Source organism: Strix aluco, chromosome 4 (genome assembly GCF_031877795.1).
Source record: "Strix aluco isolate bStrAlu1 chromosome 4, bStrAlu1.hap1, whole genome shotgun sequence".
In the NCBI taxonomy this organism is placed as follows: Eukaryota; Metazoa; Chordata; class Aves; order Strigiformes; family Strigidae; genus Strix; species Strix aluco.
The window spans coordinates 64907187-64968134 of NC_133934.1; the positions used below are offsets into that span (position 1 = coordinate 64907187).

Genomic DNA, 60948 nt, shown 5'->3' on the forward strand with positions numbered 1-60948 from the left:
GAGACTCTAAAGAGACCCTAAAGAGACTTTCATGTAGGAGGGTGAGAGCTAGTTCTCCCTGACACTTCCCACTATCCTTCGCACAGGATTTCCAGACTCTCTGATCAGAGCGTAAGTGCTGGGCAAGCTGCTTGAGCTCTGCAAACTGCTGTACTCACACAGAGGCTCAACCTTGCAACAGACCCTCTTTGCCCATGCCCAGTGCATCCAAGTAGACACTAGGCATTGGTGCACAGCGTGCCCAGTGGCACTTGCGTATCAGAAGCACTGCAGCAGATTTAACAAGCCAAGGAACAGGAGATCTGTTTTCTCAGAGGAAATGTTCTCTCCCTGACATAATGGAAAGAAACCACTGCAATCTTAGGATACTTAAAGAAGAACACTGTAACACATGTCTACAAGTGATGCTGCTCCAAGGCCCATTTTGTCTCCCAGAAAAACATCTGTCCCCAGGGGCGGCACCGATATAGCCTGTAACAGATTAAGCGTGGCAATATCACAAAGCCACAAAGGTAGACAGAACCTCCTTGATTTAGCTGCTAAACAGATAACATAGGGAAAAAAAAAAGAGTAAAGCCTTCAAGCGGTTATCCCCCCATTAACCACTTCTCCTCCAGAGAGTTGAGACAAGGAAACAGATTCAAGGGCAAGTGCCTCACGAAGCCCACAGACAAGCCTCCCTGAACTGAAAATTAAAGAGTGGTTTGCTCTATTCCAGCATAGAATAATCCAGGCTCTTGGCTGGCAGGCAGACACAGAGCTGGCTCTTCTGTAATAACTGAAACAAGTGGATCAGGATCTTGTTTACAAAGAGCAGCCACCTGAGTTTGGAGATGGTGACCTCAAACCTCAGAAGCTGGGAGAACTTGAAATATTCCCAAGGCTGCAACACAATGTGTGTAATCCAGCCCAGGCCTTTGCCCTATCTACTTGGGTCTGCTGGTTTATGGGGGAGAGTTACAGTTCATAGTTCACAACGTCATTTTATTTTTTTAATGCTCTAGGATTAAAGTCCTCCAGAACTTGCTCACCTTAAGGAACCAAGGCCCATCAACTCAGTCTTTACACAACCAACAACTTGTCACTTGGCCAGCCTCTACAGAGGCCTTATATTTGCATATCCTGATAAGATAAGGATACATCAAAGGTGTGACTAGCTCCCGGATTGTCTTTCTGAGCTCCTTTAGCTTTGTCCCTGCAGCATTGTTACTTTGAAGTACAAATCATTTGCTCCCTACTTATATAAGCCCTTCAAGGAAATCTCTACCTTGTGTTAAGTGCAGTCTAGTTGTCCCTCTGCCAGAGGTAAGTTACAACACAAGGCCTGCCTGGAGCCCTCGAGGGAACAGCATGCCATAATAGCTTATCAGCATTAACAACCACCCCGCTCTGAGGCACAAGTCACCCCATGGCTTGGGTGTCACCTCACTAATCACTTGGTGCAATGCTCCCCATAATAGAGTGACTGGCTAATTCTGGACCATAGTAAAGCCTGAAACAACATCTGTGTTAGTACACATGTTCTCCAGGGTTTTCTATTCATTAGTTTATTTTATCACCTCTGCTGAAGGCCACCTTGCTCATTCCTTCATGAAAAACAGAACACTATACACAAATAACCTTCATCTGCTTCAGCGCCAAGCCCAGCAGTTCCCAAGCGCTTAGTACAGGTTAGTTAAGCAAAATCTCTCCAGTTCAAGAATAAACACAGATGCCTTCTGCAGACTCTGCTGAAGAGGTAGCAGACACCAGCTACTGGCAGTAGTGAAACTAGTAGTCCTAATTGCATTTGCCCCTAAAATGAACACAGAATCTTTAGGATTATGGTACTGAGGTACTCTTGCTTACACAATTTGAGGTTTCAATGGAGCAATTTTCAGTTACAAATATAACCAAAATACAGGCCAGCAAACATACTGGTTCAGAACCAACTGCAGTAAGCATCAGTGCTGTGATGCACAGTCTGAAGGCATTGAGCAAGCTTACACCTTTATACAACAAGAAGTTAACACAAATACCTCACAGGAGAAGAGAATAAAGTCACAAATAGACGTTATCTCCCATGAGCAGACTCACCACAAACAAAGTAAAGAGCAAGAAAGCTGCTCACTTTCCTTTGCCCCTTTGTACTGGTCACAGGACAGATAAAGGGTCCTGAGTGATCCTTGCTCTGGAGGAAGACAGGCATTTAAAGAGGCAGTCACACAATTATGCTGGGAGTTACAGTAATATTGGCTGCTTGTTTGGCATGCCAGGTGAAAAGGAGCAGACACCCTTACACATCCCATTTGGACGCTAAAACCAAATAGTGCCATTTCCATAATCTGCTCCTCACAAACTCCATCTCTGGTGAAAAGCATTTTTTTAATAATGTAAAACAGATCTGAGCTGAATCACAGTGCTGAGCCCCACTAGTGCAACACACCTGTAACTGGTAGTCCCAGCTTCTCTCATTCCTGAAGCTCTTAGCACAAAATTACTTTCTTTCACCTCTTCATACCAGCTTGTCAGATGTCCCACGTGCTATTTTATACACGTTTTGAAGTCTTTGGCAGGGTAGTTGGGCTAAAGCACAGGCTGCTGTAGCCAAAGTTAAGCAATTCTTCCCCAGAGCTGGGGCTCTATTGCATAGGTAGACACCACTCCAGAGCCATAGAGTCAATCAGAGGAGCAGAGTCACTTCATAACTGTAACATAATCTTTCCTTCTAAGGTTTTGATATGCTTTCTGGACAGGACATGGTTAAACAAAGTGATCTGCACAGCCTCAGATGACAGAGCTGGTGGCAGTCTCTTGGTTGCACAGGTTAGCATGTTATGTGTTATCCAGTGGTAACTTGATTATTCTAAAAGCAGAGTCACCCAATTAAGAATGCCTTAAGGGTGAAGGATGTTTCATGCTTTCTGAACTCAAGCTGGTCTCCCTGTACACCTGCACCCAAGAGACACAAACACCTGCTAGTCCCATCGAGTCCTCTTTATAACATTTATATATTTCCCTTAACAAATCAAATATCTGGAAAAAATGGCTTGGCAATGAAATTATAAAATCCACTGGAAGCTACAGAAAATTTTGATTTCATCCTTTGAAACCACCTTGATATTCAACCGTGCAGAGAATTCAGTGTTTGAGTGGGTTATTTTTTGGGTGATGGAGGGGGGTTGCAAGTCTCTTCATGCACTGAGCATATTGATGCTAGAGGTGCAAAAAGCAAGAGCCATTCCAGACAGGGAAGGGAAAGGAGGGGGCAGTGTGAAGCATGGATACGGACCACGTAGGCAAAACAGGAAGCTCCAGCCGAAGAGGAAATGCTTCAGTGCTGTCTTAAAAATATTTTTCTAACTCCAGGCAGCTAGAGAGAGGTGAAAGAAAACCAGCTTTCTGCTGACTCAGCGACCATGTTCTGCATGCTCATGTTCTGCAGCATACAGACTGTTGTGCCTTTCTCCCAAGAGAGGGCTGCAGCTTACAGCAGCTTGCGCTACCACTGTACAAGCAGCTGGAGGGAGGAACCAGCCTCCTGACAGCAAGCTCCGAGCACACACACTTTCATTTCATGTGCACAGTCTGCATGTGTCATTTCAGGTGGTTTCTAGAAGTAGACAGGGCACAGTCGTAATCCTTTGGTGGCATATGTTATTCCACATATTTGGAAGAAGCTTGTTCAATGATGAGATTGGCTGCGTCATGCAACATCATTTCCAGTCTCTGTTTGACTGTCAAGACACTATATAGGGGGATGCTGTACAGTGGCAGCCTCAAAAGGCTCAGCTGACACTTCACCAGCAGATTAGTTTCCCCAGGACACTCAGAAAGAATCTTCTGACATAAAGGTGCTAAGATAAAATGGATTAATTGGATCACAATGAACCATTGTGCACATTCCCATTTAGAAATAAAGTACCATTCGTTTGTCTTACCTTATTTTAGTGCATGTGTAAGTAAAGAGGAAGCAGATTCCTTTTTAAGGGTTAGGAGATCCTTAAAAGTGTGAGCAATAAGGAAAGGTTAGAAGTAGCAAGTGTCTAGAGATAAGAGCCATCCTTGTGTATCAGGTTGTGATGCCAGATGAGATGTCACACATATCACTAGCGCCTTGGCATGGTCACAGCCACACGGCTCCCTTCCTTCTGTGAATTAAAATCATTACAGACATTTAGCTATTCAGACACAGACTTTCTTCAAGCATTCATGAGTACTGCCCGTGAATGAATGACAGGATCAGAATCAATAAGCACTGTTCTTCCTAGCTCAGACATCTCAAGAAATAATTGAAACTTCATGGACCTCAGTTGCAACTGTCCATTTAGTTTGTTAAATACCAGGAGATCTCTTGTGCAAAAGCAAGTCAGCTTCTTAAAGCCAATGTGGATAATCCCATGATCCCTGGAACAACAAACGGGCAGAATTTCCAAGTACAAAGATGGCCCTGTAGTCAACATCGCTGAAGTTGAAAGACTCTTTGTTTCATGCAATCAGTATCATCTCAAAGTTTTCTCAGAAGCCAATGCAAAGAGGACCTCACTCCAACCTCCATTTTGTAGAGGGTAAACCTTTTCAGCTAATGTGCAGGGCTCCTTCAACACAGGGAGTAGTTGTTGTAAGACACACACAAACCCAAAAACACACATGCAGGCACACATGCATGAGCTACCCAACCTGATTTTGTTGCTGTGGGCGTTCAGAAAAGTCCATTATCTATTTTGCTGAGTAGTCTTTTTTTTTCCTACTCATGGTGAAAGGCAGTTTTCAGTTCACCATCAATGGTGATCTCAAACTGACAGGCCAGTGAAACATTGCATAAACCACAAAGAAGTTTGCTTTCCTTGGCAGCACGCCCAATTCTGTCATATTAATGCTCTGCCAACAACTATTGTCCTTGACAAGTGACTCTGCACCGGCAGAACAGGATCCACTGCAAAAAAATTCTTCCCATGTGCTAGCATCTTCTGAGCATTTAGGAAGGCTGAAGTATCTGCCAACGCTAGAAAATTCACATCCCCTATAAAACAGAACTATTTTAAAAAGCTCGGGGTAGTGATTTGGCATTGGAAGGAAGAAACATTGTCCAGGAGAAATTAGGCACAAAATGGCACAAAATACAACCAGAAGAGACCTAGGCAGACTCCACAGAGCCGAGCAAGACATAGTAAATTGGTGGATGAGGCTGTCTTCCATTTGTGCTCCCTAGGGGTTTTTTTTGTTTGCTTGTTTCCATGTAAAAATTAGTTTTGGAGAAAAGGAAGTGATACATACAGATCCAGGGACTTGTCTCCTCCTTTAGAGGAATTAAGCCTGCAGCCAAGTGGCTGCATGCACCTCTTTACTTTTGTCTATTGCTTGGAAGAGAGAACAGAGGTAATGAGGAAAGGGTATTCACACTGTGCAAGGATAGGCAGTCAAGTTAGCAGACCAGTTAGTACACAACTGGCTTCTTTAGAGGCTGGCTTAGGGCAGGAGGTAAAAAACACTTTGGGGACTACTAAAACACCGTGTTTTGCTATCAGTGAAATATCCTGTCCAGGTTCTACTTTGTTAATACCCTGTCATTTGTGATGAAACAAAGTGCAGAAGCATTTCCAAATATGAGATCGAAACATTTTCTTTCAGTGAAGAGTAAATTCTTCTTCCTCCCATTGCAGAAGCTCTCCCACAGAAAGCTTTCATTCCATTTAGCTGCATTTTCCAATGAATAAAATGCTTTGTTGTGAAGTTGTCAGCCCGCCTAAGCGAAGCAGGGCACTATCAAACTGCTTAAATACTGACAGTAAGAATTTTCCTTTTAAAAAAAATGAAATGAAAGAACGTTGTATGAGTCATAGAAAACTTCCCTCATGTAAAAACAGAGCTGAAGGGGGATTTCTGGGAGCCGGTGAGACCAGAAAGTACAGAACTGGCATGCTGATCCACCCATTGGTGCCAGTACAGGGCACTTAACCTTCGGATAGCTATTAGCTTCTGTAGAGGGACTGCATCTCAACAAGGCCTTGAGGAAGTCTGTAAGTACTACTTTTCACCAAGGAACAGAATTACCTGAGCGTGCCCAGCTTGTGTTCAAAGAGAGACAATTTTCCACAACAAGAGTGACCTTGGTTACGGCTGCTGCATGTCAACATGCTATATGCTGCTGAACCAAAAAGAGAGGTGGCCTCAGCCAGCTCAGTGCCCCAGTGCACAGCACACCACTCTGACTCGGGGGGGGGCTGTGGGCAGTTTCTTGAACTCCCTGAAAGGTTTTCCTGTGCTCAAGGAGACATTCATGTTTCCTACAGATAAGTCAGAATGTGTTAAGTTTGAGGTCATGATGTGTGTAATAGGCAGAGAAACCTAGGACTTAAAAGGACACCCATCCATGCTATGCCGGCTGCTTCTGAGGGGAGAGATCTCATAGCATGAGAAGTCAAATGGTTCAAATCTGCACTCTTTTGCCTTTCAGCTAGACAAACTTCCTGACACTTTGTCTCATCTACAGAGGAATCTTACCCCCCATCACTTTCACTCTGCCTTTAAGACAGCAGAGGAAAGGACACATGTTCCTCTTGAAGCACCTATAAATCTTCGAAGAGAACACCATGTGTCTGTTTTATTTATTTTTATTGATGATGCTATTATCCCATTCCTGCTTTGGAATATTAGGCAAACCTTCCTTTCTCTGATAAAAGAACAAAACCACCCTTTGCATATCTAAAGCAAGATGATAAAAGAAGCTCCATAAATGGTTTTGCTGTGTTTTTGTGATGGAATGTGTGTGCCAGAAGAGGATGTTCATGAATGAGATCTGAGTTTTATGGAAACACATTACACTTGCAGAATTTAAAGAGAAATCCATAGTTGCTGTGCTCTGACACCTGTAGCTTTTGCTAGTCTTTGCATAGACCTTTTCTCTTTTCATACTTACACAAGGCTGTGCTTCCTCTCCCACATCAGGGGACTGCCTGTGAGTTTTGAATAGAGTCACTTCTTTTCATAAATTAAGAAAGCGTTACCATTTTTGTGGCTGAGAATCACCTATGCATGAACAAAGCTTTAAAGACACAATTTCCGAAGGTGGCTGGGGATTTGACTACTCAATTAAACCAAGAGAAATTGAATGTCCCAATCCTCTGAGGTGCTTTGGAAAAATCTCTTGCTAAATGTAGCAGCTTAATGAAGATCTAAAGATACATAAAGACATTTTCATCTTTTTTTTCTGAAAAATCAAGGGTTACTTTCACACAGCGGAAACTTGACAGGCATTAAAGAATATCACTAATTCTTACTGAGGCAAATCTTACTCCATTCTTCTGGACTACAATCCAGTTAGTGTCCATGTTGTTTCTTTCCTAAAGTATGGATAAATTATATGGCATGCGCAGCATATCTGCTGCATTTTGGGGCTGCCTTTCCACAGGCAGCATAGAGAATGGCACATCAGCAGTCTGCTACACACTGTTTGGATCATGGCAACTGCAGATGCAGAAGGTGTTCATACAGGTCAGGTGGCTTTGTTCAAGCTCACACCTCCATATTTCCATTCCTATAGATAATTACAAGAAGAATTTGCACTAGACAACTGACACAAAACCTGTCAGAGCACTGAGGGCACCAGGTGGCCCTTGCTGGCCTGACCAACTACACCTGCTGCCTCCACCACACACCCTCTGCCTATTGGCCCAGCAGCCTTATTTAGGCTCGGGCTCAGGCACTTGCTTCTTTTTTGGAGCTGTGCTGGTTTTTGGGGTTTTGGAGTGTTTTTTAGACTGTGTTTTGCTGTCATGCTGCTTTGAATGTGTTTTGGGGCTGTCTTATTTTTGTGGGGTGGTCTCTTAAAAGTTTAGGCTGTGGCTTGCTGTGGTTGCCTTCATTAGACTCATTGTGCCTGCTTTATTTAAGTAATGTGGGACTGTGCCCTGTGCTGCTGAGGGCACTGCCCTGCCTGCTGACAATTAGCCAGAGATTCTGGCTTGCCTTCTCTTAAGTAACCTGCTTTTGCTGCTCCTTCATATAGGCATGCTAAGCTTCAATCTATCACTGGCAGTGCATAACAACAAAGGGGCTTCAATAAAATGCCTGAGAACCAGATCCCTGCTTGCTACAAAGTATAAGGTGCCATTGTACTTATAAACATACTTTAAGCTTAAGTGCAGCTGTAAGTGAGGATTTGATTGCTCTGTAAATTGTCATCACATTTTGTTGGCTGGTATATCCAGCAGGAGTCTACAATGATTTTAGAGAGCTTTGCTATCCCATTACTGTTTATATGTTGAAAGCTCTTTAATTTATAGTTTTGTTCGGTGCAATAAATTTTTTTCAGTTAGTCTCTTGGTTTATTTCATTTTAGAACTGTATACATGAGCTTGGTGAGTCATCTGGTAGTGAAACATGGTGAGAATCAGAGAAATGAGATATGTGCTGATGGGTTGTTCTGTTTATTGATAGGCCATATTTTCCTTAGCAGGAGGTATAAACAACAGATGACTTACTGAAAGAAAATTTGTGAAAGATGACTGATATTATCTATGTAAAGGTTGTCTATGATATTTAGAAAAAGTGATTTGCACAAATTCTGAAGCTCACACAATAGTTGAGGATTGCAAAATACATCCGTCTGGTAACTCCTTGATGTTTTTCAAGGCAGAACCTGTCAAGTGGTTTGGCTTAAGTGATAACTCAATCCAGATGTTGGTCTACAAGGGGCAAACATATTTACTAGGCAGAATAATTCCCTGGCTTTCTTGGTGATAAATTCCTCAGACACTCATCTTGTGAGAAATGAACACACTACTCGGAACAGTAGCAACTTTGCAGGAAGCTCCACATCTTATCAAATGGCTCACTTAAACAAGTTGTTGACACCCACCCAATAATGACATCAAGCTTTGTTTTTGCCAAGAATTCATGGTGTGGGAAAGAGGGAATTTGGACTCATTCTACCTTCCAGACTAAAGTTTCCTGCGATCTGGTGTATTTACTAAGCAGGATGCAAGTCGAGGTGATTTACTACGAAGGGTAATGCAGTCTGTCAGCAGTCAAGTGCCTGAGGTGGGGGGAGCTTTGGGATTTATTTGGAGAACCTAATTAAGGAAAACTCTTTTCTCCCAGAAAGGATGTTAACTAACATGATTTTGCACCTGTAAGCTCCCTACAGACATTTGCTTTTGCTCTTGGTCATTCCCTGGGTGCACTCTGGGGATGTTGTAACACTAAGTCAGTCAAATCAGCAATGAAACTGGGAGCTGTACCCTGTTGCCTAATAATTCAGATAACTGCTTCCTTGACATTGCTTTGTAACTGGTTGAAAGTGAAGTGTGCTGTAGAAAATATGCAAGTATAACTACTCATGTTGCTGGAAAAACACTGCTAAACCTGTTAATGAACACGTGGGTGGATAGGAAATAAAGCAGCAGTAGTGGAAGATGTTTAAAGTAGTCTGAGACTTGCTGTAGAGTATTTAAGTCATCTCTTGTTTTCTGTGCAGCTTAGTGCAAAGCTCCCATTCCTGGCTCTATTCTGAGCATAATTATCTTGTCTTTGGTTCTACAAATTGAAGTTAACTGACAATACTGATAGCTGCTGCCCCACCAGGGAGTGTATGTAGGGAGAAATACAAATCATACAAGTCATAGGGAGGATATTTCTGTTGAACTACAACCTTTAAGTTGCAGCAGGAAAATGCAGACAGAGAGTGTTCAACCTACCTTCCCCACGTGTTGTCTAGAGACTTCAGCCAAATTCTAGTCAATTGTTTCTTTTAATCTATTCCCTGCACAGAAGGATTTTTGTGAAGGTGGAACCCAGACCCACGAAGAGAAACCTGTCACTGATTTTTCAATGGTGTATTTCTTTTATTAAATCTTTTGCTGAGTTAAAGACAGCAGCCCTTGGTACAAGGGAAGGTAATTGTATTACAAAGCTGGTCTATAGGAAACTTAGTGGAGATGGTTTCTATTAAAAAGCACCTGCAACAATTTCATGACTTAATTCAAAGGCCACCACACTGAGCAAGGCAAATGCTAAAACGGGAGAGTGTGGATTAAGCCCTGTACCTTCAAGTATGGCCATGAACATGTCTTCCCTGTAATGTAATCTTCTGGTACCACAGCAGTTAAGTATTTCAAAATGGATACCTGCACCAGCAAGTCTTTCTGTGCTCCTGCTGAGAATATTTTCTTGAATGCTGTGAGGGGCTTCCAGCAGGCAGGCCAGCTCATGAAAGCACTGCCTGGTACTCTGATGGGTCTGAAACTACAAGACACATGGCTGGGTAATGCCTTGCTGTACTCTCCTACTATGTTCAAGAGGTGTGTACAGGAGTTGACAGCAGTGCCCTGTGGACACGTCAGGGGTGTGTGTTGTGGCAGGCTGTGTGCAGGGCTAGACTGAGTAACCCAGCTCTGCTGCCAAACCATGGGAACCATGAAAAACTGTACTAGGCAGGCTTCATGAGGGCTCTGCCACTGGTATAGCTATGGAGCGAGGGTTCAGACAAGCCCAGAGTGACTTACTGCACGCTGGCAGATTAGTGCTAGCAAAGCTTGTGATTGGGTACAAACTTGGGCAGAGCAATGTGATGTTTCTGCAGGTCATTGTGGACTAGCTGGAGAGGTAGAAAATCACTCCCTGGTTTCCTTACAGAGCTTCTTGGGTCAACAAGCTGTTCTTCCAAATAAGGGTTAAGGAAGTAACAAAGGCAGACTTGAGCTGGACTGCCTGGGTTTGGTTCCTCCTGTTACAGCAGTAAGTTTAATACTTGAACTAGTTCTCATTTTAAAATTAAGTTTTGCTTGAGATGACAGAGTTCCTTAAGCAGTCTTTTGTAGAGATAATGGCAAGATAAGCTTCTCCTGCTGTGGTTTCTAAGTAATAGCTTTGTTTTTATGACAGTTTAGGAGTCACCACAGTGCTGATCCCTTTACTTATCTGAAGTGTGACATGCATGAGCTCTGTAACTGGCTTGCTATGATCAAGGATGGGTCTATGTTCTTGGTAGTAGCTCTCTTAGGAGAGAAACTGGAGCCTGGATCTAGGAGTATTGTCGTGCTTGCCATATGGCTGTTTCTCCCAGTTCCATGCATTGCCTTATGTTCCATTTCCAGCATGTTTCTTCTAGTGAGGTGACACCACCTGCTGCCAGCCTGCAAAGCTGCCGCTTTCTCTCCCTGGCCACTACAGCCACCTGCCAAGAGTCCATGCTGATAATGCACTAAAGCTGAGGCAGGGAAATTCAGACAAGAAATCGTGGACTTAGTTTTCTCTTAAATCTTTTCCCGCATCTTGGTGGCAAGGTTGCACATAAGGTATAGATTTAAATAGATGTGCTGAATGCCTTTGTGAAATCCTGACCAGATTTGGTAATTGGGAGATGAAAAAGCAAGTATTCATCTTGTCTGCTCCTGTTCTAGGATTTTGTGGAAGGTCATAAGATCATCAGCAAACAGGAGATGACTCTGTCTCCAAATCCTCCTGCAGAGATAGAAAATAATGCCAACCCAGGGAGAAAGTGCAAAGGTGTGGAGGCTTTCATGACTTCTTATTACAGCTGTGATAGTAAAAAAACAAACAAACCAGCATGACTTTTCCCACCACGGTCACAGGCATTTCCCTTCTGTGATAGCCTGTTAGGTTTAGGGGGTTTCTAGAACAGACTGTTGAAAACATCTCCTTTACAGCCTACATCCTTAACTGCCCAAGATAATGATCAGATGAGCAGCAACTGAAATAACGGAGAGGCATAAGATCATCAGCAGACATTCATGCAATAAAAGCAAATAGACAACAAAGAAGCACCCAGAAAGCATTATTATTTCTGGATAATTTCTGTGAGGAGAAATACCCAACCTGAGGTGGAAGTGACCAGGCAGAAATTGCAGCCATGAGAAGACTGGTTTTGCAACTTGGCCTATATGTGAGAAACAAAAAGTCACCTTAATCATCAGCTAACTGAGAAGCTGCAGTGTGTTGCAGGAGCAGAATTGGAGTGTTTTTTACTTAATCTTCATATTCTTTCATATATGCTGGCCAGAGTAATACATTGCCATGTGCTCGCCAGTTTGTTGTCACTTCTACCTTCAGTTTCAAAATTGCAGCCAAAATCTCTTTGTAAGGATCGCCATCTCTTTTTGCAATGATAATAGATATTGGGACAATCTTGAAATTTGTCTTTAAATCTTCTAACTGCTTCCTCCAGGATGGGTGAAATCTGTGACTAGCAGTTACCAGCATAAAGGTGACATCAAACACAGAATGTCATGTTCAAATTTTAGTGGATTTATTGGAAAATAATCCAGGGTTTAGGCAGTTAGCTGAAAAAAAACCAGCTAGAAAATTGGGATTGAAGGAGGTTCTACTGTTTCCACTGCTCCAAAGTTACATCAAATTTTCTTAATGCTGTAGAGCTGCTGAAGGGCTGTTAGTACTTTCAAACATGCTTTTACCTTGCAGGCAGCCACAGTCTTTGTATTTGGCAGAAGCAGCCTCTGATAATTTTTAAGCACAGTTTACCCAGACTACAGCATCTGGCAAGATAACTATCAGCAACTGCCTGAAGAAATGTGTTAAAATAAGCATCTGTTTATTCTGATGCCTAATGAGAAAGCAGATAGTGTTTTGCAATTTTACACTTAAATGGTTAAGAGCTTTGAGAAGTAAATGACAGTAAACAGGAGAAATGTAATGGAATTGTGTTCATTTAGTTCAGTTACCTCTTCTACAGATTGTCAGCAGAGGGGACATGTAGACCTCAGAAATGTGAGACTGACCGAGAGCAAAAACAAGCTGAACCCCAAGATGGTAACACCTGGGGGGAATTTCTGTCTGGTAGTGGAAAAACAGCTGTTTTTCTAAAAATCAGTTTCTGCTGTTGTTAGCCTGTGTTCACCCACTTCTTGGATTTTTGACCTAAATGCTGATGTGTGGAGGTATAGGTATTTGATTCTCCTTTAAAAATCAACTGCTAAGTTCTTGGGTTTTGGGGTTGGGAGTTGGGTAGAAGATAATTGTAATTATTTCAATGGAATTCACAACTCAGCAATGAAAAACGGTGCTCTAAAGAAAACTGGCCAGATTCACCTATTGGAAGGTTTCATTTTTTTTTTTCCCTAATTTACTAAAGGACTACATTTTTTAGAAAGCTTGCTAGAGTTAATTGTCGGTTAGAAACAGAAGATTGTTTGCCCCTGTTACAATTTGACTGGCAGTGGTTTAAATAGATCCTATCAAAACAAAGCAGTGCTTTAATCGTAGCTGATGCTTTTAAGTTTAAATGAAGGCTTTGTTTCCTAAGTTCATTAAGCTATCCAACTGCAATTTCTTTTCTGAGGAATTCAGGTCCAGGGATATTTTAGATTACCATGAAAAGATTCTCATTTAAACTACAGAAATGAAAACAAGTATGTGCAGAAGGGTTTGCCCTAGGTCACCTGAATTTAGCTTCATTATTTTAGCAGAGCCAACTTCCTTAAGAAAATCTGAGGTTATGATAAAGAGTTATACTGGAGAATATATGTAGGTAACATAAAAGCTGTGTATAGGTATAGATACATATATATGTAGAATTTCCAAATAAATCCTGGTGTGACAGTATAGCAGATGGATTAAATGCAACGATGCCAAACTCTTGAAGGGAGAAAGGGACTTGGAAGATACCAAAGGGTACTTCATCAGTCTCTGAAGTGGGTCTGCAGCATCTGCGCATACTTGATGTTCCTCAAGAACTGAGTCACTCTGTCACTGATTACACCAGTCAGTGAGCCAAGACCAGAAATCTGCACAGGTAACACCTAATGTAAACATGAAAGGGAGTGAGGTGTAGGACACAGCAAAGAATTGCCATGGGACACCTGTCAAAAGTTGTTTTGGAGTGACTGACCATGACAGCCACCTGATCTTGCCATTTCTTGAATGCTTCAGGTTAGCACCTCTTGACAGAACACAGGTAGTGACTTAGCTGTAACCATGATGGCCAACAATAGCACTGAGCCCTTCTGAAGGGAAGAGTTTTATCCAGTGAAGGTTTTGTAACTACAGGCATCTTTTGGACAGAGTGCCTGTTTTGAGCAGTATGTTCCATGAGCCATGGTGGTGCCCTGCACACACACAGTCATCTAGCCAGAGGTTTGGTCAGTATCTGGCCTGTATGCTGGATTTATGTTGACACTATTGCGTTAGAACTGTGCCATGATCCAGGCTGTCTTTGAGAGAACAGGGAAAACAGCATTAGCTGCAGGATTTAACACGAGGCATCCTGTCTTTTCTCAGCGAATGTGAAGAGACTTATTCAGTTCTGGGTGAGCATATCGATTCTGAATTCAGGAGTACTCAGCTACAGCAAACCATGCCCTAGAGCAATTGTTCCACTTTGCAGTCTGATTAAAGACTTCCTTAAACAAATTGATGTGATGTGGTCCATCTTCATAAGTCACTTTAGAAATTTTAAGGACTTAATACTAAGGGTTTTGAAAACTTCAAAAGCTAACTAAGACAGTGATGGCAGAACAGTGTTACTGCCTTTATCAGCTCATGTCTAAATTCAACATGTAGCAAGATGGTCTGCAGAAATAGTCATCTCAATAAAAATCTCACAAACCAGTCTCAACCAAATTGCACTCTTTGTTTCAGTTGAGGTTTGCTCCTAAAGCACAGAACTGTGGTGAGTGTACTCTCATCTGTAACCCACTTCTCATCAGCATTATAGAGAATCTTTCAAAGGGAAAAGAAGGAACAAGAATGTTGTTGCTGCATTGTACCCTCTGTTCCCCTGCTCCAAAGTTAGATCTGGTCTACCACAAGCCAGCCTCCAGATTCTCTCTCTTCTGAAGGCTAGCAGAAGAATCCCCCATATGGGGATTTCTATAGCTGTGCATTGTTACTGCTTCTTTAGTAGCTGAATTTCAAGCTTTGCATTTTTTTCATCTTGGTATGAGTCATTATAAAATGCAGAATTCATCTTCATTTTGGGGTTCAGTGAGATCCAAACCATTATGAAGAAAAAGATTAGCAGATTTATATTTTTTTGTATCATGAGAATTTTCCCATTCCATGACTATGAACATAGTGTATTATAAAAGACGCAACTTTACACGAGGCAAATATTTGAATTAATTCCAGTAGAGCAAGTAGAAACTGTGGGTTTGGTACCAATACATCACTTGTTCAGGAAAGGGACTAGCTACCAGTGCCCCACTCCACTCATTTCTGTGGGAAAGCCTTCAGGATCCCTCTTACTTCTCCAGATATGGACTTCAGAAAAGTCCTCCTGCCACCAAAGCTACGGGAAGCTGATTGTGGCATCTTGTGAGAACTGCTAATGCTATTGAAGAAGCAGCCTCACAATTAGATGTTGAGAAGGTCCTAAGATGCATCACACTGATGATCTGTGTTAGCTTACAGTCCCCAAAGCCAAACTTGAATTTTCATATGTGAATAGCATCACTGCATTGTTTTGCTAAGGGAAGGTGCGGTGTCACGACAGCTTTCCTCTCGGGCATTTAAAAATGTTAATTTGCATTACTCAGCTTTTAGACTTGCAAAAGTATATGAGTAAAAGTACTGCCACATTTATTTTGACAAAACAATAACGTGAGCTTATGGTTTATTTTTTCTAGCATTTATTTGACCATCTTCTAGCAAAAAGGAAAAAAAAAAACCCTCTGGTTCTATATTCTTGCTATGTTTTGAAGCTGCTCAAATGTCAAATTTTATCACATAAGGCTGGTTTCCAAAGATAAGTCTTTGTATTTCATGACAAAAGTTCTTCCTGCTCAGGTACCGTTTCATTTAACTATACTTGTCCATCTTTCTCTATGAGATGTTCATACACATTTAGACTCACCTATTCTGCCATGCAGTGTGGATAAAAGAAGTGCTTAAAATGAGTAAAATATCCACTAAAAAAACAGGTGGTTGTTTTACAGGTACAAGCATTACCTTTAGCCAGCGTTTCACACACAAACACGAAGAAGATTAATGAGCATGAAAGGCTGAGTTACAGGTATATGTATATCCCCAGTTCCCCTGACTTCAAATTTCTGCCTGGGTACAGAAAAGGGGGTTTTATTTTTGTGGAAACTGAGGCAAAAGTGAATTACCAAAACAACCTCAATCAACACAGCAAAGTTAATAATGTACAAAACCACTCTATCCACCCTTGGGCCTTTCTATGTATGATGACATAGTGGTTCTTATAATGTGCTTTTGTAAGAAAATATTTGTATTATCACATGCATCAGCAGGGGTGGTACCAAACTATCCCCCTGGCGGCCAGAAGGTGTTTGGTTTTTACAGGCTTTGGATTTTTTTTAAAATCCTCATCCTGTTCTAAATATGGGAAAATGGCATTCACATCTCTCTTTTTTTAAGGTCTGTCTCAGACTACTATTTTCTGGTTTAGAATGAAGGAAAACTATTTTGGTTTGGTGCTGACATAGAGGGAAAAGATCCCTGTAGAAGGCTGGTGCTGTAAAAACTGAAATAAACCTTCCTGGGTCTTATTTAGCTTAAATGAAGACTCAGCATGTAGCTGGCGTACAAAGTTTCATAGAACTAAAAGAAGATCCATTGATGGTAATGAAGAATGGTTTCATCCTAGCTGTAACTTGACTGATTTCCCCACAGATCAGTGATCTGCAGGGAGGGTGAATGGTTATCTGAAAGCAAGCACAGTTGGGTGCGAGGGGTAAAAAAGGAAAATCAAGTTGATATAGCAGTGGTTAGTGAACACGGTTTGGGGCCATGTGGATCTAATGCTGAATATCAAGGTTATAAGAAAAAAGTTTGTACACCACTGAGTCAAGTTCAAACACTTTTCACATAGAGAGGGAAGTAGAATGAGTCGCCTTGCTAGACAAAAACCATACGGGTGAATCTCAGTGGAAAGATTTGTGGCAAAAAGGATGTGAGCTGGTGTGAGCCGATATGGGTAGCACCAAAATCAACTACAGAAACAAGTGTCACACCTACTTTTGGCTGTATCCGAGTTTTGGGCAGCCTGCATAGGCTGTCACAGGCTGGATGTTTTCAAGTAATAGTGAGCAGCTAGAGGTCCAGACAGCCTCAGCAGGAACCACAGCTGCTCTTTGCTCTCTGAGCACCCACTCCTGCCAGTATCCATTTGTGCCTGACCGGGACCCTGGGGAGAAGGACTGGCGGAGGGGTGGCATGACCAAAAGGTGCATCTGCATGCCCTGCCCACGCTGCGAGTGTCCCCTGCAGCACCCCAGTCTCTGGCAGGGCCACAGGGATGCTGGTGCCACAGGCCTGTTGGAGCGCTGGGCACCAAGCCCTTGGCTCTTTCCAAAAAGTCTGTCCTTCTGGCTGTTTTTCTGGATGATAAATGCTGCTGTTACTGCTGGGTATAGGTACAGATTTGGATAATTTGGAGTCAGATCCAAAGGTGCTTGAAAGCTAAAGCCGCAAGTTTCCGTGCCTGTGTTTGGCAGGTTGCGAGCATGGCTTGGCAGCGAGTCCTGCTCTAATTGTACTGCATAAGCACTAGTTCTGCTCGCCCTCCACGGTATGTTTAACAACAGCTAAACATACTCCTTTTAGGAACATGCTGATACGTGCTCACGAGGAAGCTGACACATGTAAGTTACTGCCTGAGGTCAAAAATACTATCCAGAGTAATTACCTCAACAAAAGATATCAGTAAGAAATACATACTTAGAAATAATAATCGCAATGCCAAGATTTCATGATTTTAAATATTCTCTCTCTTTCCCTCCAGAGTTCTCCTAGCTATGTAGGCCAACCAAAACACCGCAGTGATTGTGTTTAATAGTGGCATAAGGATAACTGAAAGTCATTGTTTCCTCCTACATTATTCAGTACAGCAACATACTGAAATTGAGCTTGTAACATATATTCACAGAATAATTTTTATATTGCATTAACAATCTTTGACACTAATGCTAATTCTTCATTAGAAGAAACATGATAAGTAAGCTGATTTAATATGCAGTTAGCACTGAAAGATTTCGAGCACATGAGATTTTTGTTACTGTTTGACAGCTTTGGGTATCTAACGCTCTGCTTAGTCACAGAGGAGGTGCAGACAGCCGCACAGCTTTTCCCCTCCCTTGTCTAAACTGCGGTGCTGATGCAGAGACCATTTCTTTGTGTAAATGCCCGGACGTTTAATCTTCATGCCTGTTTTATTTGAGGTCTCTCTCTGCAGACAGTGCAGAGGACTGGAGTGGACAGGAGCAGAGAAATGGGAGAATGCTTATTTGCTGGGTTGTTAAATTGAGCAACTAAGTCAACATTCCTGAGAGGCATTGCAAAGGTCGAGAAGAATTTGCGGGGGGGAGGTTGTTGCTGCCTAGTCAGTGACAAGCTACCTTAATTAACAAAACTTAACATCACAAAGATGAAGTGGCAACAAAACTTGTTTTAGTAACAGGAAAATCCAACCAAGAAAGGGTGAATTTGTACAGTACGGGACGGGGGGAAGGGGCGGGGGGGGGCGGGGGGGGTGGAAATAAGAGTGCCCACAAGCTATTATGTGTGGCACCAAGGGCCGGTTTTCCCGGTCTATTATTTCACCCGAGGCCGAGCCTTTAAGAGCAGGAGGGCAGATTTTCAGGCGCGGCGCTTGCTTGTGAGATTCCCTCGGGATTTCAGGAAGGCGCCGTTTCTGTGGTTCGCCCGTGGAAGGCAGTTTGGGCAGGTGGACGCTAGAGGGGGCACCGAGTCTCCCTGTCTGTCTGTCTCTGCCTGTCTTGTCTGTCTGGGAGCTGCAGCCTGAGCTAACACGCCATCCCTCTGCCCCTCCTGCCCTGGGCCGTCCGTTTCTTCTGTTCCTGCAACACCCCCGTCCCCGCACAGCTCAGGTGTTTGAACAACGGGCCGGAGAAGTGTCCCAGCGTGTGCAGGCAGAAGAAAGGGAGCACAAAACAAGTGCTGGCCAGGTGACGGACCCGTGTCCTTCAGCAGCAAAACAAGGGCTGTGGACACCAGTTTGGCTGGGGAGATGGGCGTGCTTGGGAGGGGGACTCCCCAGCTGCTCTGCATGGCTGAGTCACGCTGCCGGCCAGCAGCTAAGTCCTGAAAGACCTGGAACATGTCAGTCAAGTTGCTCTCAGTTACAGGCACCTTATTCTCAAAGCTTGGAGGAGCTGACACAGATTGGGCTGACAAGTTACATCATGCCCTGCCAGACAATGCTTTTCAGCTCTTCAGCACACTGGGAGGAGGGGAAGACACATATAGGGCTTAACGGCCTAGAATGAGGATACTGAACAAAATTTCGATGCTCCTAAAACCAGCAGATATTTACCTGACAAGTCTCTCAGATGAATCTGTGACAAGAAGTAGGAGGTGGAGTTGGTACCATTAACTCGCAATTAACCATTGGCCTGCAGGAAAGAAGGGATTTCCTTCCTCCTCCTTTCACCCATCTCTCTGTCCGATACACGGAAAGGAGCGCAGTTCTTCTCACTGAGACTTTGCTGTAAAGCAACGTTGGCGAACAATCAGGAGGAAAACCAGACGCTCGCCGACAGCTATACTTGGGGGAAAAAGAGATCCATATGTTTCATCTTATCTCATTTTCTCCTCCTAGCATTCGGACAATTAAAACAGAAAACCAGAGAGATGCCCAGGGGTGGGGAAGCAAATCCCAGACAGGGCATGAGCTCAGTCCATCAGGAATGTTGACTTAGTTGCTTGATTTAACAACCCAGCAAATCTGTGTTCTCCCATTTCTGTGCTCCTGTCCCCTCCACTCCCTTGCATGGGTTTGATCTGGGGGAACTGGAAGTCCTGAGTTTTACTCTGTGTTTGGTCCATGTTACAACATTGTATACCTGTTCTTGGTTCTCCTTGTCTTCCTGAGCCTGGCTGTTCTCAGTGATCCTGTGTCCCCGGGGCTGTGTGGCCATCACCCTCAGTGACAAGAGAGACCAACTGGTGTCTGTGTCCCTGTCTGGGAGCCAGCCCCATCAGGAGCTGAGTGCTCCCACAGGACAGTGACCCTATCGTTTGTCTGCCCTGACCCCGGACACAGCTTCTAGCTTCAAAGGCTCAGGGGAAGGTTCTCTCTTGTGGGGAGGGGGGTAGGTGTGGGGGAAAGGAGGAGGCTGGAGGAAAGAAAAGTGTCCCCAGATTGCTGGTTCATCTGGAAGGTAGAGCGAGTACCTCGCACAGGGGATCAGAGTGATGCAGCTGAGCCGGTGGGAAAGGCAGGCATGCTCTCTGTGTGCACGAGGGATTCACTGCAAACTGCTGGGTGATGCATCTACAGGAATTGTCAGGGGAACTGGTGGTGCTCATCGTCTGCACCGTCGTGTCTGGGCTCCGTAAGAGAACAGGGAAAGGATGAACAGAACAGTTCTTTTTGTTATGTTCAATAGGCGCCAGAAGTCCTCAGCACTGTTTATGTCCAGATGTTGATGATGCAGCATGATGCCCTCTGACGCTTCCTCACCATGATGGTGTCTGTGCTTCCTCACTCACCCCGTGGCCATCATCAGTCACCTCCTGCAGACATGGCTGCCCCTGGACAGGCACGTGTCCTGCCCCAGCCCCTGTGGGCAGGCAGAGACCTGTTCTCTGGTGGATGGGGGAGTTGGCGAAGGTGCTGGTCCTCCTTCGGGAAAAGAAGGTCTGAGTGTGGCCAGATCCAGCCTGGCCCTGGGCAGCCCCTTTCGGCAGGGAAAGCGCTCAGCTGTGTCGGGAGCATGACAGGTACCAGAGCCCACGGGCTGATGGGTGAAGTTCTGCTCCCTTGCAGTGACATGATGCAGCCGTGGAGGATCCTGGAGAGGAAATGTTTCATCCTAAAGGTTTTAGTGGAAAACTTAAAGAACTCAGGCATAGGACAGACCTGGGACCGACTCTGCCAATCTGAGGCCACTCTGCAGCTGCTCAGTGCATTTCTGGCCTATATATTTCTGCAGCTCCTTGTCTGCCTTTCTGACTAACTCTTCATCCTGAGGGAGTCTCGGGCATGCTGTGAACACCCACAGAGCCCCTGGAGTGCTGCGTCAGCCCTGTGCAGGGCTGGTGGTGGGGACGCCGAGGCCATTTGCGGCTGCCAGCCTGCGGGGCTGTTGCAGAAGGCTGAACAGCAGTCGGCAAAAGCCCCACGCACAGGCGTGGGCTGGTGAGAAAATGCCTTGGTTTCAGGGGCGGTTTCGATGGAAGGTCTCTGCAGCTCAGCCATACCACCTCGGCAGTAGTGTCTGTGTGATGCAGCCTGGAGGCTGTCACCCTGCAAGTGGCTCCCCGACCTCCTGCAGTTCATCAGTGCCACCCTGGGAAGGGAGATGCCTTTTTCCCCACTCAGCCCCAGGGACAGCTGTTCCTCAAGGGACACGTGAGGGATGGGCATCCCTGCAGGTGCGGCAGAGGGGACGGGTGCCTCGGCTGAGCTTCACTGCTTGTGGCACTGAGGCAGCACTGCAGCCGCCTCATCTCCTGGGGGGACAGATTGCTTGGGTTGGTTTTGCTTCCATTTTTTTTCATGGAGAAGCTTCGATCCTTGGGGAGAAAGGTGTTGCCCAGCTCATAACCGCTGCCTGCTGGGGCCTGGCCTCCCATGCCTGCTCACTGCAGGGTCCCTGCCTTCCTCCCTTTCCCAGTGCCGCTGCGGGCAGCCCTGCCCCGGTGCCCTCAGCACGGCCTGGGGGCTGGGGTAACCGCTGCAGCCGGGGCATTTCCACGGGGCCAACACCTGACTGGTTTGTTTGGTCCATGCCCGCCCGGGGAGATTTGTGGTTTCCTCCAGCCTTTGTTTATTTCGGTTTGGGTTTGTCTGCCTGGTTGCACTGGTTGTTTGGTTGGTGTTAGCTTGATAATCGCTTTGGTTTCTGTTGCAGTTTCTGCAGTGCGGGTCTCTAGGGGAGCCCCCTTTCAGGACTTTAGGGGCTGAGAAACATCCCTGTGTCCCCCCACACGTGTTGTGGTGCCGGGCCGAGGCCGGTACCAGGGCGGGGCGGGGCCGGTACCGGGGCGGGGGCGCCGGCGCGGAGCCAGAAAAGCGGCGGAGGCGGCGGAGCGCGGAGGTGTTTCTGTGCCTGGTTCGGGGTCGGTCGGCAGCGGAGCAGGTGAGGGGCCTGGGAATGCTCGTCCCACGGGTCCGGGCTCTGCTTACCGGGACCGGGGGCCGGGCGCTGCCCCGGGACAGCCGGGGAGTTGCGGGGAGCAGGGGCAGCCCCATCCCGCCGCCGGCTGCTCCTCGCTGGGGCCGGGCAGCCTCTGCCGCTCCCGACGCGGGTCGGGCAGCGGCCGCCCGCGGGGCTCCTGCGCGGCCGGACGGGTCCCGGTGCCCGCACGGGCGGGGAAGGGCCCCGGCTGCTGCCGCCCGGGGGTTCCTGGGGACGGGCTGGCGGGGGAGGTTCCTCCTCTTGGAGAAGGTGGTGGAGGGGTCCCCCCCCTTGGAGGAGGGTTGGGGAGGGGAGGAAGGGTGTGTCCCCCCTCTTGGAGGAGGGTTGGGGAGGGGAGGCAGGGTCTTCCCCCCCCCCCCTTGGAGGAGGGTTGGGGAGGGTGAATGGGGAGGTTTCCTCGGGAGGAGGTTGGGGCGGGGGGGAGGGGGTGGTTCCCCAGGGAGGTTTGTGGGGGATGTTCCCCTGGAAGGGCTTGTAGCCTTCCTTACCCAGCTGGGCTGTGTTCCTGGGTGCCTTGGCAAGGCTCCCCATGGGGGGTTCAGGTGAAATAAAGCCAAATAAAGTGATTCCCTACATCTGCTGGAGCTGCCCTACAGAGACATGGGGCTGGACCCTCCCTGCAGGAAGGGGTGCCTCCACCCCAGTTCCCAAGCACTCCCCTAAATTCTATCTGGGAACCCTGGGCTGGGGGTGGGCTACACTCCCCCCACCTCTTCACCATCACATCACACATGGGGTCAGAAAACAGAATTTCAGTGCTGGGTTTTAATCCCCAACATGGAGATTAAGTGCTGTGTTCTGGGGGCTTGGATACATGCAGAGCAAGTTGTGTTGGGAGCTCAGAAAGGGACCCAGTCACATGTTTTCAGCTGTTGGAGACCAAGGCCTGTGTTTGTGGGACTAAAAATGGAGACAAAGTCTTGCGTTTTTCATGTTCTGAAAACAGAGACTAAGGGCTGCACTTTTGGGCCATAAAAACAAGCTCTGGGGTCTCAAAAGCAGAGGCAGAGCCCTGTGTTCTGAAGTGCAGAAAAAGAATAAGTCATGCGTTTTCAGCACTTGAAAATGTAGGTTAAGTCGTGTGTTTCTGCAACTCAGAAAAAAGCCTAAGTAGTACTGTGTTTTGGGGACTTGGAAACGGAGGCTCAGTTGGCTGTTTTCAGCTCCCAAAACAGAGGCTCAGGGAGAACTGGGTGGGAGATGGTGAGGAGGGGGTGTTGGGATGTGGGAGGGGTGTGGGTAGGGTGCAGGGACCCCCACTGGAGGTGGGGGTCTGGTCACACTGGTCCCTGAAGTTAGGGAGGCTGGCATGCACCAGGCCGAATTAAACATCTGAGACAGTCTCTGGGGCGAAAGGCACTTTTCACACCATCTTTGCGTGTCCAACTCTTTATTCCAGGGGTGTACAAGCACCAGAATAGTTCATGAACAATATACACAAACTAATTAGACAATGTGTGTACAGTTATGACAGTTCATATTCGTATACAAGTTGTGACAGTGATTGATTTACGACCATGCCAAGATTGGTGCAATTAGCTGGAGCTTTAAGTGGGTTGTAACAAGAGGGAGCGTTTATTAAGGCAGAGCTGGTAGCAAGAAGCAGCAGCATTTCTGGAGCTGGAGCTGAAACAAGCAGGAACGTCCATCAGCAGGAGAACCTCACGGCCAGAGCTGGAGCTTCAACAAGCTGGACCTGAAATTACCTCAGACTGAAACAAGCTGGAGTGTCCAGGAGCTAGAACTGAAATAAACTGAAATAAAGCAGCAGGAATTGAAATTACTTGGGGCTACAAATACCTTGTGCAGTAACGTGGTGAGGACCCCATCAGCAGGAGCTGTAAGAAGCAGGAACATCTCCTGTCCACGTGTCCATTAGCTGGAGCTGTAACAGGCCATGACCGCTGTCAGCCAGGGCTGCGCTCCCAGCACCACTGGACAGCGGAGCATCCGCTCTCCAGAGCCTCTGTTAGGGAGAGCCGAGCTTACCTGTGGCTGTAACAGGCAGGAGTGACTATGAGCAGGAAAATCTCATGGCTGGAGCTGTTAACAAGCCGGAGTGTCCATCAGCTGGATCTGTACTCTGAGGCAGGGCTGGCCCCAGCAAGGAGCTCCGACAGCAGGGAGCCCCGCCTCTTCCCTCAGGGTCTAAATCCACACCTAGTGCCTCTCTCTGCATGGAGGGTCTCTCCTGGTCCCGTTCCCGAGGGCAGAAGGGAGGCAGGGGGGACCCCAGATCTCCTGGGGAAGGTGGGCACGGGCAAGGCAGCATTGGCATCTCCTCTGTACCTGTGGAAAGGGAGTGATGCACCACACAGCCCTGAACGGCCCCACGTAACCCATGGGAGATTCCTGTCCTCCTCCTGGGCATAGGCAACCCTTCCTGTCCGCCTGCCCCTTGCTCTTGGCAGAGGCTGCCCAGCACTGCACCCGGGCAACAGGGAGGGGAGCGAGAGATGACAACGGGAGAGCTCGGGGCTCAGCCTGAAAAAAAAAAATTCCTCCCCAGAACAGCAGGTGAGAAAGCACACCTTGCTGAAAGCCCTTTGCTCAGGGAGGAGCATTTCAGGCACACAATGACACCAAGCAATACTGGGGCCGATGACGGGCTGTTCCCCTCCAGGGCCCAGCCTGGCACAGCATTTGCCCCCCACCAGCCCCTGTCCAGGAGCAGGACTGGGGGAGCCACAGGCTGCACTTTACATCCTGCTAAACACCACTGCCAAGCCCAGTTCTAAACATCAACTAAAGCTGAACTCATCGAAGTGCTAAACATCACGTAACGCTGAACCAGGCCAAGTGGGTTTCAGGAGAGGCCCAGAACAACCCGGAGCCCCATGTGGGAGCAGGACAGGGCTGTCCCCAGCCAGGCCGTGGCCGAGAGCCACAGCAGCTGCCCTGGGGCAGCTCTGGCACAGGAGCTTCCCGCAGCTCCCCCCTGCCGCCCGCAGCCACCAGGCCCAGACCGTGGGGCACAGCCCATCCCTGGCCTGGCCTCTGCCCCGGGAGCGCTGCCGGCACAGCCCCGGACCGCCCTGCGGCTGGACACACAACACAACCAGAAGCCACAAGCTAAAAAATTTTCCTCCCAAGCCAGGCTCAACAGAGATGCGAGGTGCGCCACCACCCTGACCCCACTGCAGCCTGGGAGCGGTGCCGGCCTTAAACCGCCCCGCAAACAGGACCAGCACCAGCAGCTCCACGCATGGCATGTTTTGCTCCTCAGCTGCCCAGGCGAGGCTTCCTCAGCTCACGTGTGTTTGGGGTGGTCCTGCGTGCCTGACCCTGCCAGACACCCCCAGAGCACGGCCCAGCTGCCCCCCTGCTTCAGGGCACTCACCAGACATTTCCTCCCGCGTCGGTGTCCCCGGGGCTGCCCGTGTCGGTGCCGTGCTCCTCGCCCTGGCCCAGGCTGAGCCTTTCGGCTGCTCCCCTGCGCTGGTACCTGCGCTGGAAAACCCCCTGTGAGGAAGCGGCGGCCGCGTCTCAGCAGGGAGGCCGCAGCTCTCGCTCGAGCAGGAGCTCCCAGCCCCACTCACGCCTACAGGCTTGCCCCGCTGCCCGGCGGAGCCTGGTGCCAATGCCCCCGCCCCGAGCCACTGCAGGGGCCGGGGGACCCCGGGGCGCGGCTGGGGCTCCCCCCCTCCCGCTCCCCCCCTCCCGCTCCCCCGGCTGCACAGAGGCTGCTGCCGGCAGCTCGACTCCCGCGCTCCCCCCCCCATCAGCGCCCTGCAGGCAGCAAAATCCAGCCAGTGAATGCAAACCCGGCTTTTAAGGACTAAAGCGGAGCGCAGTCGGTCAGTGCCCGCCCCCTGCTCCCCCCTCCTTTCCTGTGCACATGCAGCAGGGGCCGGATCCCCGCTCCTGAGCGCCCAGAGGCTGCGGCGTTCTGGGCAAACCAACCCCGGGGCCTCCCGGGGAGGCGCCTCCGGGGCAGGCTGGGCCCAGGGTATTTTCTTCCTTTTCTTCCCCCTTCCCTGGCTGCGGGCCTCCGCCTGCTCCCCTCAGTCCCCACCGCCCCGTGCCCTGCCCCGCCCTTCACTTGCTCTCCCGCAGCGGCTCTGCCTGCGCGGGGCAGCCCGGGGCATGGGCGGGGCCGTGCTGGGCGGTGCCTCCCGGTGTTGAGGCTCAGCCCCGGCTGCGCTCCGCTGGAGGCGCTGGCGATCACGGACTTTCCCCGGGTTTTCCCGGTACTGCGGGTGCGACCGGGCGGCTGTGGCTGCGGAGCCCCGTCCGCCCGACGGGCCCGGCTGGCGGCGGCACGCAGGGCTCTCACGGGCTGGGGCTGCGCAAACAGAAACAGGCGGGGAAACCGCGCACGGACATACCGGCACGGCGCGGGGTCACCGCCCGTCCCGCTCTCTGCCGGGTGACACGTTTATCCCCCAGGGAGGCACCACCCGGAGGGCCCAGCCGGGCTCCCGGCGCGGCCCAGGGCCGCAGGCCGGGACACACCCGGGCGCGGGCAGCGCTGGCCCCCGCAGGAGCCCGCAGGCCTCTGCGCCCGCGCGGGCTGCCCGGGCACAGAACGGACCCGCTGGGCTCCGGCGCGGCCGCCCCGCCCCGGCGGTAGCGCCCCCTGGCGGCCGTCGCACGTCACTGCAGCGCCCCCTGGCGCTCGGCCTCGGAATCACGAGCAGCGCGCGCCCCTCCCCGCGCGCGGCGGCGCCCCCTGGCGGTCAGAGGCCCCTGGCGGCTCCGAGCGGCTCCGCAGTGCCCGGGCCCGGCCCCCGCCACACGCCGCGCGTGGCGCACCCGGGTACCCGCCGGCGGGGGGGACACACACACCAGTGCCGCCCCCCCCCCCGCCTCCAGGCCCTGACAGCTGCCATCGGGGCGCGCATCCCCCCCCCGCCGCACCCAGGTGGTGCGAGACATGACCCCCCCCCTCTCCCCCCGCGCGGTAGCGGCCACCCCTGCCGGGGGCACCGGCCTGGAGAGGGAGGGCCGGGAGGCATTTCCCCCGCGCCCGCCGTTGCGGTAGGGAACCCCTGTCCAGCAGCCCGCAGCCTGTCCCCTCTGCAGCCCCCTCGGCTAAAGGGGCCGGTTTCTGCATCAGACCCGATGCAGAGGAACATTAACCTCAAGCCTAGACATGCTGGCCAGGACTTGGAGCAACCTGGTCTAGAGGAAGGTGTCCCTGCCCAGGGCAGGGGGGTTGGAACTAGATGATCTTTAAGGTCCCTTCCAACCCAAACCATTCTGTGATTCTATGTTTTAGATGCAGAGTTTTTATTTCTTTCTTTCACATAAGCAACTCGAGGGATTCTGAGCCCTGGTGCAGCACTGAGTGGCTGAGTCTGCTCTGCACACCACATCCTTCCTCCGACCCGCTTCCCTGAGCTATTTTTCTGCCCACAACACAGAAAATTCTGTGTTCTGCTCCAACTCTTGGGGAGATCTTCCAATGGGGTCTGGCAGCGCCATGGCTTCATCCCTCCCCAGCACTGCACTGCCCGGCTGCAGCCTGCAGGGAGCAGATCAACAGGGGTAACACACCAGGGAAAAACTCACCGCTCCTCACAGCTCCGCGAAACATCAGCAGCTCCCGCTGCACCTGGCAAGGGAAAAGCTGCCACGCTCCAGCCAGGTGCAGTGGTACCACTCCTGCCCCTGCGAGGCTCCCGCCCAGCTGTCACACTCTGCCCAGGGGCTTTGCTGCAGAGGGGAGCTGGGCCAGAGAGAGGACTTGGTCCTGATGATCTAAGTGATCGCCTCCTCCCTACCCAAGCAGACGCCCAAACACCCCTCACCTCCTCCCGTGCCCTCCTGGCAGAGCACACCCGCTCCATACCTGCTGCGGGCAGGGCACAGTGACCAAGAGCTGACACAACAGCTCCTGCAAGTTTGTGCATCTGGTCCATCAGGACAAACATGGTGACAACACGTTGCCTGGAGCAGCATTTCAGTAGCTGCACTTTTTGCCGTCACCCCTGCAGGACCCAACAGGGCTGGGAAGGTCTCACCAGGGGCTCAAATCCCACCAGATGCTTTGTTTTACCAACTCCGGGTTTAATTTCTGCACCTTACCTCTTGGGGGGCTTGAGGACTTCAAGGTTACGGAAAGGTCTGCAATTAAAACTGCATTGAAATAAGGCAGCCCAGAAGGGCATCATGTCAGCACCTGCAAAAGCTGCGGTCAGTTTTAATTCACACGTGCAAAAACACACAGACACTGTCCTTCACACTGTTCCCACTTGCCAGAGGGAACAGCAAGTGCTGCAGAGACAGTGTCAGAAGCACCGATACAGAGATGCCTCCTCAGCCCAGGAGACACCACTCAGAACACGAGTGAAAGGTACACTGACAGCCTGGGCTGGTTTTCTTCCCCTTGCAAGAAGCCAAACTTTAACCACGGACACCAGGAGGAGCTTTCCCAAGGATTATCAGGCAGCCTGCAGTCTTCTTCCATTATGTCCCATAAATCCACTTTTCCAAGCTGTATTTCCCCACATGAAACACAAAACCCCAGCAGTCACTGTGACTGCAAAGGCCTCTCTAAAGTAACATCCACAAAAGTATATAACGGTACCTGAGTGCGGGCTCTGCCTGCACGCAGTTACCACCAAGGGAACAGGCACTGTCTGACATCCTTCAGCTGCCCCCGGCATCTCCTCACTTTTTTATCTCCTCTAAAAGCCCCCCAGCCATCACTACAGTGTGCATATGGATTGACTTCTACCTTGCTCCGTTTCAACCACATAAAAAGAAAAGAATCTGTGCAGGCTGATCATGACACAGAGTCATTCACAAAGCCTAAACATCAGCTCAGGTGCTGATAAAATGTTCTCCTGAACAATTTTAAATATGTAAGACTTCATGACACAAGTAAAACTAGGTCCTGGCTGACCTTGTTTGGTTTCAAATACCGTTATCTCTGCCACCTCCTCCCCAGCCCCAGACAAATATGACTCTGCGGGCCTCCACAGTTGACCTTCTACAGCGGTACGAAGGTCTGAGCGCTGCAGGCCCTCAGGAGACGGCGCCCAGGGCATCGCGTTTCTTCGGGGGTCTTTGGCGCCAGCAGATCTCATAGCTGTTGAGGCTGCTCCTCGGAGGGCTTTCTCGTGACTTGGGCTTAGGGGTCCTTCTGCAGGAGCTCATTTTTTCTTTCCAGGATTTCAACTCACACAACTGTGCAACTTTTCAGACACTGCTGTTTAGCAGAAAATATTACAGCCAAGGCATGTGCTGGGCAGCGGACTTCAAGACACAGCAGACAGCGACTACCGGGAGTAGAACACTTCTGCATAGATTCCATGACTCAGACACAGTTTATCTACAAGCAGTGTAAGAATGACCCTTTTACCAACCTTTTTGGGTAAATGCTGGCATGGGCAATGCCACCAAACACAGGAAGGCATAAACCAGGGATTATATTGCAGTGCGACAATCAGTTCCACAGTACCAAGAGCAAGTGACACTAACAGTGGGAACGAGCAACTCCAGATGGGTTTTTTTAAAGACAACTCAGCTCTCGTTCCTCCCAACACCATCACAGCACCCGCTTAAGCTCCGTCCCCAAAGCTGGCTGCCGCAGCCCCCACAGCCTGGCGGGGTGCGGGGGCATCCCACCTGGGACACATAGGAGAGGAGCTTCTGTCCTCCCCGGGCCACGCGCGCCCCAAGGGGAGCGGAGCTGCTGGGTCGAGGGACCGCCCTGCACTGCGGGCAGCGCCTTGCTGGCCGCCCGCGACACCGACCAAGCACGTCCCGTTTCCTCGCCTTTCAGCTCTGGAGCCGGAGCGACCCAAGCCAGGACCCATCACAAGCCGTGAGGGGACCAGGACAGCTTCTCAGCGGCGCTGGCAGGGTTCTGACCCTTGTGTCTTCTCAAGCCAGCGTCCCAGGGAAGGAGCTCACGCTGCCATGGCAAACCAGAGCGTATTGACACCACTCAAGTCAACCACTTCAACTGAAGTACGTGACACTGTGCTACTACGGCTTCCCACTGCCACCTGACAAGCCAGCAACGATGTTTTTAAAAAAGCATTTTCTGTACAGCAAGGGATGACACAGTGCTCTACAGCGACCTGCATTCAAGAGAATTAGGGACATGGATAAATGCTGCAGACATCAGTAGTTTATTGGTATGTTTAGTCAAAACACATTCAGAATGGAAACTTAAAAAGTAAAAATACTTTCCACCTGCAACAATTAAACTAGAATCTACTAGCATATAATGCTTGACACGTTACAGCAATAAAGATGGTAATCCACTGTCTTGTATACCTACTAAAGCCAAGATGGTCAGCCAAGTTTGTTGAAATAGAACCGTAATGACAAAATACTCCCACCATCCACAAATCAGCAACTAACAGTAATGGTCAGTGAATCCCTTCCTTTGCTCTAAGAGGTACATTTACTATCAAGAGGGTCGAGAACACGTACGAGTCCACAGTACAGCAGGTGAGCTATCACCATGTAAACTTCTCCGGGTGACGTTCCAACGGTTGTTCATGTCACTTAAACAAGAAGCAAGCCAGAAAGCAGAATGGCTCAGTAGCTCTTTTTAATACTCCGTTTTTTGTAGTTGAGATTATTCCCAGGGCCATTTGCCAAACAAATGAATTGGGTGGCAGCAAAACACCACAGCACTACAGAAGGAGGAAAAAAAAAAAAAAAAGGCTACACAAAACCCACTGGTGGCAAACTGCTAACTGATGATAGCAATTTGTCCCAAAGCTTCAAACCTAAGTAGTGTTGCTGTGTGGTGAGCAGTTCAAGTACTATAGATTTCCAGGTAACAGCTGAAAATGCGAGACCTTCAACAAAAAACTGAAATATGAAAAGGGAAACTGGTAGAAATGCGCCCCGGAAAAAAAAAAGTGTATGAAAATAGTGCAAGACTTACCATTGAACACAGAAGACCTCAAGTCTGGGAGAAAACAGACAGATGCCACTTCACTTTGCCTAACGTATCAGAAAAATATGTGCAAAATCCTCCAACTTATTCAAAAACAGCAAATGATTGCATAATCCAGAGACAGATTGCTATGATGCCCTATCCGCTGTTGCTTGAAATTGCAATTATTTTATTTGAGGTCTTCCATGCTCAGAAGCAGCTTTAAGTGGTCACACTTTCGCACCAACGCACCCAGAGACACCCCCCTTTGACTCCTGACGCCTCGGAGTTGGGCGCTTGCTGCACGCCCCGGCATCGAGCCGAGCTGTGCTGTCTGCTGCAGCTGCTGTTCACGGGAATGCGCTCCAGAACGTCATCCAGAAACAGACCTCTCCATGGGAAAAACCCCCCAGTCAGACTGAAGAAGAGGATGTCTCCTTTCTAGCCTTCCATCCGGAGCCACATAAGTGTCAACTTCAGCTGAGAGTTATGTGCAAAATGAGTAAGAGTTTTTTTAAAAAGTGCAACTGGAAAATGCAAATACTTAAGAGCTGCTGTTTTGTTCTCTGAAAATTGCAGTATCCTCATTTGATAAGCTCACCCTCACAAAGGATGCTCAGTTCTACCAATTACGAGCTGGCCAAAAGCATTCACCGTTCCTTGACTGACTTCTGAAATTCATGTCCAAGAGAGATTTCAACTCCGTTTTCTTTAACTTTGACACTGATTAAAGAGAACAAACAACCTGGAGACTACTCGGATGCCTTCTTCCTCCCTTCCCCCCCTCTGCAAAAAAACAGGCGAACTTGTTAATTGAAGAGCAAGGTGGATCATAATTTTAGCAACGTTTACTGATTGAAAGATACTGCAATTTTTTTAATACAATTTTTCAACGATTTCCTTTAAATGCTTTGCAGCCAATTGGCTTTGCAGCACAGTAATTCATACACTATACTGTACAAAATCACCAGCAAGACTGGAATGATGTATTCATAGAAGGCACCATCATGCTTATTACATTACCAGAGAACTCAAATACAGTCAAGACAAATTTCACTGTACAATGCTTATCGAAGGGGAAAGGGGAAGGAGGAGTGTGTTGAGCAGCCATCCCTGTACTGAAGAGGGGCAGATAGAAAAATCTGACGTGAGCTATCAAACTTGTTGCGTACTCAGGGCTACGACTTTGAAACTCTGGGTTCTGTTTAGTTTACAGCTAAATGGATTCCTTCTGGAATAAACTTGTAGTCTTATTAAGGTTTGTGTGTGTACGTATGTTGGTCACAGCAAGCAGATCAGATGCCCGCATCGTTTCACAAGCTATTCTGTCTGAGTAAGAGGATGAAGGTTTTTTTTCCTCCGATGCCTCCTGCAGATGTCAGTATAAATGAGTTCAGAGTACCCATTAGTGCATTTTGATGAGTGCGTAAACACGAGTTTGTTTGGAGTCGAGTGTTCTAAGTAGGAAAAAAAAAAAAGGCAAGCTTCTCCAATTGCACAAATTGCACTATTTGTGTTTCCAACAGTAATAGGCAGAAACAGTAACACTTACACAAAATGTGCAGCAGAGGGTTTTTGACTGAAAGGACCTGAATTCTACTGGGCATGTCCTTCAGTTCACTTTTGTTGCAGATAGTTAACCGGTCTTTTTTTTTCTTTCTTTTTTTTTTTTTTTTTTTTTTTTTCAGTCCTCAATTCTCCAAGTCTAGATTTATAAATTAACAGTGTGACTCCTGTTGTGAAACTGGGGAAAGAATGTCCACCTCAATTTAAACTGGAAACCAAAGGATGCTTTCACATCAAAGAAATGATCAGAAGGGCTGTGTCACATTCCAAAGCCAAAAAAAATTAACAAGAATGCAAACACGATGGATAATGTACCACTGCCAAGACTGTCTGCCCACAGTGGAGATTTCAGCGACGCTGTCCAGTGAAACGGCCTTCCATTTGCCCGGTTCCTCGTCCAGAGCCAAGTTTCTGTGCCATGCCACCTCTCGGAGGGGGTCCTCTTCCATCACGGTCTCGCATCATGCCACCACCCACTATTCCACGGGGACCCCCAGGGCCTCTATCATTGCGCCGAATATCCCTACGATCATCGCCTCCACCTCGGGTCTCTCTTTCACGAGCGGCTCTTGTTTTTTTCTCTTCTACGTTCAAGCGCACCTCACCCCGGAACATAATAGGCTTATAGGGAAAAGCGTTCAAGGCACATGTTAGTCACCATTTCACAAAGTCCATTTATACAAGGCATATGAAAACACTGCATTTGCTGCATGCCTCAGCCTACCTTCACTTACATGTGGAAGATAAAAACTAACTGTTAACAGTTGCCTGCAGCACACAACCTTAGCCCTAGAGGTCTACAGTAAATGGAATGGCGTTTTTAAATTCATTTGGCATGCAAGGAATTAAAATGCCTTTCTCAAATAAGGGCAGGGTTGTCTTTAGCCTCTCTACTGCCAGCTTTAGCCTTTTCACTTCTGGGCTAAAGTTCCTGAAGAATTGCTCTACCAGGTCTCACTCCCACATACTAGAACTGAAAACTGCTCCTTTCTCCTCTCCAGTTCCTCAAGCCACCAGCACAAATAACCCTGCTCCTCTTTCTCAGTCCCAGGATGCAGAATTCAGAGATCCATGCAATGCCTTTCAAAAGGTTGCATACCTGACTTTCACCTTAAAAGGATCTCTAAAAATAAGCACTGAGCTCCATGTGATGTCTATGTGCAGAGGTAAAAAAACCTGAATTCGGTATGATGCAGTTTGAGGAACCCTGGCGCAGCTTTTATAAGCTACAGAACACCCCTGACAGGATGAATATGCCAAAACTAGGTTTTTCTTACAACTGTTGTTTGAATGCCAGAAACAACAGCAACGCAAAGCGGGATAGCCCCCACTACATGGGGCCTAGGGCATTCAGTCCATCCTTTGATGGCTACTCAATGCCAATACTTACTTTTGCAACTAAAATTCGCTGGACCGGCTCAGAATCATCAAACACAACGAAACCAAAATTAGGCAGTTTTCCTCCCACTCCTTTAGTATTTATGCGAAGTTCTACCACATTTCCAAAGCCTGGGAAAACACAAGGGAAAAGCCATGTTATCAAAAACCACAGTGCCAGCTCTACCACCCCTGACTTGTTCCAGACACCACCTGTAGCATTACATCACGTAAAAATTCCCATGTGCCCCTAAGCAAACATTACATGACTTTTCAACATGGTTTTTCTTCTTAGCCTCTGCAGCTGAAACTGCTACTTACTCATGAAAAACTCTTTCAGTTCACTCTCATCGATATCATGTGGCAAGTTCCCAACAAAGAGCTGGTGGCTGTCTGGATAGCGAATTATCCGACGATTATCCGACTCATTCTGTTCCATGTCCCCTCTCCCTGTTGTCAACAGAAAGAAGAAGGTAGAGCCACTGAGGTTAGAAGATGTGTGTAGATTTGGATGAACACACCTACGAACAGCACCAAGCACGTTCACTCACACAATTCTGTACCTTCAGCTCTTGAGCTTATGTTTACCATGGGTGACACAGCAGGGAGGATACTATCTGCCTCTTTACATAGTCCTGACAATTTTGTAATAATACCACAAAGTATTTGTTTTCTTTTCGTCCGGTTTCCCTAGTTAGGTTAAATAAATCCATGTTAACTAAAACATCTGGCATACTGGGCAAGTTTGTTTAAGAAGTTCTTGTCATATCTTAAATTGTTATACTGAAGAGGAGCTTACTACCTATTAAAACGTGCTTTTTGAAAGATTGGGATTTAAGTCACCTCTTCACCAATGCCTTAGCACAGTAACTGTATCCTTACTTCAGCACTCATATTAAAAACCATGTTCCAGTCACCTCTCTGGTTTTCATCCTCCACCATTTTGTCCCAAATACAAGTGAGAGTACCTCATAGTCTCTCCAGCTCAACCAAAGTATTAGTATGCTTAGCAGCAGGCAAGATAAAATCTTTCCTGGTATCTCCCTACTAAACCATTACCTGCCTTGCAGTGTGACAGCAGCACACTGCTATCCCTTTTTGTACCTCAAATATTACAGTGGAGGTATGTACCTCTTCCTCTCCTCAGCCTCCCCTACAACCCTACAACAAGCTTGCTAGCTCATTTGAAAGGTTCCCTTCAGCAGATAAAACAGCTCGCTGACTTCCTCTGAGAGTAAGACCGTAGGGCTGAAGCTCTACCATTTGGTCAACCGAGATTTCGGCTTTTTCTCTCCTTCCTCTGCCACCTCCCTGTGTAAGATCAGAATTAAAAGACTCAGGCTCTGTTACATGTTTTCTGTATGACTTGTATTACATCCAGGAGTAGTAGAAATGCAGATTTGCAACCTGACTTAGCCACAAGTTGCAGCTTTTGCTCCCTGCTGCAGATGACATATTAAAGAACCAAGAAATGTTAACCTGTAGCAGATCTCACAGTTCTTTCTCGGTGCCTTAAATTCTTTCAGTTTCAGTGTTGTCCCCGAGTGAAGACACACTTGCATTGATCAAAGCCAAAAGCACTTTTAAGCCCAATCCGTCCCACAGTTTGGCATGCACTTACTTAAAACCTTCATTAGAACCAATTTTAGCTAGAGCTGGTGGAGCTGCTTCCAGTCACTGAGACTTAACCACTTCCACAGGCAGTGCTCTGCCAGCTCCTGCCAGTTTACGTTACCGCTTCAGGATAATTGCAACTACCACCCCTCCCCTTAGAACTCGTGACTTCTTTCCACACTTAGGGAAGCCGATGAACTGATCAACATCCTCTAACTCTGGGCCTTTGACAAGATTGCTTTTGCCCAGCACTGTGCTGGGGTTTGCCAACCGACCAGGCTGGACTGGTGAATGCAACTCAGAAGGCTTTCGCCTCTCAACACTGCTTCTGACAACTGTCAAGTAACGTGCATGTTTTCTAGCCAGACCATCCTACAGATTTGGATACTCCATATGAGCAAGAAAATGCAGAGAGCTGGCTGCTCATAAACTAAGGCAAAATGAGACAGCCAAAATGAGAACGGTATTTCAGACAATAACACAAGATTGAAAAATATGTATAAAATTATTAACTGACTGAGGCTGACACAGTGCAAAGGTTTTCTTCCAAAACAAAGAGCAACAACAGACATTTAAGAATTCTCACTTCCAAGGTTCAGTAAAACTAGAGGACATGGGAAAAAACCCATCAGACTTCCATACCAGCTGTTTAGAACTGCATCAAGCCACATGAAAAGTACTCAAGTGTATAAGCAAGTGGCCTAACTATTAAAAAACATTTCAGCCAAACAGAAGCTTGGAAGTAATGCCTGATCTCTGCAACAACTCATCACCAGCTTGGACTCCAAATCATATTGCCCCATTTCTCACTGAAGGCAGTAGGAACAGACAGCTCATTATCAGCCAAATACAATACAAGTACAGACAAGACCCTCCAAGGAGACACCACTCATTAACTAGTCCCAAGCAGACACACAAGATGATCCACATTACCTGGTCGAGGTCCTCGGGGTGGAAAACCTGGTCTTTCCCTGGGACGCTGTTCACGTACACGAGGAGGTTGAGACTGAGCTTCAGGTTTAGTTTCAACTCTTGGCTAAAACAGGAGGAGAATATGCATTATTAAACACCGGCCCAGCAAAAAAACCCAAACTCCTAAAACTCACCAAAACAAAAAAACCCCACAACACAAGACATAGATAAGCAGCATGCACAAAACAAACTCCAGAAGATATACATCCATGTCCATGTGTTTGGGAATACATTTTTTTTCACCTCTATAAATTCCTCTGTACCAATCCAGGACTGCAGTGTTCAGTTATCTCTGCTAAAAGGTGCAAAGCAAACATCTCTCAATCAGAGCGTCTCCCCAAAACATGGCTAAGGTGAATTTTCCATGTTTGACCAGGCATTGAGACCCCAACGCTCCGTTATTCAAGAATCCCTCGACCTGACTAAAAACCCCAGATAGATGAAATAAAGCTTCCTCATGCCAAGCTCAAATGTCATGGGTTAGGGGGTAGTCCGAGATGAACACGAAGAGATACACAAATCACATTTTCTGTCTGAGTCCTTGAGGGATTCTTTTCCTCGAGTGCAGAACAACTATAAGAAAAGTACCAAAAAGAAAGAGGAGAACAAAACAAAAGCTCTCAGAAGTGTAATAAGTATTTCTGATACAATAAAGCCACCTCAAATGACAATTTCTACAGACTACCTGCTGAGGATATTCTTCAACTTTCCTGATGTCAAGACCGTGATGCTCAAAGTACACCCTTCATATTCTCAGGAACTAGAACACCTATTCCATTTTTGGCAAGCAAAAAATGCTTTTAAAAGTAATTTGAGAAGAAGAGACAGAACAGTAAAAAATTTTTCTATGCAGCCTGTTGGTTACTGAAGCTATTTCCAACATTTTTTAAATTCCATTTTCTGTACAACAGCCCAGCAGCTGCTGCTGCGCTGGGTTCTTATCTTAGAAAAACAACATTATCCTCCGGAGCACAAAAAAGAACACTAGCCTCCAAGGAAGATTAAAGACAAGGACAATGGCTATAGGCCCAGACTGCTGTGGAGAAGTAGTTTATGTTAAACATCTCCCTTATTTTCCTTTAAGGACTCAAGACAACTGGCAGTTCCAGCCAGAGGGTACCTCACAGGGGTAAAAAGGTTGTCTTTTACATGAAACATGCAGGTATTAACACACCAAATAAATGTTTCGGCCCTCCTATCACTCGTTAGCATTAGCTTGTCCTTCCAGCATTTCTAGGATCATTTTTTCAATTCCAAGAATAAGCTAGAAAAATCAGCCTTCCTGTTAAATCTCTTTTCATTATACCTCCTCATGGGTCACTGGAGCTCTCCTGCTGTCTTTTACTCACACACCTTTACTGCATTATAAATTATACCTCAAAAGTGAAACTTGATACATTCAGATCCCCTTTCTTAGATACTTATGGCTATCAGGCTTAAACTCTCAGTCCTTCCCTCAACCATAGCAAAGACTTGATAAGTCACTGGTGTCCTTCTAGTCAATCCCAAACACCAGTTAACTTTTACCCGCTTGCTTTGCATTTCACTGAACTTCTCATCTATCACACAAGTACCCTCTGTCTACCCAAACAACAGCCAGCCAGTTGCAGTAGGTGCTTTCTAATCAGCATCATCCCTTTTCACAGAGGGACTGCCTCAGCATTCTCAGGCACAGAATAAGGATTTCAACAGACAACGACTAAAGGGGTGCTCAGCCCAGGAGCCAGGTATGCCACAAACCTCAGTCTAACGGAGATTTGAGAACAATTAAGGAAAAGGTGACATGGTCTCTTCTCTTCAGGAGCAAACTTGAGGAGGGAAAGGGACCTCTGTCTGCTACAGTAATGCTACGGGCAACGACAGCAAAACCAGCCACAAGTCAGCCTTTACTCACCAACTCTGGAATTGAATACCCCCCTGAAACAGAGGAGGATGGGACACAAAGAGCAAGAGAAGAGGTGGCTCCAAAGGCTGGTACAATCCTATTTTTGAAGTCTTACAAGGCTTAAAAGTTTCTCTAGAGTGAGATGCCTGCCACAATCAAAACGCATGCATGCAAAGAACCAACTAGCCAAGCAAACAAACAAGAAACCACACTTCACATGAAACACAAGAAAACCCACATCATCTCACCAGAATCCCAGTAGCTAGGTTAGATGTATACCTCAGACAGCTACCACGCTGTCTCTGAAGTAAATGTGGACCACATGACTTACTAAAGGCACTCATCAATCTCTGCCACAAAGGTGCTATAGATTGTAGAAGAGTCTATCCAGAGTCCAAACAGATTTAAGGTGGTGAGAGAATGCAGCGTCTACAAACAGATCCGTCCCTGAACTTGCTGCTTCCAAGCCAGGAGACAAGTGTCAGGGAGCACCCTGTCTCCCTCTGCCCTTCCTGCACCCCTACTACAGCTGATCTGTTAATGCAAATGGGAAGTCAGAATATCTGAAAATGCTGTGAAGAGAAGGCCTGATGTATCAGTGTAGGCAGGTTGATTTCTAATTGTCCACTAGAAGAAAAAGAGCAAGAAATGCTGACCTGTTTAACTCCACAGCTGTGAATAAACAGGAACTGAACTGGTTTATATCCAACACAGTACGCGTGCAGTCTTTTGAGGCGTTCTGAGTTAATACTACAGAGGTTATATTTTTAACTTCATGAAAGATAGGGGAAAAACTGGAGCGATGCAGAAAAAGGAATGAGAAGGGCAGTTAACATCTGCTTTGTAACATCACTGATGCTGACTAGAGTAGCATCCCAAAGGAGTCACCCACCCACTACTGCAATCTACTGTCCTCATTTACATGCACAGGTTCTAGCATTACTGGATTCAAGAGAACAGGAAAAAGCTGCTACTGATCTGTACTGTAACCCACTGTAGAAATTGTTCAGGTGCCTCTCCTATTAGCTTTCTGTATACCATGTCCGAAAAGCATGCAAGAAAAAGAGCTAAGAATTGACTAATTCTGTCTCCAGAAGAGCAGAGGGTTTAAATTCTTGCCACTTCGATACTGTTCAGAAACTTCCACACAGAATTACTTAAACATGAAGTCACAGCAAAAGTAATCTAAAAGGCAGAAAGCACGACAAGCTGCAGAGACAACACAAAAGAGTTTAAGGGAACATCTATAAGTTATATTCTCCTCTCTTGTACAGACAGTTTTAAATGATTTTTGCAGTCATATTACAAAAATCCAGCCTCTCTATGGGAAATAAATCAAAACCAATTTTGGTTTTGCCTAAGGAAAATCTGTTCTGTACTGGAAAAATCACAGTTTTTACGGCTCAAATACCACCTAAACGCTCAAAGCCCTGTTGAGGCTGATGAAGACAGACAGGCTTCCCAACTCATTACGGAGCCATTATGTGATTTCCATGACAGCCCTGTCAGACCAGAAGCAACACCATACAAGGTGGGGTTTTTTGTTGTTTGTACATTTTTTTTTCCTGTTTTCTTTTTTAACATGCATTTGGCTCAAGGGCAATCCTAAATAGGCTCCTCTCTGTCAGTAAAAACAACAGCTGCAATAACCCAGCCACTCTACTGAAAATTGCAGTCTTTTAAAAAGGTTGGACGTGAGCTACCATGACATACAGTGCTTCAGTACACAGTGTCAGTAAGAAGAGGTTAAAGCATACATTTTCTATTTTGAGGGTTTTTATATAGACAGAGGCAGCTGAATTGAGAGTCTCAGACCGTCTCACACCAGCTTGGCATGTGCAGGACATGAGCTATCACCCGGTCAAACTTTCTTTCCTCTTTCCCCTCCTCACCCAGTCAACCTAGGAATGGGAAGATAGCATTGTCCTGGCAAGGAAATGTGAATCCTTCCATTCCTCACACAGTCATAAGTTGGTACAGGGTTCTGTGACAAGTTAATTATAAATGGATAATGAAATCCAGCATACTTCTGTAGATGTTAGCCTTACAAGGCAATCTTGCACCTTCTCAGAAACGGTGCTATCCCTTTTTACCGTTGGAGCACTTCCGCCAATGAAATACCCCCTTCAAACACACTTTAGAGAACTACCATTTTGTGGGGAATTGTTTTTTTTTTCCCTTGTAAACCAAACCATATCCCATTAAGATAGGTCAAAAAATTTCAGTAGTGATTTCCTGTTTCCACACGAACAGATTTTAATGTCATCATCACCCAAAGTTACACCTGTTACGTGTACGTGCCTTCGCTTGCGACAGAAGGTGAGTGCATTAACATTTAAGACACAATTAATTTGTGCAATTTAAGTCAAACAAATTGATCTGTTAATTTAAAGAACTGAAGCAGTTTGCAGAAGTAATGAGACAATCCAAGGTGTTCACAGATGGGTTACCTGTGAGACTGGTGCTTTAACATGGGGTGGAATTCCAGAGGAAGAAACAGTACCACTAGGAGGCAGGTTTTTACTGGTCACTGAAGCCCAAGAGAAAGCCTGCAGGAAATGCAACAAACCTAGGCTACTAATCATGGCAAACCACTGACATTCCTACAGGGAAACTCGTCTGCTGAAAATACACTTTCGGTTCATATCTGACTATTAAATAATTGTTGTACAGGCATTACAACGAAGATACAGAAGGATTTGCAGTTCTAGCCATCTGTGGACTCCCAACAGCAGGGAGTAAGTGTGTACTGTGCCCACTATCCCTACCGGCGTGAGCCCAGTTCCCTCAGCGTCCCCAGATCACTGCTTTCCACGAGGTAACCAAACCTAGGACTGAAAACCCTGTCGTGTTAAGTGTCTTCTGCACAAAGAAAGAAAGTGGATGCCAGAAGTTAGAAGTAAAAATGGAAAGGAGAAAAAGAATTGGGAAAAAAAACCCCACCAACCCAAAACCAGGAGACACACTGGAGCTAGAAAATGACCTCTCTACAGCTTTCACTGTTCTTCCCATCCCTTTCAAACTACCTAAGTGTAACCATACCAGATGACGCACCGTGTGCCTGGTGGTTTTTAAGATTAGGCATCCTGCCTCTAAGGGAGACAGTCAATGCCCCCATATTCATTTTGAACCTATACTGCCAGCAATTTTGCAAGTGTCAATGCATTATGTTTTTTTCAAGGAAGAGCAGTGGTTCCCATTGTATGAGATTTTTGGTGGTGGTAGCTTGAGGTGTTTTCTTAACATATGTTAACTCCACATTTAAAAAGGTTTTCACATGCATAAAACCACACACACGCACTTTACAGGCAGAGCATTAAATTTACAATAGGTGACTTGAGCAGCACTTAAAAATAACTTCCTTTCCTTTTTCAGTGAAACTGCAATTTTACAAGTTCGGGGTTCAAGTCCAGCTGTTCATACAGCATGACACTGAAAAGAGGTACCAGTTTGGCCACTCAAAAAGGCTAAGTTCAAAACCAAATCTTCTGGTTTACCATCTGCACCTAGAAGCACAGATATGACTTTTAACTAACCTTTGGTGGTTCTTGTGGTAGCGAAACAGGTTCTACAGGAGGCGGAGATGGAGACTTCTCTTCTAGCTCCTCAAGGGTCTTTTCTTCTACTTCAGCTTTCAGCTCCTCAGTTTTTGTTTCAGATTCCAATTCTGGCTCAGGTTCATGAGATGATTCTTCTAGCGCCTCCTCTATCCCATTGCTAGAATAATCAAATGTGGTTTATGCAGCTTATCAATTTGCTTTGATTTTATGACTTTTTATAAGCTATGCTATGGTAATGGCTGTTTCCAGTTGCTACCATATAGTACCTACATATAGAGTACTGTGAGAAGTCAAACTGTACCCCTGTAGTTGCATACAAAGCCAGATTTTACTCCTGCTGAAGCAAAGACATGTTTTACAATTCTCTGCAGAGAACCGAAAATCACACAGACCTATAAACCCTTTAAGGAATAGGTGCCAAACTCAAGAACTGCCGCCCCTAAAAGAATAGAAGCATAGTGAGGGACCAATGGAAGATTAAGCTATACACATAAATTAAGCCAATTTTGGAATGAAACCCACAGCTTATTTACAAAAATGCTGTGCAGGTTCCTTACCAAAGGAGTTGAGACTTGTTTACTGAAAATCACATGCAACTTCTCTACTGTGTTTGAAATGTAAGGGATCTGAAGTTCCTCACTTCTCTCTTCAGCCCCCCTCAAAAGCTTACCAAATTCCAAATACTTCTGCCTATGCAGCTCTTGCAGGCTAGCATATGCCCAAGCGACTATCTGATGAATGTTGCCTTTACAACTTCTTTTCGATTGGCACAATAATCCAAAACCAAGACCTGACTTAATACTTTTAGGCATCAAAAACTCCCTGCATTATCTTGAGCAAGTCACTGCCAGAATTCCTGCTGACTCCCCTCTTCCATAAGATTTCTCATGAAAAGCATTATGTGACCAGCATCTAGTGTTATCACTGATGCACTTAACAGATATCATGTAGCAATGTAAATGTTCAGGGTTTTTTTTAAACAAGGAAATCAGGAAGTCAGTTCTGACCCTTTAAAAGGCATTCCTATGTTTCAAAAAAAGCACAGGGTTTTGGTGGTGTTTGTTTCTTTGTGTTTGGGTTTTTTTTTTTCTTTGTTATTTTAATAAAATGTATTTGCTTATAAACACATAAAGAAACTTTTTTCTTTAATCTTGGTTAGATTTTAAGACACTTGGGACAGAGATCTATTCTTCCAATAGAGCCGTATAGCAACTTCTCAAAAAGTAGACCTTCCTCTCAGTTTCCAGTGCTACCCAAATTTGAGGAGGAACTTATCATTAACCACCCCTTTGTTTTATATAACAAAGACTCCATTAAGTGTGCAAATAAACATGGTTGCTACCTTTCCAGCTCACATTTTAAACCAGAAGAGAAAATAACAAACATAAGAACATACCCCACTTCTTGTCACCATTCAAGAAACAATGTTTCAAAATAATGTAACATTAGCATAACACAGATCAGTATCAAATTATGTGTAGTTTCCTAAACTACCTGTTAAATCACATCCAGAATCCAAAGCCAAAGCAATCCTGGTGTTTCTACTAAAAAAAAGCAACTTCATATAATAAAATGGACTTCTTACGTTACAGGATGGTTTTCATAGTAAGTACTGCTTGCGTTCTCTTGCACAGGTTCAGGTGATGGTTGCCTTTCCTCCTGCTCCTCTTCCACCTCTTCCTCAGACTCTGATACAAAAAGAAAAACTTCCTTAAATATCTCTGCAAGTATATACAAGACCCACTCAAAAAATAAAGCTTCATCAATGAAGTAAGGCAAAATTAGCTGCAAGAAAATATAGAAGATCCTTCCACTTGTTCAAGAGGCTTCATTTCTTACTATTTTCACTAAAAGGAGAAACTAGAGACATATTGCTGCTACGAAGTTCTGGGAGGAGGGTTCGAGGTTCTTTTAAAGCAACAGATGCTTTTCATATGGTGGCAGTAAAAGACAAAGACTGCACTATTAGCTCATAAATCTCGGTACCTAAAACTAAGACGAATAACCTCAAATGCAAGAATGATTGCCTAAGATGCTTTGTTCCACAAAACCGAGATTAAAAAATTCCAGAAATTATCCAGTGAACACATGTACATACATTCTGGCTGTACTCTGATTTGCTTTGCCTCAGTGAACAGACGGGAAAAAAACCACCCAGGTCAAGTTCAGGCCCTGAATAGAAATGAATTACTGAATGCGATGATGATATGAAAGTGAACTACGTATCATATTTGAAAAGCCAATTAGATTTTTTCTTCAGATCACTTTACCTAAAAATTCAACTGATTAGAGAAATCATCTACCTGATGAAACTAGTGGCAGCAAAAGTACTATTGCTCATCATTTCCATTCTCTGCCAAGCCTCACCCACCCTGAGCCAGCCCTTCAAGGAATAAGGTACTACTATATGACCTTCATTTTACAGAATGTTTTGGATCAACAGATAGTTCCAGCAACATAACCTATACTCCATGCCTGATCAGCCCCTTCCTAAATTCCTACGCTCCATGACAATGCAATACAGTTCACGTCTTTCCACCTCCCCTAGACACCTCTGAAAGCTCCGTACACGTGCTAGAGGAACAAGAACGAGACAAACTCTGCATGTACCTTCATCAAGTTCTCCTTCTGAATCCCCAAATACTTCATCTTCATATCTGAAGATGTCATTATGGACATAGAACTTGTTTGGAACAGAACCCTGTAAAAGAGCAATGTGCATTTTTTTGCATATACAGTGTATTAGTAGTCAACTATAAGGATGGATTACAGATATAAGTTTTGGGGTACACACCAACATTTTGGAATAGGACCAAGTGGTACCTCTTCTCTAAGCCAACAATTGAACAGTAACTTTTGTCCAACTGAAAAAGGAAGTTTCAAGCAGAAAAACACCCCAATTTTGCTAAGTCATGGCAATCATAGGTGCTAACTAAACATAAAGTCCCTCAGTTTCATCAAGGAATTTGAATTTTCCCTATTACAAAAACTTTACAAAAAAAAAAAAAACAGAATGAACTTTCACGGGGTGACTGTATGCTTATAACATTGCACAGGGAAACAATGAAGAAATTCAACAAGACTCTACAGTAGTAACCACCAACCACACACTAGTTTGTGATGAAGTGAGGGGAAAGAAGTAGAAAGAATACAAGACACCCTTTACCCTTAGAGAGCTTCACTCTCCCTAACAGCTAAATTTGAGCAGTAACTTGAGCAGCATCAACCCATACTTACATTTGCCAGCAGATTTGAAGAAAGTACACTACACTAGAACTACACTAGAGACTTGATCTGCAGAGCCGGGTATGAATTTTTGTATTTATTTACGCCAATGGCAACTCCCAAATGCAAGCTCCAATTTGCTTTGTATTACTGCTTCAATACTTCAAGTCTAAGCTCAGGACAGGTCCAATACACTAGTTTCTCTGCACTCACATACTGTGACACATTTAATGACAGCCTCTGGGGCAAGCTCTAAAAGCCAGATCATATTTTTTGCCCCAGTATGACAAACTGTAGCTTCAGGTCAGGTTTCCATCATCATTAGTTGAAGTTAAACACAATCTTACATATACTTACTTCTGGAGCAAGCACAAAAGTCTGCATGAACTTCCTCATCGGCTGCCCGTTGTTCGACAGCTCTCCCATTACTTGCACAACCACCCCATCACTCAGTGTAGCATGAGCATCCACGTGACGAATCTTGGTGTGGCATTCGCTGAACTGTAATGACATCACTTTCTTGTGTATCTCCTAGAAATAAAGAGTTACATTTTAGCTACGCTGAGTTCTGTACAGAGCTTTACACCTTTTAAATACCCAAGTCTGAACTAACACAAAAAAGCACCCCACTGAAGCTCAAAAGGTAAATACAGGAACCAAGAAGTGTCTTTCACTGAGAACAGTCTACCTGAGCTCATCTAACTTTTATTCTGAAGTTTTCCACCAGGATTCAAGTACTTCTCAGAGCAGTTAAATAGCATACAACTTGCTATCCAATTTTTCCAGCTGTATTATAACATATGACCAATTTTAAGGCTTTCATTTTTTAAAGGACCTCTGAGAGGGAAAGGATTTACTATGTGTTTAAAAAAAACCAACCCACCACCCTACAAACAAAAAACCTCTAACCCTCTATGTATCCACAAAGCACCCAAACATCACAGGAGGGGGTAACATCTGCACTGTCAAGATTTTTGTGTTGCCAAATCAGGTTCTGCAGTGAAAGAAGAAACCAAACCTGCCCTGGGCTAAAAGCCACATTGCTCAAAGATGTGGCTACCACATGAACAGATGCTCCTAGGTGACAGACATTATTCTGATAAAGAGCTACAACCAAAGCTGAAACTTGTGTTTCCTGGACTTACTTCACTTCTTTGAAAGTTATCTTCCACTTGAAGAAACCTTTGCTCACAGAAGAATTTGGTAACATACAGAATTCCATGTAACTCGCAAAGATCAAAGTCCCTTTCCCAAGGAGCTACTTATAACTAAAATAAGAGACATCAATAGCACAGGTCTAACAGGTCCTCTTGATTTCATTTCCCATCCTAAATATATTTTCTGCAGTCCAGATGCAAAACTGATGAATCAAACACAACCCACAGTAGAAGCAGCAACAATCAAACAAAAAAATTCAAGCCAACAAATTCCTATCTGCCTCTGAACAGGACGTAGTATCACAATATGTTATTTACCAGATAATAAAGTCAAAGCAATTGGTAAAGAAAAAGACTGATTTATACAAGTTCTGAACATTAGGGAGGACTACAGGACCAATTTTGATACGCACAGCTTGACCATACACTGCTTCTTGCGGTTTCCCACTGGCATCCAGCCCTCCATGGACGTAAGAAGAATTCCTGCCATAAAACCTGGAAGTGAAGAGATGTAAAGGTCACAGCACTGAAAAAATAGATCCAAATCCAACAACTATTTTAGCCAAAAGTTGTAGAGCTCAATGCATCAGGAATTTCAGCAAAAACAGCAATTCAAGATATATTTTCTGCTTCCGAGGCTCCAAGAATACACAAACAAACAAGCTTAATAGTCAGTATTCCACTTTGCCCAAGATATGTAGCAATCTCCTAAATCAACCTCAACCTTTCACTTGCTTCCGTTAAGCAAGGTGGCCATTTTGGCTTGAAGGTTCCCATTTGCCATCTCTTGGTTTGTCTTACTAAATCTGGAAACTCTTTCCAGTTCTACTTTCCTGAAAATACCAACCTGAGATTTTAATTCCCGTGACTATGTCCAGGAAAAAAAGTCTCTATCAGACTGTTTTCTTTGGTACCAACTGCATAACTATGTGTTTGAGCATGGTCCAGCACTTCCTAACAGCAAGAACAAACAGAAATTCAGCTGAAGCTGTGCACAAGCAGAAAGGAAAACATCTTTTCACTCTCTAAATTCCAAAGTAAGCCTTCTGACAGTCAGCATATCTTGCACAAAATGCTTTCACAGGGGGACCAGAATTTTGCCTTGCTTTTAAGGAACTGTTCAAACTCTTTGGTAGGCAGAAAATCTAACAAGTGGGAACTGCAGATCAGGGAAAGAGTAAACGTTAAGTCCCCAGTTATATGGAATTACAGATTTCCAGTTAATGGGCCAGTAAAGCCATATAAATTCACCTAAAGTGGAACAGGCATGCAAACTGCACCAGGTAACACCCATTTAGAGGGCAAACTGATCTCTGCTTACCCAGGATACTTGGTGCTCTTTTCAACCTTTTAGTAGGACAAATCAGTAGCTTTTACACTTGCTTTCCAAAACTCCCTTACCACTGACAAGAAAGAGCACATCAGCATCAGGAAGCCATGAAAACCAAAATCTTTCTGTGGCAGTGAGCAAGTTGTTGTCTAGACTACCAGCAAGAGAAAGAAGATAAGATGGCCTCTCACAAGAACATCACTCATAAACCAGGTGGGGCCAAAGAACAGAACAGTAAATGTCCTCCATATGTGAGCCTGTGTAGAAAAAAGTAGCTGCCTCCACAGCCCCAAAAAAGGGACAGCAGTGGCAGAGCCTAAAACTGGCTAGAAGTCATTTCACACAACCAGTTCAAGAATCAGCTAAGATTCAATCGAACCAGATCAAAACCTCCAGGACACTTCTGTGCAGAGGTATTTAAGAAACTCCATGGATGCTATTGTGAGTGACACTTGTGCCACCTTTCAAGTGGACAGAGAATATTTGTGAGCACAGAGTATCACCTGCACCAGGGGAGCCTGCCTCATGAGTGTCTATCCAGCTCCTCTGACCTCAGCAGGGCCATTCCAGGAGACAGTTAACCCACTGGTCATCAACAGCCCATGTTCTTTATAAATGAAGAAAAATTCTGTAACATTTTTGGACTAGAGCCCTCCATGAAAACACAATTCCTGCAAGAAGGTAAATTCTATGGACAGTTCCTACTCAACGTACCACACATAGAGCATAACTTGAAAAGTTGCATTTCAGAGTTGTTCAAGTAAAGCTTGAGATTTAGAGGGGTCGGAGTAATACCTAGTACCTCCTATAAAGCACCAAAGTTGTTTCAACAGGCTAAATTTCTCCACTGACACTGTTTTTCCTCACACATACGCTTCTGCCAATTTCCTATCACCCCAATGTGGAAAGATCAGTCCCAGATGTACCAGGAACACCAGTTCCGTAATGCTCCCATAGCGTGTGTTAATATTGATGCAGTAGAAGTAATGTGGCCATACTAAGAGAAAGCAGGAGGGAAGGCAAACCTGGCTGGCTGCTCCTCTTTGACTGAAGCAGATAGGGAGGAAAAACATATCAAAAGTATTTTGCTTCTTAAATCTAAACACAACCCCCCCTCTAAATCCTGCCAAGGTTACACTCACTATCATTGAAGGTAAATGCTCTTATGAGCAAAAGCAAACACTATTTTCAACACCAAGTTTGCAGCATGGGTGATTCACCCCAATATACAGTTTAACTGCCATTGAAAAGAAATTTTACAAAAGGAAAAAGTCTCACTGTATAACCGATATAATTCTCCCTCTGCCTTCAGTATTATGCTATGAAGCATGGCCTATTCATCCCTTATACACTCTTCCCTGTCTCTCTGTTTGTGCAAACAATTTCTGGGTTGCAGAGCAAAATGACAGTGTGCTTCACAAGAAACTTGTCTTACTAACTTGGGCTTTTCTATCATTCAGAAATGATGCTGCTGTTCTAGTATCAGGATTTCCATTGCATCATTCGCTCACAACTTAACGGTTGCCTTGAAAAACTAATATAGTCACACCCTTTCTAAGTTTCTTAAAAAAATTTCAACTTCCTGACCTTCATAGGCAATGGATAGTTACAAGCATCGACAAGATGCTAACTGCTGACAGACCTGTCTCTGAGATGCCTCCGAAGCTAACTCCAAAGCAAGAGGTCCCTTCTCAGGCCACCTCGAGAAAACACCCAGGACATGATATGTCCCTAAGGAACGCAGTTCTTGGGTCAGAGAGAGCTGTCAGTTTGTATGTCAGGTACCGATGTGTTACAAGGACATACTTTTCCAGTTGTTGATTTAATCTGACTCATTTGTTGAAGTTTTGAAGGCAAAGAAAAATTCTGCAACTGCTAAAACTCCTGCTTCTAACTTCTGTTAGATTACTAAACATAGATTAGGAAAGCCTGGAATACACAGCTCAAACACCTTTAAAAATAGATTTAAACGCAGAAAACAACATGGTTCCACAGTGGTTCAGTGATTTAAGTAAAAATGATACCATTAATTTTCCCTACCTCAAAGCTATAGATAGAAAGAGGCATTATTCAAAAGACTGAATTCTTAAGTAAGCCATCTGAGAGCTCTAACCTGCCCTCAATCAAACAGTCCAATTTTTCACCATCGACCTTATGTCAAGTTTTGAGACAAGACCAACCCAAGCAGTGACTGCTTTTTTTCTTTTTATACACTGGTAAAGCTACTTTCACCTTTATGTGTCATAAGTCCATGCTGCTCTAAATCCAAATGTGGAAATGCAAAATCTTAAGTGACAAGTTGTATGTAGCCCATCAAAACCAGAAAAAGAAGGAAAACAAAAAGGGGGGGGGGGGGGGGGGGGGGAGAGAGAAGGAAGAAACACATCCAGAGTACCACTTAAATAGTGGACACAGCAAAAAAAAAACTACTGTATTTTTCACCTACCTTGTACAGGCCATAAGAGCCCAAAAGTTAGCCAGGTCCATTTCCTCCCTTACTCAGAAATGTATGTTTATCCGATTTACAATGAACAGTACATACTTCTGTTCAAAAACATTAGTCCCTTTGTGTGTGAAAGCATTACCTGTGCAAGAAGTCAGGGGCTTTATTTAGCAGAGTGTAGTACTGTCTCACGAACTCCCGCCCTACGAGCAGGGGACTTGGCTTCTCCATCACCATTTCTTTGGTACACAGTGTCAAATGCTGTAATTAAAAATATTCATGTTAGTTTGAAGACAGGTCTATGTATCACAACTTCCCCACAAAAGGATGAGCATGATATTAGAATTGAAACAATTACGTGAACAGGAACTTAATTCACACAGAACTACACCAATTGAGGACACCCTCCCCTACCTCCTCTGAGGAAATAAAAACATTTCAGTCCATTCATGTGTTACTTTCACAAAGAGGAAACAGTGAAAACAAAGTCCCTTACAGGACAGGTGCTTTAAAAAAAAAAAAAAAAAAACCAAACCAAAAAAATCTAACCAAAACCCTTGTTAAAAATGTCTAGCACCATTTATTTAACCATTTGGCAATAAACGGATGAACAATTAAAAATCCAAGTTCAACAGCACTGCAAAAGAATCAGGAATGCACTTTCTTAAGTCAGCTGGTAACACTCCTTTATCTCAAAGCACATCTGCTTCAAAAGGCCACTGTCACATCCATAACACAAAGATGGTAGCACCAATATTCTGAAGTAATTATGAGAGCTGGATTCACATTCCCTGAAGACTGGGAAGGGAAACTTTTATGCCTCAGAGATGACCAAAGCCTTAGGTACTACTCCTCAAAGCTAACTGCATTTCCATTTGTCATAGAACAATTTAGGTCAGAAAGAACTTCCAGGGGTCACCTGGTTCAACCCTGGGGTGCAAAGCATGACCAGTTTCTAACATGTTGCTCATTAAAACAAGTTCAGAATAGTGTTATTTGCTAACAGGTAAACAGAACTTCCATTTGCAATTTTTGCTTGTCAGCTGTCATTTTAACATGGCACACCTTGGAGAAGTACACATCCACACCCTCCCACCAGGCACTTGAAGGTAGCAGTAACATACCATCCCCCCACGGCGGTACTCTGTACTTCAGGCTGAACAAGCCCAACCCTCTCAAAGTCTCCTCTCTCTGGGTGCTCCAATCCTCTAACAATTCTGGTGGATTCTACACCAGACTCATTCCAGCATGCTGGGTTCTTTCCTGTATGGAGGAATTAAAACTGCGAGCAATACCCTGGGTCTGGGTGTCACAAGAGTCCAAATGGAAAGGAAGAATCACCTGTGTTCACTACACTCCTGCTTACGCAGCCCAGGATGCAGCTGCCCTTCATCACTGCAAAGGTACACTGCTGACTCAAGTTCAACTTTTCTGCCAGTACACCACAGTCCATTTCTGCAAAGCTGCCTTCTATCCAGTCATTTCCCAGCCTTTATTTTTGCATGCAGTTTTTCCATGCACATGCAGAACTCTGGGATGTTCCGGTGACCCCATTTCTCCAGTCTATCCCCCCAGAAACTTGCTGTGGATCACTTAAGCTCATCATCCAGGTCACGAGAAAGGTGTTAAACAGCATCAAACAGCATCTGCCCCAGTACTGTCCCCAGAGAAATTCTGCAAGTAGCCAGCTACCAACTGTGCTTTGTATTGCTCACCACAACCTTTTGGTGCTGGCTGTCCAGACAGTTTCCCACTCACCTCATAGGCTATCTGTCCAGTTTGGCTCCAAGGATAGTACAGAAAACTAAGGCTTCATTGAAATCAAGGTAAATCATATCTACTGCACTTCCTTCATCCACTGAGCCATTTGTGTCATTGCAAGAAGGCAAGCTGGGTGGTCAGTTGTAACTTGCCCTTGGTCCAGGCTGGCTGTTCCAAACACCTTCTTGTCCTTCATGGATCTGAACACAACTCCCAGAAGAACTTGCTTTTCAAGCCTTCCCAGGGATCCAGGAGAAGCTGGCCAACCTATAATTCCCCCAGTTCCCCCTGCCTTGAATGGTTCTTAGGTTCAGTTGCTATGCTCCTACCCATCCATACTGTCTTGTGGATCATCCATGTCATAAAATGATCTTCATCACTCTGGAAGTCTTTCTGAATGTGTGCCAGCACCTGCCATGTTGCTTTTCCAGCTCATGTCAGGAAGGCTGAACTCACTCATGAATAAGAGCATCTGCAATCATGAGAACCCCTCCAGTTCTCTAAAGAAAGCTTAATCTACTTCCTCTCTCAAAAAACAAATGTGTAGACAAGGCAGCAGGCAAACAAGACCAAGTCAAAAACTCAAGTTTCCAACTGGGAGATAATCCTAGAATAAGACTTTTGTTTTCTTACCAAAATAACCTCAACACATCAATCCAAGCCAAAGCCAATACAAAGGACAGTTAGCAAGTAGAGCTGGAGAGGACATAAAGCTCACAAGGTGAAATTAAGAGATTAACCTCAGTTTAAGAACGGCCTGTAATAAAGGTAAAACATACACAGGAATGGTGCCACAAACATGCCAGATCCCACATGAAGAAGGAACTCTGAAGAAAAAAGCCCACGTACTTAGCTCAAATACTTTACACTTAATGGACTGTCAAAATAATCACAATCCAAGCCACAAGACAATACCAAGAACTGTTCCCAAATACAGTTAGCCAAGAATCACACTTGAAGTAACCAGCTTGTAAGGCAGGGCAGCAGGCAAAAAACTTGTAGGCAAGGCAGCAGGCAAAGCCTGAAATACAAGTTTTGAACTTGGAGATAAGAAATCAGAAAACTTATTTTAGGATTATCCAAAATTCTTATTATAACCGTCCAACACTCTGAAACACAGTATTAGTTGTGACTCATGGGAAGCCACAGGGGAAGTAATTTTGATAATCAGACCCAAAACCAAATGTCAAGAACACTAAAGGACATCAAAAAGGCTTGAGCCCTGTGCATGTTCGAAGTGGGAACCTGCAAAGAAACAAAATCTGAGCAATTTGGGGATCTTCCTAAGATGATTCACACTACAGCAATGGCATGCACATGGGAATTTTACTTAGAAACCAACCTTAAAAGAACAAGGATCTCAGTTTCTACAGGTGAGACTATTCTTTTTTTTTTTGCTCCCCTGCCCCACAAGCAGATGATGAACACAAAAGTGGCGATACGATCTTCACCGAAAGCACTTGTGAGAATACACAAGGACAGAGCTTCATTTTTTATTTTTTTTTAAAGAACCTATTCAAAAGCAGATCATAGCCAGCACACATTCTTATGAATATAGCAATAAGCAAAGTACGTATGTTAACAAATTGCTGGCATACCACAAGGAACACTGAAAATGCCTCTGGGTACAAAACATAATAATCTGTGACAAGTCATTACACTACATCAGATCTGTATCACACTAGATCTTTTCTTCATTAGAAGCTGTGCTATTTCAGGAAAGGCCACCAAAACCTTTCAGAAAATCTGAGAAAGGCAAGTACGCAATGATCACACACAGCCAATTCTTCCCTAACGACTTGAAACAGAAGTTGTGTTACGATGAGTACCGTCCACCTCTGTCCATATTTCAAGTGACAGCACTATTGATTTATATCACAGAATCACAGTATTTTACAGGATGTCTCAGTACAATTCTTCACCTGTCTCAGTATTATTTCCTTTCATTATCTCTTCAGAAATCTCAATAGGGGTAGCAGAGGCTTAATGAACTGTTCAGGTCTCCAAGTCATTAAAAGGCAGTAAAATAAAAATGCAGGTACTCCTTGCTATCAACATGGGTGCCATGAAACCAGGTTTTGAAAAGATTAAAATCTCCATGTGTCCCAATTAGTATAGGACCTCCTTAAACTCAAGGACCTGAGTCTTAGCAGGCCTGAGAGGTTTGGAGGTAAAGGCACCAATTAAATTTAAGCTGAAACCCAAGGCAGTGGCATCAACAATTCAAACAGTCCAACCCTACAAAGAACAGTATCTCCATGTTTTACCAGGCCTAATGGAAGCCCATAGATCCACATACTCTATAAAAGCTGTTTTCCCAGTTTTAATTGGTACATACTCAAGAGTCAAGGAATAACAGCTAAAAAAGAAGAATCTGAATGCTCTTCTCACTTGAATAAAATGAGCCACATTCTTAGCTGAGCCTGAGCAGCCTTTGGGAAAGTGTCTTAACGAGAATCTACTGCTCGAGGCACTCACGTACATACTAGTCAGAAACAAAATACTGAAACTGGGAGGGCAAACACCAGAAATCAAAGAAATTCCTCTGTTAGTTTCTTCATGGTGCAACTGTACTGTTGAAGAATGCCCCTCCATCATGCACACTGATAAAAGCCATAAGCTACGCAGACAGGGTAATACAGATACCCATGCAATTGCTGCTCATCCACAGGTAATCCTGCCTACATCAAGCTGACATAACAATTAATTGATAGACTTAATTTCCGCTCTGTTCAGTACTTCCAATTCGTGTGCTACCAGGAAGGCACAATGGATTTTCAGTGCATTCTTGAAGTAAGGAGAACCAGCAGCCATGCGATATATTTTGTAAAAGACTTGCAAGCTGGAGGACTAAACTAAACATGGAATCCCTTTCTTCTCCAGACAAGGCTCAGAGGTAAGGGACCCAGAAGCACCCACCCAAGGGATCAGACTCCCAAACTGAAGGAACATCCACATGTACCAGTGCAAGACTTCTTGCAACTTCAATTGCCATGACTCAAGTTCAGAACAACTTAACTACAACTTAAGCCTACAGGAGGGACTGGGTAAGATTGTCACCATTACCTCAAACAACCAAGTTCCTATCTTGAGTTATTTCCATGGTCACTTCTTTCAAGAAAACAAAAACAATGGGAGAGTTAGCACAGAAAGGAATTACTTGTTATTTACATGCAAAGATAAGCAAATGAACAAAAGGAGAAAGGATATTTTCCGCCAAAGAGCAACACCATGTGCAACTGCAGTGCTGAAATAAATAGTAACACTCATTTAACTTTGTGACAACATCCCAGTTACATTCCGTTAGATTCAGGTACAAGATTATTACAGACTTTCCTCAACTCTGCAAAAACCATCTTTTGATAACAAATGCCAGCTATGACAAATAAAGCAGGAAGTTAGCCTTTGCAAGTAGATGAAAATGTTAAGGGCTAAAAGGATGAGATACGCCTCATGTTTGGACAATTGTGCTGAAGTACTTGGGAACCAACGGCTACAATAATTTCACAAGTCCATGCTGAATTATTGGTGTAAAAATTCATCCAGCCTGTAATCATCTTTATCTATAAAACTTTATTTATTAAACTGTGTTTGTCACTTCTTCAACTAAATTAAAAGAAAAACCCAACCCAAACTATCACCCGTCAGTCTGCACAGGAGGGCAGCAGCAATTTGTTTCTGAAGAAGTACTGAAGGCCACTATGTGTTGAGCAGTCAAAATATACACTGGCATGCATATTGCTCAAGAAGCAGCTCTTGCATTAGAGAAGCTTTTTTTCCCTAAAATACATGTACACTTTCTCATTATGATTTCCCTTACCCTGTAGAAAAGAGAAGTGTGACTAGTCATCTGTGGCAAGGCATTAAGTTACCTGAGGCAATGACTGAGCTATAGAATGGTGGCGAGTGCTCAAATTTTGGTATTCCACAGAATAAACTTCAGCACAAAGTGTTTGGTTGCACCAAAAGAGCTAAAAAAAAAAGCAACTGAGTTCTGACAGGAGGTCAGGAAAGTGTCATCTGAACTTGAAGGTAACCTCCATCAAGACAAACTTTTAAGCTTTGGGAGGGAGATGCAGGCCTCACCATTTGTTTTACTAAAAAAATATGAGTGAGCAAGTAAAATATTTTGGTTTATTGACAAGCAAATTTCATCCTCTGAACAATTCTTCCATAGAACAATTAGTCCATGACTAAAGGCACACCGACATCAAGCTATAGTTTTACATAAATCTGAAGCAGCATGGCTTGTTCTTAAATCCGTAAATCGGCAACTCATGTCCAAGTCACTGATCAGATTTGAATATACTGCTTAAATTGAAAATAAAATCGGGCAAAATGCTCTTGCAAATCAAAAAGATGCTCCCCACACAGCAAGCACACAAAGTAAGCCATGAGGGACACTGTGCTGCTTCCCACAACACAGGAGACGAGGGAAAACGGAAGGGGAGAGCAGCTTTCACAATCTTGGACAGGTTTCTCCTAAATCCAGATTATCACTTTTAAACCGCGTTTCCTACTGCAGACAAGCAAATAATGCCTTAAAGAATGTGCCTGCTACTGCGAAGCATAAGCGTGACTCTGAGATCCCACTACTGCAACACATTGTGTGAGCAGCCACACCTTGAATAAAGCTAAGAAACCGAACAGTAGCTGACAGTCCAGCTGGCACAAGCCAGGGTATATGTAAAACAGCCCTGCAAAGGCTGGTGGGTACTCCATGGTAAAGTAAAATAAGCATCAACTGAAATGAAAAAATACTGAAAGAGACATCGAGAAGTCCCAAACAACCCAGTTCAGTACTGAAACCACCTTCACTCTTTCATGCTCTGCGAGATAAGCACTCAGATTATCCTTCATCTGCAGTAAGGGCCAGCAAACCTGTATAATCTACCAGAATCCCTTTACTTTATGATCTCCTTTACCTAATCTGCTACAATCTGAATTGGCTGTGCCCCAAGGCACAGCATGCAGTTCTTTCAAATCAAGCTGTCCTGCGGGGTTAGGGGTTTTTTGTTGGTGTTTTGTTTGGGTTTGGATTTTTTTTGAGAGGAGTTTTAATAGCACCCTGTATTTTAGGCGAATGACTATGATAGGGGACCATCTTCTGGGCAGTTAAACTGCACCATCCAAAAGAGCTAACACGCACCCAAATAGCAATAACAGCAACTGCAGCCAACGGCACCAACCATTCTGGGGAAGCCACTGCATCCCTCTCTTTTCTGTGTCATCATTCAATGCCAGGTTCAGTGCCTTTCTTCTGGTATCTCATCAGATATACTTATTAGTCTGACATACTAACCTTCTCACATGTTTCCTGAGTTTCAATGCAGTTCTTCATTTGTCAAATACTCTCAAAAGAAATGACATCCAGTGTCACAACTGCTTCAGTAAGAGGGAAGACCCAAGTTCACCACTGTGCGTTAAGATACTGTTTCCTCAGAATATTTTCAGAACTGTAAAATATTCTTTAAGTGTGATAGTAATGTATAATTCAAAACCTCAGTTCCATACAGGAAAACATTTTATTCATAAGGACATTGACGGATAAGTAGACTGGATGGTGGGCTATTATGTTTTCGGTTTAAACTAGCTATCGCAAGATTTTAATCTGCTAATGAAACAATCATATGATACAGATCATAATTCCACACGGCAAGCCCACATATGCCAATCAGAACATTACACGAATGTTTCAAATGGTCAACCAAGATTATGTCTCTTACACCCAAACTACCAGAGTCAACAACAAGGAGGAGTCCTTAAGAATGAAAAGGCTTTCCTGGAGCAGGTATGGCCCCGTAGGCATACTTACAGTCACAATGAACACCGAATGCCTCGTTAACGACAAATTAACTCCAGAAGCTGAAGCAATACCGGTTTGTCTGTAACACCACCCTCTCGGCTCAGAAGGCAAGTTGATAAACCCTATACCCAGCTGCAGTGCTACGACGATACAGCTACCCTGCCTTCAGGAACTTGGGTATACATAGCAGCGCTTGCTCCATATTACTTCAGGTGAAGTCTGCCACACAGCGTTGAGTAGGGCGGCATGGCCTACACTGCAGAGTAACCATTTCTGCTAAATTGGTCACTCATTTCATTCTGCTACTACTCCCTAATTAAAAGTGTCCCTAAGAAAAATTAAAAAAACCCAACAAACAACCCCGAGATATCTGAGAGAGCAGAGAGTGCTGTATACAAAAAATAAACGCTTACTAAGAGAGGATATCTTTCCCCTCATACTCCTCCATCCCATTACAGACCAAAGAATACTGTGCTGGCTTTAAACATACAGGCATATAAGTGGTCTACCTCCACAAGAGCCAAGCAAGGAACAAAATAACTTGCCCTACTTCTCAATTTTACACTTCTTTCTGTAGCAAAGGAGAATGCTTACACACTGAACTTGAAATGTTTATAAGACATAGAAGACTCAGGAATTGCCAAGTCAACATGGAAGGCCACAATAACAAAACCTACATGACTAAGTGTGGTTGAAATCAAACAATAATATCGTATCCTCTACTGCATTAGTCCTTTCATGCAGTGGTGCTTGGCACCAAGCTCAAGATCCAGGGCCACCCGACTAACCAAGGGATTTAAAGGCTTTGTCGTGGAGATGCTCCTGTGCACCAACGCTGGAACTGCAGTGACCTCTACTTTAGTCCTCTGAGGTTAAGGGGAGCAAAAGCCCAAGAACACACCGAGCCCAGCTCAGAAAAGAAATGAGAGATGCTTGGAGAAGATCTACTCAAGGCATCCGGATCTGCAGAATAAAAGGCGCAACTTCAGCCATATTATGCGTGAAAACAGAGAAGCTCAGGTTGTGATTGGGGAAAGAGGAAGTGGAGAAAGGCGAAGTCTGCAGAGCTGGGAGAGATCTTACAGCCAGCGATGCCATCGCAGTGCCAGTCCGTAAGAGAGGAGGAGGGCTCGCTGAGCCGCGGATGGGAGCCCAAGGCTGCTACTGCAGCACCAACGCGGCTGAGGAAGCGGCAGCCTGCCCCTTGCCGAAGTCCAGGCACCTCTAGAGGCCCCTGGAAGGCAATGCATGAGGCAAGCCGGGGAACGGTGGGCGCAGGGCCGAACGCCGCAGCGAGCACCAAGTAACGCGGGGGGCGACGCTGGAAGCGGCGGGCGAGGGGACGCTTTTCCCCAGCCTCCCCCCGCCGCCCGGGGCGAGGCGGAAGAGCGATCGCCGGCAGGCGACACACCGCCAAGGTGACGGCGAACAAAAGCCCCCACCTTCCTCCCCTCCTCCACCTCCCCGGCCCGGACCGGCCCCGCCGCCCCCGCGCCACACCGGGCGAGGAGCTGGGCCGGGAGCCAGCAGCCGGGCCCGGCCGTGCCGAGGCGGGGCGGGCGGCGAAGGGCAAAGCCGGGCCCCGGGGCGCTGCCCGCCCGACGCTTGCCGTTTCCCTCAGCCCCGCGCGCGCGCCGCGACCGTTAAACGGCCACCCCCCCCGCACCCCCCCCGCACCGCGGCGGGGCCTACCCCCCGATCCCCCATCGCCCACCTAGAGAAAAAGTCTCGGTGCGCGGGGCCGGAGCGCGTCCGCCCCAGGACCTGCTCGGTGTCGGGCGCGGCGAGCCTGTCCCTCGGCGTCTCCCGCAGCGGGGGCAGGACGGGGCGAGCGGGGCGCGGCGGCGGCGGCGGCAGCGGCAGCAGCAGCAGCAGCAGCAGCGATGTCACGGCCGGGCGGGGGAGGGGCAGCCGGGGCTCCCGTGCGCGCGTGCCTGTGCGTGCGTGCCTGCGCGCCTGCGCGTGGGGAGGGCGCGGGCGGGGCCACGAGGGGCGGGGCGGGGAGGCGAGGGGGCCCGAGAGCGCGCCTGCGCTGGGCCCGCGCGGGGCGGGGCGGGGCGGGGCGGGGCGGGGCGGGGCGGGGCGGGGCGGAGCTCAGCTCCCTTGGGGCGCTCTCCGCCAATCCCCGCCGCCCTCCTGCTGTGACATCTGCCGGCGCGCGCGTTTTCCGCCTGGCGGCTGCGGAGAACGGCCCTTACCGGGCCCCGGGCGGGCGGCGGGGGCCCCTCGGGGCGGGGCGGGGGGCAGCTGGTAGGCTGTTGCGCCTTTCGCGGCCCCGCCGGTCACACGGGAAGCGCGGAACCACCGCGTTTGTTGCTTAGCTAACTCTGTTCTGCCTTCGGTACCGTAAAAGGCGGGTGTGGGAGTGTGGCGCGTTCTCACGGTACCGACCACCGTGGCGCAGCTAGTGCACGGGCTCGCTGGGGGCGAGTTGCCCCGGTCCCTCCCGGGGCGTTTCCCTCCTTCTGCCAACCCAGCTCAGCTGTTTCTGAACGGGAGCAACGTCTTGCTTCTAACGGAGGTCTCCAGCAACCTAAGAAGTGAGGGGTGTCATCAGCGTCGGTTTAAAGTGGGTATCTCCGTGCAGAGATTTCCCCCATTCGTAACTCAAGTTCAGAGCTCCACACTGAAATGGAAATTTTTTGAGCTATGCTGAGATCTAAAATAACAATTGTGGGTCAAATATCAAATAATTACTTCCCAATGTGACAAAAACTGGGCCTTGAAGCACATTATGCTTCCAAACTCCTTGTCTGAGAGGGCTCTGAATTGTTCCACTGACTTGTAAAAAGTTGAGGTGTGAATGCCTTTAGCAGTTGAGGCATATCAAATGTTTGTCTAAAGCAAATCTTTGTCCCTGAGTCTGTATATGTAAGGATGAAAAACTTTGAAATAAAGATCTCTGTTTTGTGGGAGAATGTGGTTTTGTTCTTTTTTTTTTTTTTCTTGGTGAGTGTCAGAATCTCCCTATGCCTAGCTTGAGCATTTCAGATGAGTTCTGGCATGTGTGCTGCTGGCCTAGAAAGGTAAGCACCTTGAACTGTCCCCATGAGGAAGGGGGGATCCTTTCTTAACCTTTATGCTATCCAAAGCCTTTTTACTCAAGGATTTGTTTTATTTTGTTTTTTTTCTTAAAGAAAAAACCTGTTTCTCCCTGGGCACTGAAGTGTAAGAGAGCATCCCAAGAATTCACAGACCAGGACAGTTGCAAGTAAACTGGCTCTGGCTCCACTTTGTTGAGCCAGTTGGCTGCTGGGAAGAGGGCACAGTGACATCAGGGATGCCAACCCCTTCCAGCTCAGCCTCTCGCCCCAGGGGCAACCTG

At 45.9% G+C, this 60948-nt stretch overlaps 1 protein-coding gene and 2 long non-coding RNA genes across 5 annotated transcripts; 1 reads left to right on the forward strand and 2 right to left on the reverse strand.

The window, feature by feature from the left end:
* The first annotated feature begins 21949 nt into the window (after positions 1-21949).
* LOC141922323 (uncharacterized) lies at positions 21950-23856 on the forward strand. The gene is made up of 2 exons (XR_012622954.1): positions 21950-22022; positions 23666-23856. It is a non-coding gene; the product is annotated as an uncharacterized LOC141922323 (long non-coding RNA).
* On the reverse strand, positions 23456-26597 carry LOC141922322 (uncharacterized). 2 transcript variants are annotated; one of them, XR_012622953.1, is made up of 5 exons: positions 26411-26597; positions 25423-25532; positions 24072-24371; positions 23883-23967; positions 23456-23778 (listed from the first exon to the last, which is right to left on the reverse strand). It is a non-coding gene; the product is annotated as an uncharacterized LOC141922322 (long non-coding RNA). The 2 variants fall into 2 exon arrangements; XR_012622952.1 differs by lacking the exon at positions 26411-26597 and having other exon boundaries at positions 25423-26098.
* Positions 26598-30147: 3550 nt separating this feature from the next.
* On the reverse strand, positions 30148-59538 carry G3BP2 (G3BP stress granule assembly factor 2). Of its 2 annotated transcripts, XM_074823341.1 has the most exons (12): positions 59338-59538; positions 50199-50317; positions 46697-46778; positions 45484-45657; positions 44512-44602; positions 43487-43589; positions 41878-42058; positions 40792-40890; positions 36418-36520; positions 34192-34320; positions 33884-34002; positions 30148-33114 (listed from the first exon to the last, which is right to left on the reverse strand). In XM_074823341.1, exons 2-12 carry the CDS (start codon positions 50291-50293, stop codon positions 32842-32844), a joined length of 1449 nt encoding a protein of 482 aa, XP_074679442.1. In that variant the 5' UTR covers positions 50294-50317; positions 59338-59538; the 3' UTR covers positions 30148-32841. The 2 variants fall into 2 exon arrangements, with proteins under 2 accessions (XP_074679442.1, XP_074679444.1); XM_074823343.1 differs by lacking the exon at positions 40792-40890.
* Between the last annotated feature and the right edge of the window lie 1410 nt (positions 59539-60948).

What these genes read in the sequence shown, in the direction of transcription:
- G3BP2 (XM_074823341.1), bottom strand. Translation starts at nt 50,293, where the DNA reads ATGGTGATGGAGAAGCCAAGTCCCCTGCTCGTAGGGCGGGAGTTCGTG. An exon ending in AAGCAGTGTATGGTCAAGCT is followed by an intron (nt 45,658 to 46,696) that starts GTGCGTATCAAA and finishes CTTTATTTCTAG; the next exon opens with GAGATACACAAGAAAGTGAT. An exon ending in ACTGAAAGAGTTTTTCATGA is followed by an intron (nt 34,003 to 34,191) that starts GTAAGTAGCAGT and finishes GTGTTTTCCCAG; the next exon opens with GCTTTGGAAATGTGGTAGAA.